This window comes from Tachyglossus aculeatus, chromosome 7 (genome assembly GCF_015852505.1).
Source record: "Tachyglossus aculeatus isolate mTacAcu1 chromosome 7, mTacAcu1.pri, whole genome shotgun sequence".
Taxonomy (NCBI): Eukaryota; Metazoa; Chordata; class Mammalia; order Monotremata; family Tachyglossidae; genus Tachyglossus; species Tachyglossus aculeatus.
In genome coordinates this window covers 45,046,025-45,098,201 of record NC_052072.1, presented here as the reverse complement: position 1 = coordinate 45,098,201, position 52,177 = coordinate 45,046,025, and the positions used below count along the sequence as shown (strand labels likewise).

The 52,177-nt window shown below is 45.1% G+C and overlaps 1 protein-coding gene across 1 annotated transcript; it reads left to right on the top strand.

The window, feature by feature from the left end:
* Positions 1-13,612: 13,612 nt before the first annotated feature.
* BOK (BCL2 family apoptosis regulator BOK) lies at positions 13,613-50,399 on the top strand. The gene is made up of 5 exons (XM_038749597.1): positions 13,613-13,824; positions 15,387-15,609; positions 23,168-23,296; positions 42,276-42,439; positions 49,020-50,399. Exons 2-5 carry the CDS (start codon positions 15,387-15,389, stop codon positions 49,143-49,145), a joined length of 642 nt encoding a protein of 213 aa, XP_038605525.1. The 5' UTR covers positions 13,613-13,824; the 3' UTR covers positions 49,146-50,399.
* Positions 50,400-52,177: the final 1,778 nt, after the last annotated feature.

Here is a 52,177-nt window from a genome sequence, read left to right as displayed (position 1 = left end):
ATAAATATAGGAACGTAAATGCTGTGGGATTGGGGATGGGGTGAATATCAAATGCCTAAAGTACATGGATGATGCAGAAGAGAGTCTTGACCCGGTGGTGTCCTCTCCATTAACTTAGTATGGTGCCCAGGAAGTTAAAAGCAAAATGGGAATTTTCTCCTGAAAACACTTCTTTAAATAATGTGACTGCCCAATCCAGACACAGAAACTGTTAACAGTGATATAACTGACTTTTATAAACAGTGAAATTGAGGGCTTATTGGGTGCAGAGCACCATACTAAGCCCTTGGGAGAGTACGATATAATAACTGGTAGATATATTCCCTGTCCACAAAGAGCTTATAGTCTAGAGACGGTAAAAGATTGACTTCTAGGGATTTCTCATTTTTTTTTAGTCAATTTAGCTTCAGGTTTCCTCAGATGTAGCTGGACTATCAATTTGATCACTTCCTTAGATCTTTAACAGAGAAGCCACATGACCAAGTGGGCCTGGGACCTGGGTTCTAATCCTGCACTGCCACTGTTCTACTGTGTGTCGTTGGACAAGTCATTAATTTCCCTGGGACTCAGTGTTCTCAGCTGTAAGTTGGGAATTTTGAGCTGTAAAATGGGAAGGTAAAATGGGGATTGAGACTGTGAGCTCCACGTAGGACAACCTGATTACTTTGTATTACCCGTGCGCTTAGAACAGTGCTTGGCACATAGTAAGCGCTTAACAAATACCGTCATCATCATCAATTCAACCCTGTCCTGCCTTCTCCTTAGAGTGGGGGTTGGGGGCCTCTGTCCAATCTGATTACTTTGTATCGACCACAGAGACTGGCACATAGTATGTGCTTAAAGTTAGCGGTAATCATCAATCGTATTTATAATAATAATAATAATTATTATTATTATAATATAATAAGCTTCCTAAAGGGCTTTCCTTAAATGAGCTGTGGTGAATTCTGATGCCTTCTCAGCAGTTTGCCTTCATTCTGAGAGATAACATGGCAGAGTTCTTCAGTAAGGGCAGTCTTCCCAGGCTGGACGGCAGCAGACAGGAGCTGCTTTGGCCAGGCAGTGGTCCAATTTACCCCAGAGGCCATAGATTCTCCAGTTGGGCTATCTCCCCTGAAAAAGTCCTAGGGTTGGAAGTGAGAGGAGGATAATTTGTGTGTTTTGTTTACCATTCCACTACTGACTCACAAGAACATGGGAAAGACATTTGCTTGAGTAAATACATTGAAAACGGAGGTAGGGTTGCTTACCTCCCAGAGAGCAGGGAAGCTTAATTAATACCTGCAACAGGCTCTGAGTTGAAAGGTTGTCTGTTCATTATTACGTCTGCCTGCTTTGGATTCAGAGACTTTCAGTAATAATAGTGGTGCATTTATTTAGCACCAATGTTGTGTACTCATGGAAGTGATAGGGGGACTGGAAGGAATCTTGGAAACTCCTCTTCAATCCTCTCTGTTCCTGCAGGGAGAACACTTAAACCATCCCAAACAGTGAAATTCAACCTGCCTTGAATGGCCTCCAGAAGAGAAACCACAACTTTCCTCAGAAAACTACTTTAATATTAAAACCTATGTGTATAGGGGAGGCACTTCATATTTAATCTAGGTCTGTCAGAGTTCCAGTTTAAACCCATATAATCTTCTATTTTTGGTTTTCTGGTTAGTCTTCTCTGTAGCAATCGTGTACAGGCTTAAAGACCTTTATGAAGTTGCTCTCAGCTTTCTCTTCTCCAGACCCAGTTAATCCCAGTTCTTTAACCTTTCTTCATAAATCTAATTTTCCAAAGCTTTGAACATCTTTCAGGGGATCACTTGTTTGCTCCATGTCCTTGTCAAAACCATATAGCTCAGAATTGGACCTGTTGTCCTGGGAAAGGTTTGACGGATGTTGAGTTGAAAGGCATGGAATTACCTCATGGTTTTTTTTAAGCTACCGTCTATTGGACCTCAGGGGGGAAGAATGCACAATAGGGGCTTATTAAACAATGGCCAGCTTTGAGATATGCTCCAGAGGGTCCAGGGAAAATACTAAATTTATGTTTATTTTTACCTGAGCTTGATGTTGATGGCAGATCCTTGTCAAATGCAGTGTAAACCTATTGTTACAGCCAATAACCTAGATGCCACATGAGAACGGCTTCTTCTCAAAACAAACCCTCAGAACATATTCTATCAGTGCATACACGGGGATGTCATGATTTCTTTTACAATTTATTCCACTCTCACGGGTTCCTTTCCTTCTGGGAATGTCAGCTTTGGGTAGAGACCCGATTCTCCCCACTATGCAACTCTTTTAAACTGCTCTCTAGCCTTGAGCTACCACCCAATTCATTGTATTTATTTTTTATGGCATTTGTTGAGTGCTTACTTTGTGGCAGACACTGTAGTAACTGCTGGGGTAGATAGAGCTAATTTGGGGCTCACAGTCTTAATCCCCATTTCTCAGATGAGGTAACAGGCACAAAGAAGTGAAGTGACATGCCCAAGGTCACCCAGCAGATAAGTGGCGGAGCTGGGATTAGAACTCAGGTCCTTCTGACCTCCAGGCTCATGCTCTATCCACTAGGCCATGCTACTTTGAGCACTTATTCTGTTTACAGTACTGTACTAAGGGCATGGAAGAGTACAATATAGTAGACGTGATCCCTTCCCTCAAGGAGTTTGTAATCTAAGGAGGAGATGGATACTAAAATTACAGACGGGGAAGGAACTTTTTGAAAGATATGTACAAAAGTGTTAGGGGTTGTGAAAGTTGTGGAGGCAAGTATCCAAGTGTTTCTATTTATGAACCGGGAGGTATTCTCTTTGACCCAAGAACTACTGCCTGAAAGGAGGAACCACTATAACAGGGTTTCCAGATTTCAGGGTACAGACTGCAGTCCGTGTTCAGTGGAGAGATGGGGCTAGTGGCACTCATGTGCTGGACCATGTCCCCATCTGACAGACCACTCCAGGAAAGCAGGCCCAGACAGTGAACTAAGGGGCAATTCCATAGATACTGGGCAACCTCAGGGACTCACTGGAAAGTCTTTCCCTTTCTGCCCTTCTCTGCAAAGCAGATCTAGAGTTCTGAGGCCTTGAAAGAATTTCTAAACCTCCAAACTCCCTAGTGAAAAGGAAGAGAGAAAAAAATCTCATCTAGGAAAATAGGGCAAAGGAGAAGGTTTTTAATAGATAGTCAATCCAGCCATCATTAAACTGCTATTCAGGATCCCCCATTCCTGATCATCAGGACTGAGAGTATTAAGATTCCTATCCTCTCCCCGAAATCTCATAGTTAGGCTTGGACCCAGAAGTCAGAGGTCTATTTTGGGATTAGAAAACAGGGTTGGGTTTTTTGGGGGGTGGACAAGAGAGATGGCATATTACTTTCCAAGCACTGAGTACAGTGCTCTGCACATAGTAAGAGCTCAATAAATGCGTTTGAATGAATGAATATGCCTATTGCTCTCTCTCTCTGTCTCTCTGCCTCTCTCTCTGTCTCTGTCTCTCTCTTTTTTGTGGGCAGAGGGCATGGAGTTTTTCTTTTCATACTTTTGATGACTTTGAGCAGTTTGTACACTCTTTCCCCTAGCGATTTTTCTAGCCTAATTGCAGTGGCTCTAGAATGCATGCAATCAATCAAAGGTGTTTAAATACTTACTGTGTGCAGAGCATTGCACTAAACATTTGGGAAAGCACGATACAGCGGAGGTGGTAGACATGTTCCCTGCCCACATGGAGCTTACAGTCTAGAGGGACTCGTGGCTCAGTGGAAAGAGCATGGGCTTGGGAGTCAGAGGTTATGGGCTCTAATCCCAGCTCCACCACTTGTCAGCTGTGTGACTTTGGGCAAGTCACTTAACTTCTCTGTACCTCAGTTACCTCATCTGTAAAATGGGGATTAAGACCGTGAGCCCCGCGTGGGACAACCTGATTACCCTGTAGCCCCCTAGCACTTAAAACAGTGCTTGGCACATAGTAAGCACTTAACAAATGCCATTATTATTATTATTATTACTATTACTATTCCTTAGACAGGTTTTTTCTCTCCCAACAATCAATCAGTGGTCATCCTTTCCTTCCAGTCTGAGCTGTCAGATGCTTCTGGCCAGCTGGAACTCCCCCTTCCTGGGCCCTCCAGCTTCTTTGCTTGAGTTGCTGACAGAGATGAAATCCCTCCTTGACACTCCCACGTTAGCCAGGATTTATGGGTTTCTGTCAGTCTCGCTTTCATAACTGCTGCTGGAATTTGGCTGCCAGAAATGGGGGAGTCATGGATGGGGTGGGGGAGAGGGGAGGCACCCCTCCTCTGGACAGTCAATTCTGACTGCCCCCGAAGAGTTTCATTGCCTGTACGCTGCATCTATTTTACCCATTTCTCACTACAGTCCAATTTTAAAAAGGTTCAGTGACCCTCCCCCAAAAATGCCGTAATGCCCTCAGTAGTCACCTTGGCCAAATATCCTTGGAGTAGCCCTGAGGACGTCCAGCTGTAAGGCAAGAGGAGGAAAATGTGGCAGAGGGAGCAGTTCTGAAGTAAAAGGACTTTAAATTTACTTTTGTTTTACGGATGCTGAGTCACTACCATGAAAATAAGCCCACGCTTATAGTGAGAATCTTTAAAGAAAAGCCGAGTACTTGTAGAGGAAATCAGGAAGGAAGCCAGAATATTTGAATACATTTTGCCTCTGTTCCCCTTTTTGCTTCTTATGTGACTCCACCTCAGGCAGGTGTGCTTATTTTCTCCATCTCTCGAGGTTAAGAGAACAAATTCCTCTCTCATTACCTCCCACATTCAGGGGAGAGAATAGGGATTTTTGCCCTTGTTCTTCCTACTCAAAGCCACTACCCTGATATAAATTCTCATCACTTCCTAGCTGATCTACTGCATCAAGTAGATCCTTACTGGTTGGTCTTTCTCCCTCTTCCATCAGCCCCTTAACATGTAGCTGCTCATATAATCTTTCTCCAGTGCTGACTGGAACATGTTATTCTCCTCCTTAAAATCTCCCATGACTCCCCTTTGCTTCTTGGATAAAACAAAAACTCACAACATTATCTCCAGCGGCTGCTTATCTCATATCAGTTCTCTTCTTCCACTAACTCCTGGTTGTTTTTGCTTGTGCCTAAGAAACTTTCTAACTGTCCCTCGCTCTAACCCATTGCCGACACCATTTTTCCCCCATTTCACTAAACATCTCCCCCCTTCAAATCACATTGCTCTTCTAAAATGGCTCCCCTCATGCTATCCCTTGAGTTACTGAGGATTCTTTCATCTTTATGTTTATTAATTAATGCTTGTCTATTACTGATATTGCTTCTCGTACTCAACTATTGTATGATCATCAATTTATGTGTGTTGTTTCCCCATCAAGATGAGAAGAGCAGGAAGCCCACTTTTTTTTTTTTTTTTTACTATTTAGCATGGTCCCTAACTTCCATTTCAGCATTTCTACATCACCCAAGTAAGTTCTTGGGTACTTACATCACTTTCCCCACCATAACACTTAGATGAACAATTATGAGAAACAGTGTGGCCTCAGGGAAAGAGTGTGGGCTTGAAAGTCAGAGGACCTGGATTCTCATCTGGCTCTTCTATTGGACTGTTTTGTGAACTTGAGCAAGTCACCTAACTTCTCTGCCTATATTTCCTCATCTATGAAATCAATCAATGGTATTTATTGAGCACTTACTGTGTGCAGAGCACTATACACTTGGGAGAGTACAATACAACAGATTTGTCCAACAGAGTCTCTCCCTGCCTGTGAGGAATCTACAGTCTACAGGGGGAGAAAGACAGTATTATAAATGAAGAAATTATGTACATGTACACAATTGCTGTGAGGCTGAGGGTGGGGTGAATAAAGGGTGCAAATCCAACTGCAAGGGGCAATTAGAAGAAGCAGAATGGCCTGGTTGAAAGATCACAGACCTGGAAGCTAGAGAACCTGGATTTTAATCCCAGCTCCACCGCTTGTTTGGTGGTTGACCTTGGACAAGTCACTTCTCTGTACCTCAGTTAGCACATCTGTAAAATGGGGATTAAGACTGTGAGCCCTCTGTGGGACAGGGACTGTGTCTAACCTGATTACCTTGTATCTATCACATTGTTTAGTATAGTGCCTGAAACATAGTGAGTGTTTAACAAATAACATTAAAAAAAGTGGGAGAAGAGGATTAAATACCTGTTCTCCTTCCACTTAGACTATGAGCCCAATGGGGGACAGGGACTATGTCCACCCTGATAATCTTGTATCTACTCCAACACTTAGTAAAGTACCACTTCAGTCTATACTTCATTCTGCTGCCCGGATTATCTTTCTACAGAAACATTCTGGGCCTGTCACCCCCCTTCTCAAAAATTTCCAGTCATTGCCTATCAACTTCCATATCAAGCAAAAACTCCTCACCATTGGCTTCAAAGTTCACCATCACCTTGCCCCCTCCTATTTCACCTCCCTACTCTCCTTCTACATCCCAGCCCACACACTCCACTCCTCCGGTGCTAACCTTCTCACTGTGCCTCGTTCTCACCTGTTCCGCTGTTGACCCCTGGCCCATGTCCCACCTCTGGCCTGGAATGCCCTCCCTCCTCAAATCTGCCAAAACCACACTTCCCCCCTGCAAACCCTACTGAAGGCTCACCTTCTCCAAGAGGCCTTTCCAGACTGAGCCCCCCTTTACCTCAGCTCTCCCTCCCTTCCCCGTCGCCCCAACTCACTCCCTTTGCTCTACTCCCACTCCCTGCCCCACTGCACTTGTGTATATATGTACATATCTATAATTCTATTTATTTATATTAATGTCTGTTTGCATGTTTTGATGTGTATATATCTATAATTCTATTTATTTAGATTGATGCTATTGATGCCTATTTACTTGCTTTGACATCTGTCTCCCCCTTTCTAGACTGTAAGCACATTGTGGGCAGGGATTGTCTCTCTTTATTGATGAATAGTACTTTCCAAGTGCTTAGTACAGTGCTGTGCACACAGTAAGTGCTCAATAAATACGATTGAATGAATGAATGAATACCTGAAACATAGTAACATAGTCTCCCCTTCGTCCCCCTCTCCATCCCCCTCATCTTACCTCCTTCCCTTCCCCACAGCACCTGTATATATGTTTGTACATATTTATTACTCTATTTATTTATTTATTTTACTTGTACATATCGATTCTATTTATTTTATTAGTATGTTTGTTTTGTTCTCTGTCTCCCCCTTTTAGACTGTGAGCCCACTGTTGGGTAGGGACTGTCTCTATATGTTGCCAACTTGTACTTCCCAAGCGCTTAGTACAGTGCTCTGCACACAGTAAGCGCTCAATAAATACGATTGATTGATTGATTGATAGTAAGTGCTTAATACCACATATTATACCATATTATATTTACTGCTTTTCCTACCTGTAATTAGAGTGCCTCCCCCACTAGATTACAAACCCCTTAAGGGCAGGGATAATGTCTCCTAACTCTACTGTTCTCTCCCAAATACTTAGTACAGTGTTCTGCACATCGTAGGAGTTCAATAAATATTGTTAATCTTGTTACTTCCATTGAAGCAGGAGGAGGTGGGTTTGGCTCTGAAGGGGAGGAGCAGCTCAGGTTTGTGGCTAGCCAGACTGGCTCCCTCTCCCCATGAACAGCAAAAGAGGAATTCTAGTCCTATGATTAAGAAAGGAGGCAATCAGTCTCGTGGTAGTTGGCTTATTCCCAGTAGAGCTAGTATCACCCTTTATCTATTTCCCCATTCTCTGGCAGATCTATTTCTGGGCCGATATTTTAATGTCATCTTCAATATTTGCTTTTGGGAGCTGTTTGTGACTAAAACACTTTCTGTGCATTCTGCCTCGAGGTGAAGCAAAGCTATCTTACAGGCAAGTGGGAGCTCGATATTATTTATTTATCACTCTTCAGTTTATATAAAATGCAGCTGTTTTCCAAGTCTGATGTTTTGTGGAAAAAAAAGGCTTAGGTTTTGAAAAACAATAAACAGTGAAGCACTGAGTTAAGCAGAAATCTAATGTGGTGTTTGTTATTTTTTTTAAATTATAACCAAGAAAACCAGAGATGAAGAAAATCAACCCCCATCCTAACATATTCCTCCTGCTCCACTAGTTGCATGAATGCAGAAGTCTGTCATCTCAGTGTAGTTACACAGTAAAAGCAAACAGTGACCTGCCAAACGGTCTGAAAATTGATGCTAAATCCCATCATCTCAGCCTGAAATCAACACAGAACCAAAGCAAAGATTCCAAATTGTAAAATGAACAAACAAGGGCTGTAAATATTTAGACTAAGCTCATTGTCAGCTACCCGAGGAGTAGCCCTCTCTGAAACTCAGTCCCTGGGTTTTAAAGATTGAATTTTAAGAAGAACAGCCAGTAACCTCCCTCTCCCCTTGACACCAGAATGTTCCTTTGCAGCTCTTCTTCCTAGGGGCCAACAAAAAGCCATAGCACTGAAATGAAAGACTAGCTTGAGGTGGGTTCTGGTTCATTGGCAGTTCTAGCTCCCAGGCCTCGGATGAGCAGCGGAGACTAAACTTTCCTCTTGGTTGAGGAAAGTGAGTTTTGGCTCAGTCAGACCCAAGGCACTGGAGCAATCCTTCTTGCATCTAATTTGGTCTTACCTTTGGTCTGGTCAGTTACAACCCCCTAAAACCTGTTCATTTCTAATATGCGGCCACACCTTTAGACAAGGGATTAAACACAGAAGAGGGAGAAAGAGCCCCTACCAGGGGAAAAAACAACCGAGGCTTTCAACCAGGACAAGATTAACCGAAAGGGGCTCACACAACTGAAGTCCAGGATTTCTGGGATGGGCTGAGGCCCGTAAAACTCCACAACATAGTCCCCAAGTGGGTAAGGTGCTGCCAATGCCACCCATGCCAAAATCTGCCCTCGAGCATGGCAGAATGAAGCAAGCTTTTCTCCAATCGCTCTTCCTCCCACGTTGGAACCACCTCCCCACCCTGCATCTCAGGTCTATCTCTGGAAAACTGCAGATACCTTCACCCCCCCACCCTGCCACCCCACCAGCCACACAATGAGCAGAAGCCCAAACCAATTTGGTTCAAAATCCCTGGCTCCACTTTGATAAGTAGGGAAGAAAACAGAGCCCCCAAATGTTCAGGGAGAGAAACCAAGGCAGAGGAAAGGTCATGAGAAAGTAGATCTCAGAGGATTCACAACCCTGCAATACTGAGAAAGTACCTATTCCGGGTCAGAATAAGCTAACAGCTCCATCAATTATGGGGATTAATGATTATGAATGGGAGCGTACACTTCTCTGGGAATGAATCCATCACATGTCATGTTGTGGGGGCCTCACAAAATGGGATTGTCCCGGGTCCACCATGGGGATAGTACAGCCCTGCCCTCAGCCAGAGGCCTCGGACTAGCTCTTGTCAGGTTTGGTTCTTTCCAGAAGTTGGTCTGTTAGGGTGCACAACTGCAGAATTCAGTGACAGGACATATGATGCTGCGCAACTTGACAGAAACATTCAAAAGTGTTGTTTCTCAGAAGCTGCTTGGTATTTGATTTCTGTTTCATCACCTGAAATGCACCCTTCTTTTGCTAAAAGTGACATCGGAAGCATTTCTAAAGAAAGGTTAAATGTTCATGTGATACAGCAGAACAGGAAGAAACCAACTCCAGTCTCCCCCAAAATCTTAGGAAGCAGGGCATCTGGTGAAATGTTAATAAACCATTGCCTATTTTAGCCCCCATCGGTTCCCAGTGCCAAGTGATTTGTGAATATACTGTAACTTTCTCTTGTCTAACCAACCTCCTTCGGGTTCCAGGTCATTAAAGAGGTGCCTCAGTCCAGGGTTGGTTACATCACCGCAGCTTCCATGGAGACGAATTGTAATTCACCAAACACAGGATGACAGTGCTGCTGAATGAATAAGGCAGAAAAAGAGGCTTAGTGGTTGATGAATCTATGACCATCTTCTTAGCGTATGCAATTCTTTTATTAAACATTCTTGTAGCCAGCAGTTGTATGTCTGTCCATCAAATTTCTGAAGCTGTACATATCTCTATATGCTTTTGGCTCTCCTACTTGTAATTTATTGTATTGTCTGCCTCTCCCGCTAGATTGTAAGCTCCTTATGGATAGGGATCATGGCTACCAAGTGGATTGTACTCTCTCGAGAGCTTAGTACAGTGTTCTGCAGGTGGTATGAGAAGCAAATGTGGCCTAGTTGAGAGATCACAAGCCTGGGTCTCAGAGGACTTGGTTTCTAACCCCAACTCCACCGCTTCTCTGCTATGTGACCTTGGGCAAATCACTTAACTTCCCTTCTGTTTCCTCATCTGTAAAATGGGGATTCAGTGCCCCTTCTCTCTCCTACTTAGACCGGGAGCCCCATGTGCGACAGGGACCCAATTATCTTGTCTCTACCCCAGTGTTTAGTATTGATTCATTCAGTCAGTCATATTTATTGAGTGCTTATTGTGTGCAGAGCACTGTACCAAGCGCTTGGGGAGTACAAGTCGGCAACATATAGAGATGGTTCCTACCCAACAACGGGCTCACAGTCTAGAAGGGGGAGACAGACAACAAAACAAAACACGTAGACAGGTGTCAGAATCATCAGAAGAAATAGAATTAAAGCTATATTCACATCATTAACAAAATAAATAGAATAGTAAATATGCACAAGTACAACAGAGTAATAAATCTGTACAAATATATATATACGGGTGCTGTGGGGAGGGGAAGGAGGTAGGGCGGGGGTTGGGGAGGAGGAGAGGAAAAAGGGGGCTCAGTCTGGGATGGCCTTAATGCTTGAAACAGATTAAATGCTTAAAAAATACTGTTATTATTATTATCACCATCAAATATCATTGATTGATAAAGCTTTTACCATTCAGAATTTGGAAAAGTGAACACTTTTGTTCCAAATTCCATGGGATCCAATCAAGGGTAAGGCCTTTTTCAGCTCCCAGTACTCCAGAGTCATGCTAACCCATGACTTTTATTCTTGCTCCTTCTGGACGAGGACCATAACCTTATTTATATTGTATTCTTCCAAGTATTTAGCATAATGATTCGCATACCATAGGTCCTCATTAAGTTCAACTGATAATGATTCTCTATTTTGGCAGAACTTGGGCTACTGTCTATTATTCTGATTATTCATTTCTATAAATTGATTTCATCCTGTCTTCCAGAGAAGTCAGTGCGAGTAAAGGTAGGGTCATTCCAAGTTTGTGCTCACTTCTGGTCACCTCATGCTGGAGTTGGGTAGGGCCCCTGAGGAAGCAAGCATAGCTCAGTGGAAAGAGAATGGGCTTTGGAGTCAGAGGTCATGGGCTCAAACCCCGGCTCTGCCAATTGTCAGCTGTGTGACTTTGGGCAAGTCCCTTCACTTCTCTGGGCCTCAGTTACCTCATCTGTAAAATGGGGTTTAAGACCGTGAGCCCCCTGTGGGACAACCCGATCACCTTGTAACCTCCCCAGCGCTTAGAACAGTGCTTTGCACATAGTAAGTACTTAATAAATGCCATTATTATTATTATTATTATTCTATATGGGTGTGGGGGGCAGAGACAGATGAGGGAGAGAGGGAAAAAATAGAGAAGGGAAAAGGGAGAGTCAGAGAGGGAGGAATATAGGGATCTAGAGGTGGGAGATTTACCTCTTTCTCCTCTTTTGTCCTTGCCATCTTCACCATCCTACATTGCCACTTTGCCCCAGTCTAGGGCTGAAGAATCAAGGGTCCCTGCAACCTGAGCATGGTGGTGGCTAGTGGCAGTGGCTGGGGGGTGGCCCCAGGCTGGTGGCAACAGTACTTTCTGGTCAACTGGCCCATCAGAATCTGTCCTTCTGGGCTGTGGGTGGGAATTTCCAATGCAACTGGAAACGCTCCTTAAACTGCCTTTCCCTGAATCTAGCTCATGAGGTGTTGGCTCTGTCAGTCACACAGAGATGGGTAGGACTCCTTTACAACCGACAGCCTCAGGTGATAGCTCACCTTACAACTATCCCTGAGGAGCTGGTGGTGTGAAAACCACACATTCTTCAATGACTCACGGAGAAATAGGTGTAATTGTTGTCATTAGAAAACTAGGATTTCAATCTCTGTCACACATCCCTTCTCACTGTACCTCAGTCCTGTCTATCTTACCGCCAACCTTTCATCCACGTCCTGCCTCTGGCCTGGAATGCCCTCCCTCTTCATATCTGACAATTACTCTCCCTAGTTTCAAAGCCTTACTGAAGGGACATCTCCTCCAAGAGGCCTTCCCTAACTAACCCCTCCTTCTCTCTTCCCCCACTCCATTCTGTGTCACCCTGGCTTGCTCAATTAAATCACCATCCCCGACACCCAACCCCACTTATGTACATATCTGTAATTGCTTTATTTATATTAATGTCTGTCTCCCCATCTAGACTGAAAGCTCATTGTGGGCAGGGACTGCATCTGCTATTCATTTAATTGTATTTATCGAACTTTTACTGTGTGCAAAGCACTGTAGTAAGCACTTAATGTTATACTGTTATAACGTACTCTTCCAAGCACTTATCACGGCACTCTGCACGTGGTAAGAGCTAAATAAATACAACTGACTGACTGAATTGGATTATAAACTCTCTGCACTGTAAGCTCATCTCTAGACTGGCAACTCATTATGGAAAGGGAATGTGTCTGCTAATTCTGTTGTACTGTAGTCTCCCAAGCACTTAGTACGTACTCTGTGCATAGTAAGCGCTCAGTAAATACCCGGATTGATCAGTGTCTCAAAATGTAGTGGTTTCTTATACTAGACCTATTTCTAAGGGGCCTCAGCAGTACGAGCTGTGAATTTGCATCTGCAATTCTCAGTAAAATCCACAAGAAACCATGGTCAAAAAAGCAAAAGTGTATCAGATTTCAAAGATCTCAGGCTTTGTATTGCATTTGTAACAACTTTTACATTCCCACTACCCGTCATGGCAAGGTTTGGGTGTGGGTAGGGAAAACAGACTTAAGTTGCTGAAAAAGCAGCTACTCATCACGTAACCTAAGCCCCAGATTTTCTAAACCTCATTTTAAAATCTGTGGAATGATGGATTTGTGGTCACATTTTTGATCACGGGCAGGGTTCATTCACTACCCCTCTAAAAGCTTTAGGGAGGATTGAATTATCCCTTTTTCCACTGGAGAAGTTGACATTGAGTGACGTGACTGATTTTTGATGGAATGCACAAAGAAAGTTGATGTAATATGACTGGGCTCTACCCTTAGATCACAGAAATCAGAGGAGGAATACCGACACCCTTTAAGGGAGTTTCTTCAGCCACTGGATATGATTTCAGAAGCTAAGGAAGCAAAAACACCAAACTTGGAAAATTGCACATTTGTCAAAGTGGGACTCTACCACCACCTATACAGTGTTAACTGACCACCTCTTCCCCCCAACAACAACAAAAAAACCCGATTTCAATAAAGACACTCTATTTCCCCTTAATCTAGAGAGGCAAATGTTGCGATCCTCCTTAAGAAAAGGAGCAAGCAGAGACCCAGTGGTTTTGAGCTTTCTTCTGTAACTCCACCTCCTGGTTATTACATTTTCCTTAGAAGGCTAAAGCATAAGCCTCCTTGGCTTCCCACATTGTTTGTCCGTCTGTCTGTCCGCCTGTCTCCTCTCTCAAAAGCTGAAGAACAGGTCTCGAAATCACAGTGGGGCACTGAACAAGCTAAAGGGACATCCCAAGCAGAGGAGAGGAACCCCGAAAGGCAGGATACGGTCGGCTTTCACCCTTCGACAACCCACACGCAACCGGCCAAAGTTTTAAGCTTAAAAGTGAGGTTGCAGAGAGCAGAAAATCAATTGAATCGAGGAGAGGAGGTGTGTATGTACATAAGAGTGTGTCTTTGCATAGTTGAACGGATGGAGGCAAAGGTGTACGGGGGGTGGCGGGGGGAATGAGAAGTACTTGAAACCAAAAGTTATCTTTTATCTATACCCAGAGAAAATGCAACTTGAGAGGTAAGTGTCTTTCTTTTTTTTTTTTTCAGTGGAGAAGGTGTGAGACCTTGGTTAATTGATTCATATTCACGGGAGGAGCTATTGTTATTTGGTTTGAAGATGATTTTCCAGTTGAAAATAAGAAATCACCAATTAAACATTAAAGGGTTTGAGTTTATACAGGCAAAAGATGATTCATTCGTTCAATCGTATTTATTGAGCACTTACTGTGTGCAGAGCACCGTTCTAAGGGCTTGGGAAGTACAAGTTGGCAACATATAGAGATGAAAAAACTCTAAGGTAGAGTGCTATTAATTGAATCAGTTATACAGTTCATCAGTGTCTTCCTTTAAGCCCTCCCCGTTGCTGCCACTCTCTCCTGAATGCTCAGCTGCAGTTTTCTGTCTCTGTAATTTAGGGCTATGTGGCTGGGATTTAGGATGGCGAATTGAGTCTCCTGATCTTATTTTAAAAAGTGAAGCAAGCGGAATTTAAACTTCTCTTTGGCATTTATTCCAAGCCTTTTCTGGGCAGCTGAATTGTTTGACAGTTACTTTTCAAAAACTCTGATTCAGACTATCAGTGGTACTTAACTGAGCATTTACTGTGAGCGGGGCAGTGTACTAAGTGCTCGGAAGAGTAAGATGCAACAGAGTTGGTAGATGTATTCCCTGCTGACACGAGATTGATAGAAAAAGAAGAGTTCTAGGTCTCGCCCCACTCTGTCTTCTCAAAATCAAGTCATTATTGAAGAGGGGGTTGGGGAGGGTATTAGTGCTTGGGTCTCTTAGTCTTTCCCCGTAACAAGAGACCTCAGGCATTTTTTAAGTCACTGTCAGAGAAGCAGCATGGCCTAATGAAAAGAGCATGGGACTGGGTCGGGGGCCCCAGTTCCAGTCCTGCCTCCAGCACTTGTCTGCTATGTGACCTTGAGCAAGTCGCTCAACTTCTCTGTGCTTCAGTTCTCTCATCTGCAAAATGGGGATTTGATGCCTGTGCTCCCTCCTGCTTAGACTCTAAGTCCCATGGAGGACCTGAATATCTTGTACCTTCCCCAGCGTTTAGTACAGTGTTTGCACCTAGTAAATTCTTAACAAATACCACAGTTATTACTAAGGTCAGGCTGCCTTTCCACCCAAAAGTGAGAAGCAGCCTGGCGTATTGGATAGAGCTGGGAGTCAGAAGGACATGGGTTCTAATACCGGTTCTGCCACTTTGTGTGACCGTGGGTAAGTCACTTTGCTTCTCCGTGACTCCTTTACCTCATCTGTAAAATGGGGATTGAGACTGTGAGGCCCACATGGGACAGGGACTGTGTCCAACCCGATTTGCTCGTCTCCGTCCCAGGGCTTAGTACAGTGCCTGGCACAAAGTGCTTAACAAATACCATCACCATTATTCTTATTATCGTGACCATGAGATTGTGTGGTCTCTCTTTAAAGATGGAGGTACTACGACGTTCTTCAGTGTTCGCTGCGGAGGTGATGGAAGTTTTTGACCGATCCCCCACTGACAAAGAGCTGGTCTCCCAAGCTAAAGCACTCTGCAGGGAATACATACACTCCAGGCTGATACGAGCTGGCCTGGTCTGGAGCAAACCCGACTACAGCGTACCAACCCCTGGGGGGAAGCTAGCAGAGGTGTCCACCATTCTCCTCCGACTCGGTGAGTAATGTTCCCACGATCTCCTGAGAATGGAAAACTGTAGTCTGATTGCTTCCTAAAGGGCCCACTTTTGCCTCAAATGAGCACGTGACTGTTTTTCCTAGAGCTTGGCTTTGTTTTCCTATCCAACAATGGAGCAATCGAAGTTTCTTCATGTTCAATCACCTACATAATAATCCTATCACACTTCATTAGCTCTCTTCAGTCAGGGATAGCAGAATCAATCAATCGTGTGCACTGAATACTTCCTATGTGCAGAGCACTGTACTAAGCACTCAGGAGAGTGCAATATAACAGAGATATAGGGGAAAGGAAAACTGAAATAGTCACAGCTCTAGCTACTGAGTTTCCCTAATCCTCACCTTTCGTCTCAGCCTTGGGGCAAGAGGAGATTTCATGCCCCATCTGTTTTTAGTCACTTTTAGTCACCCAGAAGGATGAGGCTGTGACTGAGCTTGATGAAAATGGTCTTAGCGTTTTCTGGCCTTCCACACTGCTCCACCAGTGGGAAACTGATGGGTGGGCAAGTTTGAGTTTCTTACTTTGTTGTGCCCACCTCGGGTAGTTCCAATTATTGGGGCTCCATGCCTTCAGAGGGTCCTTGGGAGATGAAGCTGCGTGGCTCAGTGAAAAGAGCACAGGCTTTGGAGTCAGAGGTCGTGGGTTCAAATCCTGACTCCGCCAGTTGCCAGCTGTGTGACTTTGGGCAAGTCACTTCACTTCTCTGTGCCTCAGTTACCTCATCTGTAAAGTGGGGATTGACTGTGAGCCCCCCCATGGGACAACCTGATCACCTTGTAACCTCCCCAGCACTTAAAACAGTGATTTGCACATAGTAAGCGCTTAATATATGCTATGAAAAAAAAAATGAAGTTCATTTAAGCAAAGAAAATGTTCATGCTTGGAGCTGGTGGCCCAACACCGATTGGCCCTTGTGGTCTGACTGAGCTGGAGTCAGCCCCAAAGAAAAAGACATGGACTTTAAGGCTCCTGAGCCAGATTGTTCATTCATTCATTCAGTTGTGTTTATTGGGTGCTTACTGTGTGCAGAACACTGTACTAAGTGCTTGGGAGCATACACTATAACAATCAACAGCCCCCTTCCCTGCCCACAACAAGCATACAGTCTAGAGGGGGAGACAGACATTAATATAAATAAATAGCACCAAAACTGTTCGGTGGTGGGTAAAATAAAGTTAGCTCCCTCCCTCTCCTCTCCACCCACCCCACCTCTTTTCCCCCTGCTCACTTGAACCTCCTGGGGCTCCTTGCCACCTCTCCCTGCTATAGCTGACAAGCCAATGGGCTAAGGTAATTGCCGAGTCTGCCTGCTTTTCAGAGACTGGGACGACATCCAGCCAAGGAACCGATGACCCCGATTGTCCCAGTTGACTTTAGCCCGGCTCTCAGGTGGGTCGATACAGTAGAAGCCCCACAGAGTAATTAAAGAAGGTGTGGGCCTGCCCATGTTCCTAAGCATATGCTAACAACTTGGCCCAGGGCTGCCATACCTCCCAGGAACTGGGATGACAAGTCTGACAAGTTCCGTCACTCTGGTCATCCCTGGGGTTGCAAAGATTAGTGGGTATTCCGAGGTCCAGTCCAGTCCCCTGGACATCCTGAAAACCTCCTTTTGCCTCTTCAAGAATTAGAAACAATTAAAATGAAAACTCTCAAAAAATAATAATAACCTTACCAATCACTTTCCATAAATGAGCCCGTTGTTGGGTAGGGACCGTGTCTATATGTTGCCTATTTGTACTTCCCAAGCACCTTGTACAGTGCTCTGCACACAGTAAGCACTCAAATACGATTGAATGAATGTATGAATGAATAAAGGGCTGGAGAGACTTTCTCTCGGTGCCATAAACTGGGGAAAAGCACTTTAAAGATGTGCAAGGTGGGTTACAGAGAGGAATATACTTACCAGCCCATCCTCATCTCTGTTGGGATCAGCTTTGGTGGCTGCAGAGAAGTTTTTCAGTGCAAAGATCATTTCATACTTGAAGTGTTCTGTTTCCTTTCCTGCTTAACTTGCTGACCTTATCTCTTTGAAATCTGCCTTGGTTTGTTTTTTTGGTCAAACCCTTTGTAGTACCTTAAACTGATCTGATCCTAAAGGCAGCAAGCTTGCTCGGCTTGAAACTCTAGAATGGTAATAATGGTCATCAGAAATGATATTTACTAGTCACTTGCAATGTGGGAAGTACTGGGAAGGATGTAGGGACACTAAACCAAGACATTTGCAGACTAAGAGATGGGAGGATGGAATGGGGGGAAAAAAGACTGGCTAAACTCAACGATTCTGACACAGCTGCAATAAAAATAGCAATTTATTCCTCATCTCCTCTGGCTCCTTCCTGTCCCAGGAAAGGCTGCCCTGTTCAACCCATCATAATCGTCTCAACAGACAGAGAGAGAGAGAGAGAGAGAGAGTGAGAGTGTGTGTGTGTGTTTTGGGGATGAAGGGGGATCTTCTCTTTTGCAATAACAGATAGAATGGGGAAGCCCCAGGCACAAAAATGTCCCCCTTAGAGGATCCCCGAGTCCAATTTAGGGGAGCAATGGGCTGCATGTGCCAGACTTCTGCCCACCCTCTTCCTTCTTCTCTAATTCATTTGACCATTTCTCTGGTCAGTCAATCAATCGTATTTATTGAGCACTTACTGTGTGCAGAGCACTGTACTAAGCGCTTGGGAAGTACAAGTCAGCAACATATAGAGACTGTCCCTACCCAACAGCGGGCTCACAGTCTAGAAGGGGGGGGGGCTCACAGTCTAGAAGGGGGAATCTATTCTTACAGTTTAAGTCGAGACAGCTGTAGTGTAGGGAAAAGAATGATACAAGGGAATGGTCAGTTGGTTGTTGAACTATTCCAATATTAGATGTGCCTTCAGGAGTCCTCTCAATCTAGCTTTAACAATGGTTTATCCTCGTTAAACCCTGTTTTTTTTTTTTTTAAAGAAACTTCCTTATGCTCCCTAGGTCTTCTCTCTCATTCATTCATTCAGTCGTATTAATTGAGCACTTACTGTGTGCAGAGCACTATACTAAGCACCTGGGAAGTAGTGATATCTATATCTGACCGCATCATAACAGTCATGTTCAGCATTTCTAGGCATCGAATTCTGGGAGTGGAAAGCTGGAGAGGGCCTCCAGTCTACCTCCTCCTTTCCTGCCACCTTTAATTGTAGTATTTAAGTGCTTATTATGTGCCAGGTACTGTACTAAGCACTGCGGTAGATACAAGCAGATTGGGTTGAACACAGTCCTTGTCCCACGTGGGGCTCACAGCCTTAGTCCCTACTTTACAGACGAGGTAACTGAGTTACAGAGAAGTTAAGTGTCTTGCCCATGGTCACAGAGCAGACTAGTGGTGGAGCCGGGATTAGAACCCAGGTCCTTCTGACTCACAGGCTCAGGCTCTAGCCACTAGGTCATGTTGCTTCTCACCTTTAGACTGTAAGCCTGTTGTGGGCAGGGAATGAGTCTACCACCTCTGTTGTACTCTCCCAAGCAATTAGTACAATGCTCTGCACACAGTAAGTACTCAATAAATACCATTCATTCATTCAATTGTATTTATTGAGCACTTACTTTGTGCAGAGCACTGATGGATTGATTCAGAAAGACCTGCCCTAAAACCAGCCCAGAAAAGTGTCATGCATACGGAGACACTGCTGATGCTGGAAGATAATAATAATAATGATTATGAAGCACTGTTCTAAACACTGAGAGAGATACAAGGAAATCAGGTTGTCCCATATGGGACTCACAGTCTTAATCCCCATTTTACAGATAAGGTAACTGAGAGACAGAGAAGTTAAGTGAATTGCCCAAAATCACACAACTAAATTACGGAGCCGAGATTAGAACCCACGACTTCTGACTCCCAAGCCCGTGCTCTTTCCCCTGAGCCATGCTGCTTCTCTAGTAATGACAGTATTTCTTAAGCATTTTCTATGTGCCAAACACTGTTCTAAGCGCTGGTGTAGATACAAGGTAATCAGGTTGTCCCATGTGGGGCTCACAGTCTTCATACCCATTTTTCAGATGAGGTAACTGAGGCACAGAGAAGTTAAATTACTTGCCCAAAGTCACACAGCAGACAAGTAGCAGAGCCAGGATTAGAACCTATGACCCCTGACTCCCAAGCCCCTGCTCTTTCCACTAAGCCACGCTGCTTCTCGATTCCAATCTTGTTCTGTTAATACAGTTTGGTGCTTCACTGCTCGAAAAATAAACTCTTATCAGTTTCTAGTCTAAATCCCTTCAGGCCTTTTGTCTTGTTCTCCGTGAAAAAAGGGAGCGATTTCTCACTACCACCCATAGAACGTCTCTCCAACCACCTGAAGACTGTTATGAAATCCTCTTTCAGCCTTCTTTTTCCCAGACTAAATAATAATAATTGTGGTCTTTGGTAAACACTTACTGTTTCTAAGCACTGGGATAGATATAAGATATTCAGATCAGTCCATGACCCACAAGGGGGCTCATAGTCTAAAGGGGGGGGGGGGGGGGAGAAAAGATAATTTCATCTCCATTCCACAGATGAGGAAACTGAGGCACAGAGAAATGAAGTGATTTACCCAAGGTAGGTAAGTGGAGGAGGCAGGATTAGAACCCAGATCTCCTGGCTCTCAGTCCTGCACACTTTTCTGCACAGTCCTGCACAAGAGAAGCAGCTTGGCTCAGTGGAAAGCGCACGGGCTTTGGAGTCAGAGGTCATGGGTTCAAATCCCAGCTCTGCCACTTGTCAGCTGTGTGACTTTGGGCATGTCATTTAACTTCTCTGTGCCTCAGTTCCCTCATCTGTAAAATGGGGATTAAGACTGTGAGCCCCACGTGGGCCAACCTGATAATAATAATAAATAATGATGGCATTTATTAAGCGCTTACTATGTGAAAGCACTGTTCTAAGCATTGATCACCTTGTCTCCTCCCCAGTGTTTAGTGCTTTGCACATAGTAAGTGCTTAACAAATACCATCATTATTATTATTATTTTCACTAGGCCACATTACTTCTCTTATTACCTTTTAACCATTTTCATCAGCCATAGCACTTCTCTTATTACCTTGAATCATTTTTGTCATTGTCTTCTGGACTGTCTCCACATTTTCCCCCCTTTCGATTTAAATGCAGCGCTCCAAACTGGCTTCCAGGTGACATGCATATGAACAAATCACCTGCTTGTTTGGCAAACCACCTGTGAGGCTTGGTGGCCACTCACCTGTTGTCCTGGCAGTAAACTAAGCTTTCAAAACTTAAGATGGATCTGGGTTATTGATCCTACATTTATTACTATGGGCTAAGCGTGGGACTGTGTAGATCCAGTGAAGTATAATGTATTTGAAAAGCAGTGACACGTTGAAACGTGTTTTAAAGCCCCTGTAAAGACCTGCTCTCACTTAACTGCTTCTTAGTTAACCCAGCTTAATACTATAAAAAAGGCATTCCCAGGTGATGGTGATCTGGTGGCCTCTGTGGAGAGAGTTGGTGATCTCATGCCATTCTCTCCGCTCGGAGCTGTGACCACATTTAATACTAATTGCTGTGCGGTGAGGAGGTAAAATGGCTGAATGTGTTTTCCTGTGCTGACCAACCTGCCGTTCCGCTGTCCTCTGAGGCCGATCCTTGGGGTCGCAGCTGGCTTGCCCGAGCTATATGGGCAAGTGAAGCAGTGTGGTTCAGTGGAAAGAGCACCGGCTTGGGAGTCAGAGGTCATGGGTTCAAACCCCTGCTCCGCCAATTGTCGGCTCTGTGACCTTGGGCCAGTCACTTAACTTCTCTGGGCCTCAGTTCCCTCATCTGTAAAATGGGGACTAAGACAGTGAGCCCCACGTGGGACAACCGTGTGCTTAGAACAGTGCTTTGCACATAGTAAGCGCTTAACAAATGCCATCATCATCATCATCATTATTATTATTATTGTATCCCTCCCAGTGCTTAGAATAGTGCTTGGCACATAGCAAGCACTTAAATACCACCATTATTATTATCATTATTAAGTGTGCAGTGGTTCTGCTGTGTCATTCACCAGAAAGGTGAATCTAATCTTTCCCGTCAATTCTACATTCCTTAAAGAGACTCCCATGCTTTCTTCACCACTCCCACCACAGACCGTTTCGTTGAGAGAGTCCTGGCTTTCAGTTAGTGTTTTTGGATGGATGCAGAGAAAGGATGAGCAGTGAGAATTTAAACCACCTCAACCCCCAGCCCTTGCATCTGTGTTATGGCTGATGTCACTTTGGGTTTTCATTTTAAAGGGAGAACAGATGTGCTACTAGAATGTGACGTGTTTGTTTATCAGTTATAGCCTGCAAAAGCAGTTTCCTTTCCTTTTTTTTCCCTAAATCAGATTGCATGGAACAGTTCAACCCTGTAAGGGCTCAAAATGCTTCATTTCTAGAATTCTCTGCAAGGTGTTCAGTTAAATGTTTAAAGCTATTAGTGAGGAGCTGTGGGTGTACTAATGGATTAAGTTAATTACTTTCACATGGACCTTTCTTTGAGAAGGATTAATTATGTCCGTTGGCATTTCTGCCCAATGCATCTAACCTGCTAAGAGTGTCTGCGGCTGCACCAGGAAGCCGTGTTCTTTTCCAGATAAAGGGGCCCTTTATCAGTTTGTGTGAAGGAAACACCTGAAGGTCTTGCTTTTTTGATCAGACATTTGAGATCCTGTAGCATGCTTCTGCATTGCTACTTTATTGTCAGTGAACATAATGAGACTTCAGAGGTTAGTCATCCCAAGAAGACTAAACATGTCAGCCTTTCTTCTCTGTGCCCATATTAGCATAAAAGGGTTGAAGCTAACAGATGCTTTATTTTGCCTAATTAACGTTGCTCAGCTCCAGGCTCTCAGCTTTCATGAAACTTCAGTAGTATTTTATGTTTCTTTCTCTGGAGGGATTTTCTAGTGGTGGCAAAGCTCTCCAAGTTTGGAAAAAAGGCATATTTCTTAAAGCTACTATAATAACACTAGTATTAAGGGCTTGCACTGTGCTAAGCACTGAGGTAGATACAAGATAATGGAGAAGCAGTGTGGCTCAGTGGAAAGAGCATGGGCTTTGGAGTCAGAGGTCATGGGTTCAAATCCTGACTCTCTGCCAATTGTCAGTTGTATGACTGGGCAAGTCACTTAACTTCTCTGTGCCTCAGTTACCTCATCTGTAAAATGGGGATTAAATAATAATGATGGCATTTATTAAGTGCTTACTATGCGCAAAGCACTGTTCTAGCGATTAAGACTGTGAGCCCTCAGTGGGACAACCCGATCATCTTGTATCCTTCCCAGTGCTTAGAACAGTGCTTTGCACATAGTAAGCACTTAGTAAAAATGCCATCATCATTATAATCGGGTCTGAAGCAAAAATTAGGTCATTTCATTCCTTTTTAAATCCTGAAGTCCATTCTCAGAAGAAAGGGGAATACTCACCGCCAACCCCAAGGTCAACGTGGAGAGAGGGTTTGGGATGTTTGCAGTGTTGGGGAGGAAGACAAGAGTGCTTTGCCTTTGCTCATTCTCTATCTCATTCCCAAAAATTCTCTTGCAGGGGATGAGTTGGAATACATCCGGCCGAACGTGTACCGGAACATCGCCCGGCAGCTAAACATCTCCCTGCACTCTGAGACGGTGGTGACGGATGCCTTCTTGGCCGTTGCTACGCAGATCTTCTCAGCGGGTACTGTCTCTAAGCAGATGGGGAGGAGGAAGGGAAAGTGCGATGGGGCTGGGTCTCTCCTGGGCAGATATGCCCCTGGGGTAGCCATGGGGTGGGACATGTGTTGAAAGAGAATTCAGCTCCTGGCTGACTGACTTGTAGGGTGTCTTGTGCTAAATGTACATTCTCTAAATGGCACACAGTATAGGCAGGGTAATGACTCACCAGCCCAAAGAATGTTCCTAATCAATCATTCAATAAGTGATACTTGTTGAGCATTTACTCTGCACAGAACATGGTACTAAACTCTTGGGAGAGTACGGTAGAATTGGAAGACAAGATCTGCCTCTCCTGCTCTCTTTCCAATTGTAGCCGACATTATCTCACGGGTCCTGAGAGTCTCCCTCATCCCAATCCTCCTTCCTTCAACGACTACTCAGGAAATCCCCTCAATCAATTATATGTATTGAGTGCTTACTGTGTGCAGAGCGCTATACTAAATGCTTGGGAAAGTACAATATAACAGAGTTGGTAGATATGTTCCCAGCCCACAGAGAAGCAGCGTGGCTCAGTGGAAAAAGCACGGGCTTTGGAGTCAGAGGTCATGGGTTCAAATCCCGGCTCCACCACTTGTCAACTGTGTGACTTTGGGCAAGTCTCTTAACTTCTCTGGGCCTCAGTTCCCTCATCTGTAAAATGGGGATGAAGACTGTGAGCGCCACGTGGGACAACCTGATCACCTTGTAAATTCCCCAGCGCTTAGAACAGTGCTCTGCACATAGTAAGCGCTTAATAAATGCCATTTAAAAAAAAAAGAGTTTACAGACTAGCCTCATCTTAAAAGGCATCTATCACTCAATGGTATTTATTGAGCGCTTTCTGTAGGCAGAGCACTGTACTAAGTGCTTGGGGGAAGTACAATACAACAGACTTGGTAATTGCTATCTCTGCTCACAAGGAGTTTACAGTCTATAGGGCATCTAAGTGATTCCCATATCCTCCTTCTCCCTTGTTGTTTCTGTGAATTCTTGTCCCAAAGCTCACTCAAGAGAGGGATGCTGAATCCCCCGCTCTTTCAAAGACGGATGAGCAACCCCTGGATCTCCCACAAGCCAGTGATTAACCCTCAACCAAGCCAGTGATTAATTACATTCCCTTTCCAGTTGCCTTTGAGAAAGCTGAGTTTTCTAGAAGGGGTCAGGAAGCCCCAACTTCCTGGGTGAGTTCAGAGGAATTCCTTGGATCTCGCTCCTCTTTTATCGACTCCACACATGCAGCTGTGCACTTCACCCAGTTTGACAGAGGTTTGGGATGGGATTGGCTCGCTCACACTTAGATGTGTTCAAGTGGCCTAATGGAAAGAGCCCGGGCATAGGTTCTAATCCCAGCTCCACCACATGTGACCATTTTACAGATGAGGTAACTGAGGCCTAGAGAAGTCACTTATAATAATACTGATGGCATTTGTTAAGCGCTTACTATGTGCAAAGTACTGTTCTAAGTGCTGGGGAAGGATACAAGGTGATCACGTTATCCCACATGGGGCTCACAGTCTTAATCCCCGTTTTCCAGATGAGGTCACTGAGGCACAGAGAAGTTAAGTGACAAGCGGTGGAGCCAGGATTTGAACCCATGCCCTCTGACTCCCAAGCCCGTGCTCTTTCCACTGAGCCACGCTGCTTCGCTTCACTTCTCTGTGCCTCAGTTATGTCATCTGTAAAATGGGGATTAAGACCCTGAGCCCCATGTGGGACAGGGACTGTGTTTGACCTGATTACCTTGTATCTATCCCAGTGCTTAGAACAGTGTGTGGCACATAGTAAGGACTTAACAAATACTACAATTATTATTGTTATTATTCAAGTATGCAGTTTAGGCTATTTCTCCACACTCCAGGCTTCTGGCATCTCACGAAGCTGTTTAGGGCCAAACCCTTTTCCCTCTCGACTGTAAAATCATTGTGGGTTGGGAATGTATCTGTTCTGTTATGTATAGTCTCCCAAGCATACCAGCTCCACACACTGTACAATTGACTGATTGACTAACCTACTGACTGACTGAAAGTGTCAGTTCCATCATTCCAATTCCAAACATCACTCGGAAGGTGATTCCTCCACTCCCCTTCCCATGGAGCCGTTTCAGGGCTTCCCAAGGTGTGCCTCAGAAATCCCTCATCACTCTTCAGGAATGCACACATGCATCAGACAGAAGGAATCTTATAATCATATATATATATATATATATATATACGATTAAATGGGGATTAAGACTGTATATATATATATATATAATTTTGGGGGCCTGGGCCATAAAATGTACATAGTGCATGCGACTACAAAAGAGCCACTGGCATTTAGTAGTCTGCTGTTTTTCTTAACTCTTCCTGAGGTCAACACTAATCTGAAGTAGAACTCTGGGGGAAGGCCAAATTAAAGTGCCCGGGTGACGGCTGCAGGAGAGCAGGAAAAGGGAAAGGCATGGAAGTTCCAGCAACCAATTGATCGGTGGCGTTTCTGAGCTCCTACTGTGTGCAAAGCACTAAACTTAATATTTGAAAGAGTAAAAACAGAACCGAGGAGTGTGTCACAATCTAGTGGGAAAGATAAGCCAAAATTATTTTCAAATAATGAGAGTGGGAGGAAAAACAATGATATAACAGGTAGTAATTAGAGTACACTAGGGTGAAATAACTGAATAAATGAGAAGCTGCGTGGCCTAGTGGAAAGAGCACAGATCTGGCAGTCAGGAGGTCCTGGGTTCTAATTCTGGCTCTGACACTTGTCTGCTCCGTGACCATGGACAAGTCACTTAACTTTTCTGTGCCTCAATTACCTCATCTGTAAAATGGGGATTAAGACCATGAGCCTCATGTGGGGCATGGACTGTGTCCAACCTGATTAGCTTGTATCTTTCCCAGTGCTTAGTACAGTGCCTGGCATATAACTCTGGTCAGGCTGTAATAGGAGATCAGTGAGGTATGTTAGGAAGGAAGGAAGAGTTGATTGAATACCTTAAAGCTGATAGTAAGGAGTTTCTTTTTGATGTGGAGTTAAATAGGTAGCCATTGGAGGTGTTTGAGGAGTGGGGACATATGCACTTAGTGTTTTTTAGAAAAATGATCTGGGTGGCAGAGTGAAGTGTGGACTGGAGAGGGGAAAGGTTATGCTGCTTCTGGCCTCCCGGCAAAGAACTCCCTACCAAATAAATGCCTTCAGATGGACTCAAGGTCTAACTATGGCCCAGAGACCCCTCTTATTCCGTCCTCTCCCCCTCCCCATCCCCCCACCCTACCTCCTTCCCCTCCCCACAGCACCTGTATATATGTTTGTACGGATTTATTACTCTATTTTACTTGTACATATTTACTATTCTGTTTATTTTATTTTGTTAATGATGTGCATCTAGCTTTATTTCTATTTATTCTGATGACTTGACACCGGTTCACATGTTTTGTTGTCTGTCTCCCCCTTCTAGACTGTGAGCCCATTGTTGGGTAGGGACCGTCTCTATATGTTGCCAACTTGTACTTCCCAAGCACTTAGTAAAGTGTTCTGCACACAGTAAGCACTCAATAAATACGATTGAATGAATCCTTCTTCTCCTCTTACCCCCCCTCTCCTCCTTCTCACCATCTCTGTGGCAGAGCCCAAGTAGGGGGTTTGGCCTTGGGTCAAGGTTGAGGGTGATGACCTGGGTCTTGGCTCCCTCCATCCCTGGAGAGACCATATGAGGAGGGAAGAAGGTGGGGGTAGGGAGAGACCGGGAGAGAAGCACAGAGCTGGGGCTAAATTTACCTCATTTGCCACTGCATTTGGAGCGCCTCATCCTTTGCCCTGGTGGTCCTGATCTTCGGTCTGAAAGCAGCCGACTGAAGCTCATGAACAGCCTGTGGACTGCTTAGAGGATTAGGGAAGGAGAACTGCTAATTTTGTCTCTCCCACATCCAGCATCCCATTTCTTAGATCCTGGACTCTGGCTGGCACAGCCAATATTTTTACACCAGCTCTACAATGCATCGCCTCCTATGAACTTTCTGTCATTGTGCTAACATCCTTATGCAGTAACTACTTGCAGAGAAAAGTGGAACATCTAAGATTTATCCTGATATTCTCCTATTTCTCCCAAATAGTAGCAGCTTATTTGTGCCAGTTTGGAGGTGAAACAGTGGGAGATAGGGAAGGTGGGAAGTAGGAATAAAGTCCCTCTCGCCTCTTTGAGAAGAAACATGGTGTAGTGGAAAGAACACAGGTCTGGGAATCTGACAACCTGGGTTTTGATCCGGGCTCTGCTACTTACCTGCTATGTGACCTTAGACAAGTCACCTAACATCTCTTTGTCTCCACTTCCTCATCTGTAAAATGGAGATTAAGTACCCATTCTCCCTCCTCCTCCTTAGACTGTGAGCACAGTGTGAGACAGGGAATGTGTCCTACAGTTATCTTGTATCTACCTTAGTGTTTAGTATGGTGCTTGGCACATAATAAGCACTTAAATACCATTATTATTATTGTTATCATACTTTGATCCCAACAAAGCAAATGACAATAAACTATTGTTTACTCTGGTTTAGAACTCACTGATCACAGTAGAAAAAGAAAAAGTGAAGAATAGTAAAAGGGCAACATTATTCAGGGTGATGGGAAAAATGAAAAGAATCATGTGGGCTTTTTTATTTTCCTTCATGTTGTGGATGTGGCAGCTAGTGAACTTTCTGTGAACCTTCTTGGGCCAAGGGAAAATTTCCCTTTCCTGAAGTATCCAGTTTTATATCGGAGCATTCTCGTTTCTTGGGGTTTGAAACCAACCACAAATATCCCTGCTCTCATTTTATTTTGAGATCTTCAAACTCAAGGTATATAGAGATATCGGGAACAGTCTCCTTTTGCGTGTGTGTGTTGACCCTACTACAAAGGTGCTGACAACTCCAAGTCACAGACCACCAAAACCTTATTGAAGGCAATCTCCTCCAAGAGGACTTCCCTGACTAAGCCCTCCTTTCCTAATAATAATAATAATGGCATTTGTTAAGTGCATACTATGTGCAAAGCACTGTTCTAAGCGCTGGGGAAGTTACAAGGTGATCAGGTTGTCCCACGGGGGGCTCACGGTATTAATCCCCACTTTACAGATAAGGTAACTGAGGCACAGAGAAGTTAAGTGAATTGCCCAAAGTCACACAGCTGACAATTGGTGGAGCCTGGATTTGAACCCATGACCTCTGACTCCAAAGCCCGGGCTCTTTCCACTGAGCTACGCTGCTTCTCTTCTCCCTCACCCTTCTGAGTCACCCTGACATGCTTCCTTCATTTATCATCTTGCCCCCGCAACAACCCAAGCCCCACAGCACTCGTGTACATATATGTAATTAATTTATCTTAACGTCTATCTCCCCCTCTAGACTATAAGCTCATTTTGGGCAGGGAATGTGTCTGCTTATTGTTATACTGTACTCTCCCAAGTGCTTAGCACAGTGACTGCACACAGTAAGTGCTAAATAAATACGAATGAATGAACAACTGTTTCACACACAAGTAGAGAAGCAGTTGGAAAACAGCATGGTTATGATAATAATGATGGCATTTACTAGGTGCAAAGCACTGTTCTAAGCACTGGAAGAGAAGGAAATGCAAAGGAAAGTGAACCAGTCATCTCAAGGAAGAATTCATTCATTCATTCAGTAGTATTTATTGAGCACTTACTGTGTGCAGAGCACTACTAAGCACTTGGGAAGTACAGGTTGGCAAAGAATCTGAGCCGTGATTGAAAAATGAGATTGGGGGTGGGAAGGGTTGGGGAAATTCTATAGACATATACAAAGATCTTCTGAGTTAAAATTTAGGAAGGGTTTAGGGATCTGTATCAGATGGTGACTAGAATGTCATGTTTCAGTAGCTACTCATGTGGCAAAGCAATGGGCCAGAGTTCATGGGGTCAGGAGTCTCCCAAGGCCTTGAAGTCCCTGGCAAGTTGTGACCCCACGGATAATGGGGAAGTTGTGCTCATTTTCTACTGCCCAGACTGCCTTGCAGAATGCTGAGGGGAAACAGGGCAGAAGTCCTGTGGGATGATTTGTTTGGAAGAATACAAAACAGATTAAAATTAAAACCCTAACATATTAAACCCTAAAACAGATTAAAACCCTAACCCTAACTTTTCGCGTGTGAAAAAAACGTGAAGAAAACAAAACAGATTAAAATCTGAAGTTTGATCCAAAAGTGGGATAGATTTTCTATAAAGAAACAGACCTAATCAACCTCCTTCTCCCTAGTGTGATTTCATTCTGCGGAAGCAGTCGGCTATTATGGAGATGAAGGGTTTTTCCTAGGGAGGCCCTTGACTTTCACCAACTTCCTCCTAGAATGGTGATCCCCTTCCATAGGGTATTTCTGATTAGGGTCCAAGAGAGCAACTGTGGGTCCTACCGTGAAAATTCTGCTGCCTTGGCTGCTTTTTTCTGAAGAATCTTACTGGACAATTGAGATTCTCTTTGCAAATTTAGTGCTGAGTTTTATCCAATCTTGTGGGTTTGTTCTGTTTGGTTGGCTTTCTTTTCTGTCTAGAGGAGAGATTCCTGGGATGTGTCCCTTGGGATTTTTAATCCAAATTGTCAAAAAGCCGCCCACAGTTGTGTTGGTTTTGTGTCTGAAACGTGGGAGGTGTGAAAGCATTAACATTGTGGTGAAGGAGGTTGATTTCAGCCTGTGCCGAGGGGAACACGAAGGGTGACCCCTTCTCCTTTTTCCACTGTCCTCTAAGCCATCAGTGTTTGCATACCCCATCTTCTTGGCCTGGTAATTTTTCTTTTTTTTTTTTTTTTCAAATGCTCTGTGACAACCATTTTTTTCCCCACATCTGAAATTTCCCTTTGAGATTTTGGTTCCCTTATCTAGTTCTGCCATCCTGATGCTTCCCTCTGAAGAAGGGTTTCTTTGTTCTTTTGCTTTGTTTTAGTGTTTTGCTCACTTCTGTCCTTTCTGGATTGGGTGTGTTGCTGTTCACTTTTCATTTGATGTCAAAACACAGTGCAGGTGTGTTGTGAGAAGAATAGTGGCAAGAGCACGGACTTAGGAATCAGAGGATGCGGGTTCTAATCCTGGCTCTGCCACTGGTCTACTATGTGACCTCGGGCAAGCCACTTAACTTCTCTGTGCCTCAGTCACCGCATCTGCAAAATGGGGATTAAGACTGTGAGCCTCACGTGGGACAACCTGATCACCTTGTATCTACCCCAGTGCTTAGAACAGTGCTTGGCATATAGTAAACGCTTAACAAATACCATTGTTATTATTATTATTATTATTATTGTTATTTTACAGGACCTGGGCTTCCAGGTACTGGCCTAGGAGCAGTGGCAGAGTTTTAGCCGGGACCATGGGGCCAAAGAGTTAAGGAACTGAGGAATTAAATGCCCTGGAAATTTTTAAAAAGAAGCTGGATACCTGAAAAGGATAGGGTAGAATAGGATAGTTATTCTCCTTGGAGACTCCTCTCTTGACTGTAAAACCCTTCTAAATTGTAAACTCACTGTGAGCCAGAAATATGTCTGCCAACTCTCTTGTATTGTACTCTCCCAAATGCGTTGTGCAGTGTTCTGCACATAGCAAATGCTCAGTAGCTACTGATTATGATGATGATGATGATGATGATGAAGAAGGGGAGGTGGACTGAATAACCTTTTGAAGATTTATTACTTTATTTACTTGTACATATTTACTATTCTATTAATGATGTGCGTATAACTGTAATGCTATTCATTCTGACGGTTTTGACACCTGTCTACTTGTTTTGTTTTGTTGTCTGTCTCCCCCTTCTAGACCGTGAGCCCATTGCTGGGTAGGGACCATCTCTATATGTTGCCGGCTTAGTCCAGTGCTCTGCACACAGTAAGCGCTCAATAAATTGAATGAATGAATGAAGACCTTCCAACCGTAAAATTGCTCAGATGTTAGTGAATTATTCCACCAAGAGACATTGTTTCTTCTTCTTCTGCCCCAGTGGACATGTTTGGGCTGGTGGCTTTTTTTTTTCCTCTAATGAGGCTATACTGTTGAAAAATGATCATTAGCCCAGGGTGGGCCGAGGAAATGATAGGGAGGGGGTGAGTTAACTCTGGGGTTACCTAGCTTGGAGTCTGGGAGATGAGCATCTCTGGGCTAATAACTAGATGAACCCCAACACTAATCGGTCATCCCCACGTCCCAGGTTCATTTAGCGTCGGCCAATCTGTGGCTGGTGACCAAATCTCAGAAAGCACCCTGCAGCCACCATGGCTCTCTGCAGACCCAGATAAGGGGAGGAAGAGAGGAGGGAACTGTTTTGCCCCAACTTAGAACTGCACTGATGCAAACCGCCCGTGTTGGTGTCTGTGGGATGTGTGGTTTGTTGGGTAAACAGAAGACTTCTGTCTCCAGGGTTGTCATACCAGCACCTTTTATGAGCGGAACATTTACTTTAAAAGGAACATTAGTATTTCAAACAGTGGTTCTAGGAGACCTAGGATCGTTGAGCAGGAGAATAGAGCTACTGAGGAGATTTAGGGAATGAGGTCCGTGTTTGTAGAGCATAATGGCCATGAGCAACGAGGACTCCAGCCTCCGTCGGGCTTACCGGTCCTGCCAGCCTGAGGACCGGATCCTGTTTAGAGTCGCGAGCGTCCAATGCTGAGCAGGCTGCAGCCCAGCCCCGCCGCCCACCTCTCAGAATAAAAGGAGCCCATGGCACTGTGGTGTTTAGTTTTGGTCCTCACTTCCTTCTGCTCCCAAAGGTACAGAACAGAGAGAGGAGTTCTGGGAACTTTGAAATGCTGTGGACTGTGTGGTCGCCATTATTTTTTTGTAGTATTTAAGTGCTTACTATGTGTCAAACACTGTTCCAAGCGCTGTGGTAGATAAAAATTAGGTTGGGCACAGTCTCCATTCATTCATTCATTCAATCGTATTTATTGAGCGCTTACTGTACTAAGTGCTTGGGAAGTACAAGTTGGCAACATATAAAGACGTTCCCTACCCAAGAACGGGCTCACAGTCTAGAAGGGGGAGACGGACAACAAAACAAAGCAGGTGGACAGGTGTCGTCAGAACAAAAAGAATTAAAGCAAAATGCACATCATTAACAAAATAAATAGAATAGTAAATATGTACAAGTAAAATAGAGTAATAAATCTGTACAAACATATATACAGGTGCTGTGGGGAGGGGAAGGAGGTAGGGCGGGGGCTCACAGTCTAAGTAGGAGAAGCATGGCTCAGAGGGAAGAGCATGGGCTTTAGAGTCAGAGGTCATGGGTTCGAATCCCGACTCCGCCACGTCTGCTGTGTGACCTTGGGCAAGTCACTTAACTTCTCTGAGCCTCAGTTCCCTCGTCTGTAAAATGGGGATGAAGACTGTGAGCCCCACGTGGGACAACTTGATCACCCTTGTATCCCCCCCAGCGCTTAGAACAGTGCTCGGCACATAGTAAGCGCTTAACAAATGCCATTATTATTATTATTATTAGGAGGGAGAACAGGAGAGCTGAGACACAGAGAAGTTAGTGACTTGCCCAAGGTCACACAGCAAGCAATTGGCAGAGCTGGGAGTAGAACCCAGGTCCTCTGTCTCCTAGGCCCCTGCTCTTTCCACTAGGCCATGCTGCTTCTCATTCAGAAGCAGTTGTCGGTTTTAAGTTTAGATTGGCTGGAATGAGAAGCAAAAGTCCAAGGCTAAGTGCAGGGATGGTAAATACAGCTTCCTACTTCCTCTCTTTGTAAAATGCATGTCAGTTCGGGGTTCCCATGCTCCTTGCTACCAGCTCCCTAATTTCTTTATTTCAAAAAACCCGTTCTGAATCTCATATGGGTGCATTTCAAATGCAAGTCTTTTTGAATGAAAAGTTTCCTCCAGCATCCTGTGAAGTTTCCGCTCTAGCCAGAGTGTATTTAAAAATTATTTCCCCCATAACACAAGCAATTCCTCAGAAAGACACTCATTTTCTGATAAAAGAAAATCAAAGAAGTTTGTATAGTTACAAACGCTTTAAGAATTAAATTGTGGCATTTGTTAAATGTGTATGTGTCCAGCATTGTACTAAGCAATGATAGAAGATAATCAGGTTAGAAGCAGCATGGCCTAGAGGAAAGGGTGCGGGTCTGGGAATCAGAGGACATAGGTTCGAGTCCTGATGTGCCCCTTGACTGCTGTGAGAGCTTGGGAAAGCCATTTAACTTCTCTGTGCCGCAGTTCCCTCATTTGTAAAATGGGGATTCAATGTCCATTCTCCTCCCTACTTAGACTGTGAGCCCTGTGTGGGCTGGGAACTGTATCTGGTTCCCTTACCTTCATATAAAGATGAAATAAACTCAGGAGAAAACATAAATATTAATTCAGTTGTATTTATTGAGCACTTACTTTGTGCAGAGCACTGTACTAAGCACTTGGGAGAGTATGTTGCAACAATTAACAGACACATTCCCTGCCCTCAACGAGCTTATAGTCTAGAGGAATACACCAACCCTTAACACCGATGGCCAAATCAATAGGTGACTCCAGCAAACCGAAGGATGTCATAGATGTGGCCCCCCCTCCCAATCCTCCTAGTCATGCTATCCCATCAAGTACCATATATTTATGGTCATGGGTTCTAATCCTGGCTCTGCCCCTTGTCTCTGTGTTACCTTGGGCAACTCACTTCACTTCTCTGTGCCTCAGTTACCTCATTTGTAAAATGGGGATTGAGACTGTGAGCCCCACGTGGGCCAGGGACTGTGTCCAATCCGATTTGCTTGTATCCATCCCAGCGCTTATTACAGTGCCTGGCACATAGTAAGCGCTTAGCAAATACCATAATTATATACTACATACAGCTTATATATTTATCTTTTTTTAAAAAATTATTCCCTTGGATCTTTTATTCGGACCTCTACTCTCAGCCTTAAAGATGGTATATGCATCAATTTATGGTTACTGGCTTCTCTTTCCATTACCTCCATTAGCTAAGTGCCTCGTGGGTAAGGCTCTTACCTTTGACTTCTTTTGTTCCCAGTACAACACTCTGTGAATAATAATAATAATAATAATAATGGCATTTATTAAGCACTTACTATGTGCAAAGCACTGTTCTAAGCGCTGGGGAAGTTACAAGGTGATCAAGTTGTCCCACGGGGGGCTCACAGTTTTAATCCCCATTTTACAGATGAGGGAACTGAGGCACAGAGAAGTGAGGTGACTTGTCCAAAGTCACACAGCTGACAATTGGTGAATGGTAGGGGCTCGATAAATGTTGCTGATTCTGATGCAGGCAGGCCCTGGCCTGGATGTTTTTGATCCCAAACGGCTAACCTTTGTTTGCCTTCATGCTGCACAGAGTACAGTTTGGCTCTCCCCTTTTATTCAGCAATTGTACCCCTGGGAAAGGAAATTACCAGCCTAGGGAAAGTGCAGTGGCAGGGGAGCAGGAAATAATACTGCTGGGGATGCCTTGCTGCTTCCCACCTCAAGATCCCATAATAATAATAATAATTGTGGTATTTAAGTGCATTCAATGTTCCAAGCACTTTACTAAGTACTAGGGTAGATGTAAGGAAATTGGGTTGGACACAGTTCCTGTCCCACAAAGGGCTCAGACTCTTAATCTCCATTTTTCAGATGAGGTAACTCAAGTCCAGAGAAGTGAAGCAACTTGCCCAGTGTCACACAGCAGACATGTGGCAGAGCCGGGACTAGAACCCAGGTCCTTCTGCCTTCCAGCCCCAAGTGCTTCTCCATTTCTCCCACCTTGCTACCTTGCCCATATATCAATCAATCAATCAATCATATTTATTGAGTGCTTACTGTGTGCAGAGCACTGTACTAAGCGCTTGGGAAGGACAAGTCGGCAACATATAGAGACAGTCCCTACCCAAAGTGGGCTCACAGTCTAAAAATATATCATATATCATATAAAAATATATCGTAGCAGGGACACAGGCAGCAGCAGCAGCAGCCAGGGAAGAGCCCTCTTTTATCATCATCAATCGTATTTATTGAGCGCTTACTATGTGCAGAGCACTGTACTAAGCGCTTGGGAAGTACAAATTGGCAACATATAGAGACAGTCCCTACCCAACAGTGGGCTCACGGTCTAAAAGCTCACAAGAGCACATCGTAATGAGCAAACCCTCAGGAGACTGACGTGAGAGTGGCTCTAACCACAAACCCTCAGTTGCTTTTCTACATTTTGTTTGTTTCCTAATCAGAGGGATTTTAGAATGGAATGGTTTTGAGCCAAGGAATTTCTTTGTCGGTGCTTCGGTGTGTTAAACTTTCTTTCTCTCTCTCTTTTTCTCTTTCTTTCTTTCTTTTTTCTGTGGGGGCTGTGGGAGAGACGGCTGCTCCCTGGCCCTGATGTTCAGCTTCGCACATTATTTGAAGACAGTTCCTCACTTTTTCCTTCCTGTGGTCCACCCGGCTGTGATGGGCCTGCGAGCTGGCCCCCTCCCTCTCCATCCCTTCATCTTCCTCTCTCCTCCCCCTCTCTTCTCCTTCTGCTTAGAGAAGCAGCATGGCTTAGTGGAAAGAGCCCGGGCTGTGGAGCCAGAGGTCATGGGTTCAAATCCTGGCTCCGCCAATTGTCAGCTGTGTGACTTTGGGCAAGTCACTTAACTTCTCTGTGCCTCAGTTCCCTCATCTGGAAAATGGGGATGAAGACTGTGAGCCCTCCGTGGGACAACCTGATCACCTTGTAACCTCCCCAGTGCTTAGAACAGTGCTTTGCACATAGTAAGCACTTAATAAATGCCATTAGTATTATTATTCTCCCTCTCTCTCTCCTTTTCCTTCTCCTTCTGCCCCCCTCTCTCTTCCTTTGAGAAGCAGTGTGGCATAGTGGAAAGGGCGCTATAATCCCGGCTCCGCCACTAACCAGCTGTGTGAGTTTGGGCGAGTCACTTGACGTCTCTGTGCCTCAGTGACCTCATCTGTAAAATGGGGATTAAGACTGTGAGTGCCAGGTGGGCCAACCTGATTACCCTGTATCTACCCCAGCACTTAGAACAGTGCTTGGCCCATAGTAAGAGTTTAACAAATGCCATCATCATCATCCTCTAGATTGTAAGCCCGCTGTGGGTAGGGATTGCCTCTATTGCTGTATTGTACTTCCCAAGCACTTAGTCCAGTGCTCTGCACACAGTAAGCGCTCAATAAATACGATTGAATGAATTATTATAGTGGTAAGAGCATGAGCTTGGGAGTCAGAGGTCATGGGTTCTAATCCTGACTCCGCCACATGTTTGCTGTGTGACTTTGGGCAAGTCACTTGACTTCTCTGTGCCTCAGTTTCCTCATCTGTAAAATGGGGATTAAGACTGTGAGCCCCACGTGGGCCAACCTGATTACCTTGTATCTACCCCAGTGCTTAGAACAGTGCTCGGCACATAGTAAGCGCTTAACAAATGCCATCATCATCATTATTATTATTACACAAAAACGTTTCCCGTCCGAACCCCCTCCACCCCATCCATACGTTGTTGAGCTTTCACAATTTCCCTTGCTGTTGCAGCCCCAATTTGGAGATGATATCTAGTCTGCTGGCCTATGTGTGTAGGTGCTTTTACACTCTGACTCATTTAACAGGATCCTGACACTCCTACATCCTCGTGAGGAAGGAACTGTAAAATGAGAGGAGGGGGACAGTAGGTGGATAGGGCACGGGCCCAGGAGTCAGAAGAACCCGGGTTCGAATCCTGAGTCCGCCACTTGTCTGCTGTGTGACCTTGGGGAAGCCACTTCACAACATGTTTTGTGTTGTCTGTCTCCCCCTTCTAGACTGTGAGCCTGTTGTTGGGTAAGGACTGTCTTGGAAAGAGCACGGGCTTTGGAGTCAGAGGTCATGGGTTCGTATCCCAGCTCCGCCACACGTCTGCTGTGTGACCGTGGGCAAGTCACTTAACTTCTCTGAGCCTCAGTTATCTCATCTGTAAAATGGGGATTAAGACTGTGAGCCCCACGTGGGACAACTTGATCACCTTGTATCCCCCCCAGCGCTTAGAACAGTGCTCTGCACATAGTAAGCGCTTAACAAATGCCATCATTATTATTAACTTCTCTGGGCCTCAGTGACCTCATCTGTAAAATGGGGATAAAGACTGTGAGCCCCACGTGGGACAACTTGATCACCTTGTATCCCCCCCAGCGCTTAGAACAGTGCTCTGCACATAGTAAGCGCTTAACAAATGCCATCATTATTATTAACTTCTCTGGGCCTCAGTGACCTCATCTGTAAAATGGAGATTAAGACTGTGAGCCCCCCGTGGGACAACCTGCTCACCTTGCAACCTCCCCAGTGCTTAGAACAGTGCTTTGCATATAGTAAGTGCTTAATAAATGCCATCATTATTATTATATGTTGCCGACTTGTACTTCCCAAGCGCTTAGTACAGTGCTCTGCACACAGTCAGCACTCAATAAATACGACTGAATGAATCTCTGGGCCTCAGTTACCTCATCTGCAAAATGGGGATTAAGACTGTGAGCCCCACGTGAGACAGGGACTGAATCCAACCTGATTAACTTGTATCTACCCCGGCCCTTAGAACAGTGCTTGGAACATAGTTAGCGCTTAACAAGTACCATTATTATGGGAAGCAGCAAGGCATAGTGGATAGAGCACTGGCCTGCGAGTCGCAAGGTCATGGGTTCTAATCCTGATTCCTCCGCTTGTCTGCTGTGTGACCGTGGGCAAGTCATTTCACTTCTCTGGGCCTCAGTTACCTCACCCGTAAAAATGAGAATTGAGACTGTGAGCCCTACTTGGGATGGGGACTGTGCCCATCCCAATTTGGTTGTATCCACCCCAGCGCTTAGTACAGTGCCTGGCACGTAGTACGTGCATAACAAATACCACAGTTATTAGTATTGACTCCCTTTTGAGGGACAACCATTGAAGAAACAATCTACTGGCCTCTTATTGAAGGAAGCAGCGGTGGTTTAGTGGATAGAGCACCGGCCTGGGAGTAAGAAGGACCTGGCTGTGATCCTGGCTTTGCTACTTGTCTGCCGTGTGACCTTAGGCAAGTCACTTCACTTTTCTGGACCTCAGTGACCTCATCTGGAAAATAGGGATGAAGAATGTGAGCCCTAAATGGGATGGGGACCGTGTCCAACCCATTACCTTTTATCTACCCCAGTGCTTAGTACAATGCGTGACACATAGTAAGTGCTGAACAAATACCACAATTATCATTATTATTATTATTATTATTATTTGGGTAAAACTTGAGTTCTTAAATGCGTGTCTTGTACTGCGGGCTCATCAGAGGTCTGTTCATTCATTCATTCAGTCGTATTTATTGAGCGCTTACTGTGTGCAGAGCACTGTATTAAGCGCTTGGGAAGTACAGGTTGGCAACATCTAGAGACGGTCCCTACCCAACAGTGGGCTCACAGTCTAGAAGGGGGAGACAAACAACAAAACAAAACATATTAACCAAATAAAATAAATAGAATAGATATGTACAAGTAAAATAGGGTAATAAATACATACACGGGACGTGGCCCCCCGTTGTATGTAATCCCTTCCATTCATTCGTTCACTCAATCATTTATTGAGCGCTTACTGTGTGCAGAGCACTCTATATGTTGCCAACTTGTACTTCCCAAGCGCTTAGTACAGTGCTCTGCACACAGTAAGCACTCAATAAATATGATTGATTGATTGATTGATTAGGATATATGCTGCACATCTGACCCCACTCTGTTTTGAGCAGTGAGACGCCCACCTGAGCAGGGATATAGGTGGAGCTGGAATGAGTCCCAGAAACCCTTGCCTCTGGCAGCTCAGGGAGAAAGCGATGCTGTGGGTCAATTGGTTGTACTTATTGAGCATTTACTGTGTGCAGAAAACTGTACTAAGCGTTTGGGAGAGTACAATATAAGAATAAACAGACACGTTCCCCGCCAATAACGAATTTACAGTCTAGAGGGGTGGCAGAATGGTGACGATGATAATAATAATAATAGTACTTAAGTGCTTTATTTTGTTCTAAGCACTGGGGTAGATACAAATTAATTCATTCATTCAATTATATTTACTGAGAGCTGTGTGCAGAGCACTGTACTAAGCGCTTGGAAAGTGCAATAGAGCAAATAGAGGCAGTCCCTGCTCACAACAGTCCCTGCCCGACATGGGGCTCACGCTACTCATCCTCATTTTACAGATGAGGCCCAGAGGAGTGAAGTGACTTGGCCAAAGTCACACAGCAGACAAGTGGCAGAGCCGGGATTAGAACCCAGGTCCTTCTGATTCCCAGGCCTGTGCTCTATTCACTAAGCCACGCTGATATGATCAGCATCTCCATCCCAATTATCCGAAATTACCTTGAGGGTGCGCTTGTAACAGAAAGCCAGGTGCAGGGTCGGGGCCGGCCGGTATGCTGGGGATTTCTGGGGTTTGGTTGACTTTTTTGTGCCCACCTCTCCAAAGGCTATCCTGAGAGCACTTCACAGGAACTCTGTACCTCCATGCCAGATCTCCGGCTCAGGCAAACATCTTCCTTCGGCTCCCACCTGACCCCAATCAAATCTGAGAGGTGCCAAAATCAGCTGAGGCTCAGTGCGACCGTCAGGAATTATGTTGGGCAGCAGCCAGATGGAGAGGTGGTACTGGACAAGGAAAAAGATGCCCTCCAGACTGTGAGCCCGCTGTTGGGTAGGGACTGTCTCTATGTGTTGCCGACTTGTACTTCCCAAGCGCTTAGTACAGTGCTCTGCACACAGTAAGCGCTCAATAAATATGATTGATTGATTGATTGACCACTGGGATGGCAGTGGGCTGAGCCCACCCAGTCAGCCTGCTTGTTTGAAAGGGAAACTTGAACCTTCCTTCCTATCATCATCCATTAACAGTGAATTTTCCCGAAGGCCTGCCTGCATACATTAGACACACTCTCTAGAATGTACAAGAAATATAATTCCTTCCCTCAAAGAGCTAACCTTTTAAAGGATTGGTGGTATTTGTGTCAAACCACCACTGGGGTAGATACAAGGTAATCAGATTAAACACAGTCCCTGTCCCACATCGGGCTCAATCAATCGGTTGTATTTATTGAGCGCTTAACGTGTGCCGAGCACTGTACTAAGTGCTTGGGAGAGTACAGTGTGACAGAGTTGGAAGACGTGTTCCCTGCCCACAACAGGGTCACAGCTAAAGGGGGAGGGAGAAAGAGATATTTAGTCGTCATTTTACATAGAGAAGCAGCGTGGCTCAGTGGAAAGAGCCCAGGCTTTGGAGTCAGAGGTCATGGGTTCAAACCCCAGCTCCGCCAATTGTCAGCTGGGTGACTTTGGGCAAGTCACTTAACTTCTCTGGGCCTCGGTGACCTCATCTGTAAAATGGGGATTAAGACTGTGATCACCTTGTAACCTCCCCAGTGCTTAGAGCAGTGCTTCGCACATAGTAAGCACTTAATAAATGCCATTATTATTATTACTATTATGAGGAAACTGAGGCACAGAGAAGTTAAGTGACTTGCCTGAGGTTATACAGTGGCAGCATGGGGATTAGAACTCAGGTCCGTGGACCCCCAGGTCTGTGCTTTTTGTGCTAGGCCACACTGTTGTTCAAGGTTGTGACCAATATTAAAGGCCTTTAAGAGGAAAGATAGCCCTAAAAACTTTTCAAAGCCTGGGCCAGGCTGGACCGGTGGCCGTTGTATAAGACTTTGGGGAGTGCCAGGACATCCTGGCATGTTCAGTAATTGTTGTTTACTGGGAATTGGCGGTGGGGAGGGCTGTCCAGTGGTCATAGCATGCCCCCCACTTGCTCATTGGGAACTGTTGGCCTCAAGTTATTTTATTTTATTTTGTTAGTATGTTTGGTTTTGTTCTCTGTCTCCCCCTTTTAGACTGTGAGCCCACTGTTGGGCAGGGACTGTCTCTATATGTTGCCAATTTGTACTTCCCAAGCGCTTAGTACAGTGCTCTGCACACAGTAAGCGCTCAATAAATACTATTGATGATCATGATGATGAAGTTCTGAGTCTGGGAAGTCTTTAGGACTGGGCTGGCCACTCTGGTTAAGGCCCATTGAGGCTAACCCTAGAGGGTCCCCTGGGAGGAGAATACCCCGTAATTCCTTAAGGCAGGGAGGTCTAGAATTGATCTGCTTGTGGGAGAATTGCTCAGGCTTCAGAGGTGACCTCTGGTTTGACCCCAACATACTCTGGCCAGGGCCAGTTAATTTGAGTGCTGGGTTGTGGAAACCACCCCAAACCATTGGGCTTTTCTGTGCAGCCCAAGTCAGAGAGCTGGAGAATCAAGTGTGGCATCTGTCAAGTGTTTACTGTGTGCCAGGTGGTGGGAGAGATGCAATATAAGCAGATCTGACACAATCCCTGTCCCCCGTGCGGCTAACGGTCGAAGGAACAGGGAGAACGGATATTTTTAGCTCCATTTTATAGATGAGGAAGCTGAAGCACAGAAAAGAGACATGCCCATGGTCATACAGCAGGTAAGTGGGAGGGCTAGGATTAAAGACTAAGTCTCCTGATTCCCAATCCCTTGCCCTTTCTACAAGGGTCACGCTACTTCTCCGATGGATCGCCAGGCAGCTCTGAACCCACCCTCCATCATGCTACCTTAGCCCTCCCTCTGTCCCTCCATCTGGCCTGGAATGGCCTCCCTCTTCATATCTGACAGACAATGACTCTCCCCACCCCTCTTCAAAGCCTTACTGAAGGCACATCTCCTCCAAGAGACCTCCTCTAAGCCCTCTTTTCCTTTTCTTCCACTCCCTTCTGTGACACCCTGACTTGCTCCCTTTAATCACCTCCCTCCCAGCCCCACAGTACTTACCTATCCGTAATTTATTTATTTATATTAATGTCTGTCTCCCCTTCTAGACTGTAAGCTCACTGTGGGCAAGGAGTGTGTCTGTTGTTATATTGTCCTCTCTCTAGTGCTTAGTACAGTATTCTGCCCACAGCAAGCACCAGAAAATACGATTGATGCTTTTGAAGGCCTACCTGAGTGTCAGTTTCCATTCCTCGCAGGGATAACGTGGGGCAAAGTGGTGTCCCTCTATGCTGTGGCCGCGGGGCTGGCTGTGGATTGTGTGAAGCAGGCTCAGCCAGCAATGGTGCACACCATCGTGGACTGCCTGGGAGAGTTTGTGCGAAAGACTCTGGTGACGTGGCTGAAGAGGCGTGGAGGATGGGTAAGGAGCGCCGGAGGTTGGGGATGAAGCCCGGTTGGAGGGTTTGGTTGAAAATCAACTCCACCACCCGTCACCCCTTGATTTTGCTGCAATTTTGAGTGGTAAGAGTCAGTGGCGAGGGTAGGGGCAAGGCGAAGGTAGAGAAGCAGCGTGGCTCAGTGGAAAGAGCCCGGGCTTTGGAATCAGAGGTCATGGGTTCAAATCCCAGCTCCGCCAATTGTCAGTTTTGTGACTTTGGGCAAGTCACTTCACTTCTCTGGGCCTCAGTTCCCTCATCTGGAAAATGGGGATTAAGACTGTGAGCCCCCTGTGGGACGACCTGATCACCTTGTAACCTCCCCAGCGCTTAGAACAGTGCTTTGCACATAGTAAGCGCTTAATAAATGCCATCATTATTATTAGGGGACGGCTGGCGACCGGCTGACGTGACCCTCTCCTGACCTGGGCAAATTCCGTAGCCCAGAATGGGTCCTGGGACTGGAATGAAAGCTCGTGGATATGGCCCGAAGGGAGGCAGTTTTCCATCTCAGTGGTACCCCTTTGATGGTAATAATAATAATAATAATATTGATGATGATGATGGAATTTGTTAAGCACTTACTATGCACCAGGTACTGTACTAAGCGCTGGGGTAGATACAAGCAAATTGGTACAGCAGCTGAAACAGGACGGGGATCACATTCCCCTCAATCGGAACTCTGGTATATGTGGAGGCTATAGTTGGGTGGCAGGAGCAGATGCGTGGGCTGAGCAGCTGGGACTTCACTCTTGACTATAAGCTTGTTGTGGGCAGGGAACGTATCTACCAAATCTGTTATACTTGCCCAAGTGCTTATAACAGTGCTCTGCACACAGTAAGTGCTCAATAAATACCATTGATTGATTGGCATGAACCCCCTTGCTCATGTCTAACATGACAATGTCTAACATCTTCCTTAATCCTTGTGTCCCTTCCCTTCCTCGGCCTCCAGCCTTCTGAAGAGATTTCTGCCACAGTCACTTCTGTCCATGCCACACTTGTTAATCCTTCATTTTTCAGGCCCCAAAGGGGTGGGATAAAGTGGGGATTTGAAAATTGACTTTTTTCCACCTCAAAGCTTTGGTATAGTCTTTCAAGTCAATTTAGTGCTCAGTCCCAGAGCACTCATATACATATCAATTATTTATTTATATTATGTCTGTCTCCCCCTCTAGACCATAATAATAATGTTGGTATTTGTTAAGCGCTTACTATGTGCTAAGCAGTGTTCTAAGCGCTGGGGTAGATACAAGGTTATCAGGTTGTCCCATGTGAAGCTCACAGCCTTCACCCCCGTTTTACAGATGAGGGAACCGAGGCCCAGAGAAGTTAAGTGACTTGCCCAAGGTCACACAGCTGACAAATGGCGGAGCCGGGATTAGAACCCATGACCTCTGGCTCCCCAGCCCATGCTCTTTCCACTGAGCCACGCTGCATAAATTCACTGTAGGCGAACTTCTACCTGGGAAACGCTGTTCGCTGTCTACCAACTCTCCCAAGTGCTTAGTACAGTGCTCCACTCACAAGCACTCAATAAATGCAATTGATTGATCGATACTGCCAAAGTCGTCAACTAGAGGATAACTTCAGGGTACTTTCTGGCAATTGTTAGGCTTGTGCTGAGCTCCCAGGTTATACGTACATGCCGTCAATTCAATTGTAGTATTTACTGAGAGCACCGACAAAGAAATTCCTTAGCTCAAAACCATTCCATTCTAAAATCCCTCTGATTAGGAAACAAAATGTAGAAAAGCAACTGAGGGTTTGTGGAGAGAGCCACTCTCACGTCAGTCTCCTGAGGGTTTGGTCATTATGATGTGCTCTTGTGAGCTTTTAGACTGTGAGCCCACTGTTGGGTAGGGACTGTCTCTATATGTTGCCAATTTGTACTTCCCAAGCGCTTAGTACAGTGCTCTGCACATAGTAAGCGCTCAATAAATACGATTGATGATGATGCAGAGCACTGTACTAAGTGTGTAGGGAAGTACAATACAGCAATACAGAGAGACAGTCCCTGCCCACAACCAGCTAGACAGTCTATGACAGTCACACAATTGAAAAATATTAGCAGAGGAGCCAAATCAAGGCTTTTTGGGGAGAGATATGGCAGTCTTTGAAGACCGCTTTCAAGGGCAGAAACCACCAGAGATTCAGGAGGCTTCCAAGTCTTTTACCTGAAGAATGACAACCCTCCCCATAACTTATCTGCAGTGGGGGTATTTTGGTTGCCTGAAATCCTAGAGGTGGACCTGATCCAGGTTCTCGAAAAGCCTTCGGGGAAAGGTGGGAGGGAGGCTTCCTGATCCTGCCGTCTGACTGAGGCTACCAAGAAGACGCTGGGAAGTAGGGCAGGGCCCGGTGGCACTCCGCTTCGAGCCGCACCCTCAGTGAGCAGGATTTCTCATTGCTCACAGAGGATTATCTGCCCTTGTATGGTCGGGTTACTTACCTCTGGGCATTCTCTCCCAATGGGCAGGATTCCCTGGGCACTGCCAGAAAAGGAAAGATGGCATTTCTATGCCAGAAAAGAATTGGTGAGAGAAACCACCTCACCCATTTGCTCCTCCCTGAGACCTGGTGAGGCAGAAGGAGATGCCCTAGCCCCAAACACTAGAAAGCACCCACGTAACTGAGGGTGAGGTCAGGGCAAGCAAGGCTGGCCTTGCCCACTTGCTTCTTGGGATAATTAATTATTGCCAAGTGAGTCATAAGGACTCTTGATTTTGTTTGCCTTTCCATCAGTGTCCCCCGCCTTGGGGGAGAGAGGAAGGTTAGCGACAATGTTGACAGGTTGCAGTTTGGGCACATTTATTTTCCATGCTATGCTATCTTCCCCTCCCCTCTTTTCCCCACTCTTCCTCTTCCTTTGTCTCAGATGGGAAGCAGCGTGGCTCAGCGGGAAGAGCCCGGGCTTTGAAGTCGGAGGTCATCGGTTCAAATCCCGGCTCTGCCACTTGCCGGCTGTGTGACTTTGGGCAAGTCACTTCACTTCTCTGGGCCTCAGTTACCTCCTCTGTAAAATGGGGATTAGGACTGTGAGCCCCACGTGGGACAACCTGATCACCTTGTAAATTCCCCAGCGCTTAGAACAGTGCTTTGCACATAGTAAGCACTTAATAAATGCCATCATTATTATTATTATTATTATGGCCCTGCCCTGCCCTACTCCTGCAAGGAATCCCAATTTTCAGCTAAGGAGATGGGATTTCTGCTCGAGAGAGAATTCCCCACTGCCTTATTTCTCCTCCCCCTCCTCCTTGGTTTTTTGGCCCTTTACTACCAATTATGACTCTCTAGCCCTTGGTAAGAGTAAATACGAGCCTTTGCCACTGAGGAAGTGCCCCGCAACCCTACTATGGGGGGATTAGGTGAATGGAGCCTGGATTAAAGAACATAGGGTTTTTATGGTATTTAAGTGCTTACTATATGCCAGGCACTGTACTAAGCACTGGGATGGACACAAGATAATCAGGTTGGGCACAGTCTCTATCACACATGGGACTCACAGTCTTAATCCCCATTTTACAGACGAGGTAACTGAGGCACAGAGAAGTTAAGTGACTTGCCCGAAGTCACACAGCAAACAAGTGGCAGAGTCAGGATTAAGACCCAGGTCCCCTGATTCCCAGGCCCGTGGTCTTTCCACTGGGCCACGCTGCTTTTTGCCGAGTGGAGCAGTGGTTTCCGTCCTCTCTCACTGTCTCGGCCTTTCTCCCTAACACTCTCAGTTTCTCTCCTTACAGTCATTCCTCCCAGGCTGGCCTTTCCTACAAGAGTTTTTCTGCCCTTGCTCATACTGTGGCCAGGAAAGAGCCATTGTGGTTAGAAGATCTTTCATCTGTGGCCCGACCCGCTCCCGAGTCTGTTGGACTTGGCATCCGGCCCTTGCTTCCCCTGAGCTTGCGTCTCTCCTACACCCACATAGGACCTGAATGGCAAGAGGATCCTGAGGAGTCAGCAGGGCCCAGCTCAAGGGGAGGACATGAAGTCATCCATCCAGCCCCCTCACAATCCAGGGATTTGAAGCAGTTGGGTCAGGAGCGAGCCCTTTGAGCTAGCAGCATGGGCCTAGTGGAAAGTGCATTGGTCCTGGGAGTCAGGGGATCTGAGTTCTAATCCTAGCTCTGCCACCTACCTATGGGTGTGTTTCTCTGAGTCTGTTTCCTCTTCTGTAAAATGGGGATGAAATACCTTTTTTTAAAAAAATGGTATTTAAGTACTCACTATGTGCCAGGAACTATAATAAACACTGGGGCAGATACAAAATAGTCGGGTTGGATACAGTCCCTGTCCCACATAGGGCTCACAGACTTTACCCCTGTTTTACAGATGAGGTAACTGAGGCACAGAGAAGTCATGACTTGCCCCAGGTCACACAGCAGACAAGTGGCAGAGCTGGGATGAGAACCCAAAATCAGAATCCTCTGATTCCTGGGCCTGTGCTCTTCTCACTAAGCCATGCAGTTCTCCCTCCCCCTTAAGTTGTGAGCCCCATGTGGGATCGGGACTGTATCTGACCTGATTATCTTGAATTTACCCCAATGCGTAGGACAGTTCTTGGTACATAATAGGAGCTTAACAAAACCTATTATTGTAATTATTAGCATTACACAATTGGGATGGAGTCCAGAAACTTGGGGAAACCCATTCTCTTAGTCAACAAAGCTGCACTGGGGAAGAACAATTCAAAACATTTTAATTAATCCTTTTCTAGTACACAAGGGTTTGGAGGAGGCCAGGAGGAATGTAGGCCTTCTGGGCCCTCATGTTGGTGAGGGCCTCTGCCTCTCCTCGCTTCTCTCTGTGCTCAAGCTTCATGACAGAGGAGAATTCACATTTGTGTCTGTCTTTGGCAGAAACCTCTGCCAAATTTTATTTGGCAATTTTATTTAGAATTTTATTTATATTTATTTATATTTATTTAGAATTTTATTTTATGTTTTTATCTCCTCTTCAGTTTTGTTATGTGGGGCGTGTCTCTGTGAATTGCTGAAAAAAGTTCACCGGCAAAAAGAGTAATTTGAGCCCATGGGAGACTCCCCCTGGAGTCCCTCCCTTATCTTCTAGGAATCCCTTAATTCGGGCAAAGAGCTGCTACCAAACACGAGAATGCTAGACTTCGCTTCCCACCCCTCCATCCCACCCGACGAATCTGTTAAGCTGGGAAACCCTCCTAAGTATTCTAAACGGCAATATCATGGTGCCAAAACCCCAAAATGACTTGGAATGCTATCAGCTTGTATTTTCTGTCTATCTGTATTTATAATTGGTATCCCGTCCTCGGTGGATCGGCAAGGAAGATTCCCAAGAGGTGGCTATTTCCAGGCCAATGGAGAGATTCCCATGGAAAATGTCTTTGGCCATTCTTTATGTCAGTGCTCGTAACCCCTTTGACCTCCCCATTTCCTCTTCATCTCATTCTCCCCGGCCCTCACAGTTTGTTCCATTCTGAAAGAGACTGCTTCCACAGCCCATCTCTGAATGTTTTTTTAAAAATGGTAATTGTTAAGCCCTTATTACAAGCCAGGCGTTGTACTAAGGGCTGAAGTAGATACGAGCTATTCAGGTTGGAGACAGTCCCTGCCCCACATGGGGCTCGCAGTTTTAATTCCCACTTTACAGATGAAGTAACTACGGCACAGAGAAGTTAAGTGACTTGCCCAAGGTCACATAGCAGATGTGGTAGAATAGGACTCCCACGCCCATGCTCTAGCCACTAGGCCATACTGCTTCTCAACTCGAATTTCTCCATTCAGGGACCTGACAGACCATTTTTAGGAATTTGTCAACTCTGCCAGTGTATATATTTTCTCCAACAAAGCTCATGTCATTAAGGATTCAAGTCAGGGGGCTAGCTTGGCGAAATAAAATAGAAGAAAAGGATCAAAGAACTCAATCACTTTGAAGCTGAAATGAAACACTGGGGCAGTTGTGGGAGTATCTGCTTGTGGCTGTTGCTTATTAAATCAAGAAAGGTCAGAAAGAGAGGGGAAATAAACAGAAAGAGAAGGGGAAGAGGCAGTGCTTGTGTGGCTTTTGGCTGTGTGTGTGGGTGGGTGGTGATTAAAGAGAAAAAAATTCTTTTGTCGACACCTCAGCCAAATTCATAAAAGACCCACCCTCAGTTCAAGCTGTGGGAAGTCAGTGCTCATCTTTGAAGATGGCGCCTGTGCTTGTTTCTGCACAACGGAATGAACAGGCCTGGTACGGTGTTCTGGTGCCCCAGGCAGCATTTAGCAATGTGCGGGGTGTGGAAATGCCAGAGCTTCTATTCACAGCTGTTCATGTTGTTGTGAGGAGCCACTGTGGAGAAACAGAGAGGAGGGCCGGTGGGATACCTGAAAGGAACTTCTGAGAGACTGAAAGAGAGGTGTTCACTCTCTCGTCCTCTCCTCCTTCCTCTCCCTCTCCTCAGAAGCTTTAGTATTTGCCCTCACCCAAGACGTGGCAAGCAGGTGGTCACTGGCTAGCTTATTTCAGCCTTCAGTGGTTAGCGTTGCCATAGAAGCCTTTTCCTCCTGCCATGCTTGCTGCTCACCACTGTTTTTTCTCTTGCTTCAGGCAGACATAATGAAATGTGTGGTGAACACGGACCCCAACCTGCGCTCCCATTGGCTCGTGGCGGCCGTCTGCAGCTTTGGACACTTCCTGAAAGCCATCTTCTTTGTCCTGTTACCGGAGAGATGAACAACACAACCCATTTAAGTCAAAAGCCAAGTCTCCTTTTCTGCTCTGGGTGCCAATGCGCCTTACCCTTTTTATGACCCTGAGGAAGAGAAGGAGCAAGGCTGGGACAAAAAAGAACATTTCTTTCTTCCGTCTTGAGCAGAGAGCAGTACTGCCTAATTCTAAGATGTCTTTTACTTCAGCAGCAGGAAGCTTATCTCCACTCTGGAGTTAACCTTGAAAGGACACCTCTCTCTCATCTCTCCTCTGTGAATGTGAAGTAGCCAAGGCCAGGCCTTTGAGAGGGGGTGGAGAAGGGAAACAATTACCTAGGAAGCTTCTTCATGAGTAATATACAAATGCTTTTCCCCTTCATTCTAGGGTGTGCTTGTGTGTAGGGCGTTTGTGTATGATACACAGTCTCACAGTAAATATTCACCAATCACGATCAATCGTTTATTGAGTGCTTACTGTGTGAAAAACTGTTCTAAGCACTGCTTACTGTGTGCAGAGCAGTGTACTAAGTGCTTCTTACTGTGTGCAGAGCACCATACTAAGCGCTTGGGAGAGTACAATGTAACAGAGTTGGTAGACTCATTCCCTGACCACAAGGAGCTTACAATCATGTAAACTAAAACAGTACGTGTCACTTTCTTGTATGACTTCAGAATGTTTCCCACTTTCTTGAATTCCCTTTATCACGACATTTACTTTTCTCCTTTTTCGAAAAGCAGCCAGTGGTCAATACCCAGGCCTTCTGAAACAAAACAAAACAAAAAAAACCCCCAACAACTCTAAAGCCATTTCATCTGGAGAAGGTTGCGGGTAGAGCAGAGATGGGAGAAGACTCCTTTTGGATCCATTCTGTTTATTATGTATCTACCCCAGCCCTTAGTTCAGGGTTTGGCAGACCATAAGCGCTTAACAAATACTACAATTATTATTATTTTTGTATTATTATTGTTATTATATATGAGCCTGTTCTGAAAGCAGACTTTAGCACAAGCCAGGGAAGGCTGCTCCTTTCACCAGAAGAATCCCAGTCGGAATGTTTGTCTCTCACTGGTGAACTCAGAGGAGAGAGAGAGTGCTCTGCACACAGTAAGCGCTCAATAAATACAACTGAATGAGTGAACGCACTCCAGCAGAGCTTAATTTGGACGATGGGTGGGGAGTGCTGAATAAGATTTTAAGCAACAAACCCACTTATGGAAGTGGGATTTGAAATGGACACTTGCTAGGTCAAAGCCATTTTGCCGTGCGGGAGAAAGAAAAAAACAAAAATCCTTTTCTGATGGACAGTGTATCAAGTGTGGAGAAAATTAATTTCTAGTTACAACCTAGTAATATATGTTTTCCCGGATTGAAAAAAGAAAATGAAATCAACTCATTGAATTTAAGGAGGAAGAACAAGTAGAAGAAAATGTGACAGTTTTGAAGTTGGAAATAGAGCGTTAATAGTTTATCTTGGGGAAACATTACAGTTTGCAATTTTATGTTGAATTACCAAGAACTAATAAACAGTAATTGGCTATTAGAAATGTGGTCCAGTTTGCTTTTTTAAACTATTTTCTCTCTGGAGGTCTCGTTTCATATATATTAAGTTGTCCTCCTGGTTTAGAAATGACTCTACTGATGATATTTTACCCTTGTATGAAAATGTGACTGAAAAGAGAAAGGAGGCAAGGAGTTCAGCAAGGAGGCTGATGCTTATAAAAACTTATCCCAAGCACTATTCTCCTCACATAGGCACCAGCAAAACGCTTGGCCTCTCTAGCCACCAGACTGCTCAGAACTCTCTGAATTGTTTTTTCCTTGTAAAATTAGAAGGGAACAAAATCTGGAAAAGGATTTGGCCGATTACTGTAGTGCGGGGATGTGGAGTGGGGAAGACAGAGTGATGAGGAGAGTAGAAAGACCCTGTTTTTTCCTAATGGTATTTAAGCACTGTCTATGTACCAGTGCCTGTACTAAACAGGTAGATGCAAGATAATCAGGTTGGACACAGTCTATGTCCCACCCGGGGCTCATGGCCTTAATCCTCATTTTACAGACTTGGGAAAGAGCCCGTGGCAGTGCGACGGCTAGTGACTAAATATCACTGGGGCCTTTGAGGGGTGGGACAGGGACTGTGTCCGACCTGATTAACTTCTATCTACTAGGGCTGCTCAACCCTCACAGGTGCCAGGGGTGAGAACGGCCTCAAGCTGGGCTCTGGGCACACAGATCACAACAACAGCGTGCTGCTGACCAGGGCTGGAAGCAAGAGCAGCCTCTGTGCCAGGCACGATGCAAAATTATCACAGTCCCCACGGTGCTGGAGAAAAAGATGAAGCCCATGCATGCCAGATCTGGAGCAGCAAAGTGGTGGCCCAAGCACAAGAGGAGGGGAGGGAGGAGTGAGACGGCAGGCACTGGGTTTTGCAACCGTGGCATCCACCATTGTCCCTTCCCAAATGTAAAGAATCAGGAATAAAGTTGTTCGTGTTTTCTGACATCATCTCGTTTTGTTTAAATTAAATGCTTTGCTCTTTGCACGCTAACTGTGAAAGTTTTCACTTTGACTCTTTGGCACAGAAGTTTGCCAAGCCATGTTAATTTTTTTTTATTATGGTGTTAGGTGCTTACTATGTGCCAGGCACTGTACTAAGCGCTGGGGTTGATATAATGTAATTGAGTTGGACACAGCCCCTGCCCCACATAGAGCTCATAGTCTTAATCCCCAAGGCCCTACTGAGAGCTCACCTCCTCCAGGAGGCCTTCCCAGACGGAGCCCCTTCCTTCCTCTCCCCCTCGTCCCCCTCTCCATCCCCCCCATCTTACCTCCTTCCCTTCCCCACAGCACCTGTATACATATATATTATATATATATATGTATATATATATACATATATATATACATATATATGTTTGTACATATTTATTACTCTATTTATCTTGCTTGTACATATCTATTCTATTTATTTTATTTTGTTAGTATGTTTGGTTTTATTCTCTGTCTCCCCCTTCTAGACTGTGAGCCCGTTGTTGGGTAGGGACTGTCTCTATGTGTT

Excerpts from the sequence above, each read along its gene's own strand:
- BOK (XM_038749597.1), top strand. The coding sequence starts at position 15,387 with ATGGAGGTACTACGACGTTCTTCAGTGTTCGCTGCGGAGGTGATGGAA. Across the intron at positions 15,610-23,167 it reads CACCATTCTCCTCCGACTCG|GGGATGAGTTGGAATACATC; the intron begins GTGAGTAATGTT and ends ATTCTCTTGCAG. Across the intron at positions 23,297-42,275 it reads TACGCAGATCTTCTCAGCGG|GGATAACGTGGGGCAAAGTG; the intron begins GTACTGTCTCTA and ends CATTCCTCGCAG.